We start from the raw sequence: 72,089 nt of genomic DNA, 5'->3' as shown, positions 1-72,089 counted from the left end.
GGTGGGCTTTCAAGATGAATGTGATTGTACACACACAGAATTTGTCCTAATTGGCTAGGCAATAATATTTTGTTTTTAATTTTATTTTTAAATTTGATTGAATTTTGAGTGTTGAAGAAAAAGGCATGAGATGATGGAGAGCAATATTATCTGATGTTTTATTGTATTCCCACCCACTATCCCTACTGTTTATCACAATGCCAAATCAATTGTTTATATATCTATAATCTAATACTGATAAAGGAGAAGGTAAAATAATAGCTTTGAAGTCAATAATCCATACAGGATTCAAATATGAACAGTACATTTGGCTATCAGGGTGATCCTGGGCAAATTATGTAAGTACCATCTCAATTTCAACATCTTTAATCATTTTAAAATGAAGTTACACCCAGCAGAAAGTAGATACTCATTGGATACCACTTGCTGAAACAATACTTTGATACACAGACTTAAATGATAATTTTGATAATTCGTTGGACAAGCATAAGAGTAAGAAAACCCTGGGGTTTAAACGCTGTTAGAGGGATTCCCAGACTTTTGGGAGTTTACCTCCAGGAACCCCAAGGAACCTCACTAGATTCTCGCAATGAAGACCTGAGACATATCCCCTCTTGGCTCTGGCAAGTGTATGGGAAGGGTAATCATTATTAAATACTCCTACAGCTTTCTCTTTAACAAAGGCTTCCACTCCAAGAGAACACACTTTACCAGAGCTTTATTTAATATGGAGGAAAGTAAATCACTCAACTCCAGCCCCTTTCTAGCCTTTCTTTCTTACCTAAGACTAAGCAAAAAGCTTAGAAACACTTGTGACTGTCACAGCCCTGAGAAATAGAACAATTAACAGACTAATATTAGATACTATGATTACAGTCAATAGAATGCTTCCCCCCTTTGCATCTTACACTATGCCAGTAGAGCACCAGCATAATAACAGTGTATTACAACTAAAAGGGCTGTAGGACACAGTTGTTCTATGAGGGGAGCTACTTAGGGAAGATTAAAGTTAAGAAGGAAAGAAAAAGAAGGACACTAAAAGACTTTGAAACCTTTAGGATCTACAGCCACAACAAACATTGAAAACATCTTCCTACTGGCCAGATTACATCTTCACACTAATGACCTTCTTTGCTTAGTTACCATTATCCAATATGGTGTGTCCATCTTTATAAAAAAAATTCCAAGACATGCCAAGAAAGCCAGAAAAAAGGAGTCAGAATAGAAAAAGCAAGCATAGCATGGGAGTTGAAATTATCAAATAAAGACTTTTTAAAAACTGTGATTAATATGTTAAGCACTCTAATGGAAAAGTTGATAGCATGAAGAACAGATGGTTAATGTAAGCAGAGAGATGGAAGCTCTAAAAAAAATAATTAAAAGAGATAAGCAAAGACATTGTAAAAGATGAATAATTTCTTCAATACTCTCAGACTGAACATGGCCAAGAAAGTAATTCATGAGCTTGAAGTTAGGTCAATAGGAATTTCTGAAACTGAAAGACAAAGAGAAAAAAGAATAAAACAAACAACAAAAACCAAACCAAAACAAAAAATCCCAGAACATCCACCAAGAACTGTGGGACAATTTTAAAGTGTGCAAATTACATATTTTTGGAATACTAGAATAAAAGGAAAGAAGAAATAGAGCAGAAAAAATATATAACTAAAGACTTCAAAAATTATTATACATAGACCTATCATATACAAACAGCAGAAACCAAAGAAAAAGTATTGAAAAAACTATAGAGGGAGGAAAAACAACTTAGTTAGAGGAAATAGGATAAGAATTATAGTGAACTTCTCAGCAGAAGTCCTGTAAGCAAGAACAGAGTTGAGTCCAGTATTTAAAGTATTGAAAGAAAAATAAATCACCAAACTAAAATTGTATATTAAATCAATTGTTCTTCAGAAATAAAAGAGAAATTAAACCTTTCTCAGACAAACAAGAACTGAAAGAATTCACTATCAGCAGTCATGTCCTGCAAGAAATATTAAAAGAGGTTATTCAGAGAGGAGAAAAATAATATAGGTAAGAAACTTTATGTAAAGAAATAAAAATATGAGAGGAGAAATACATAAAGATGTTTTCTTTCTTATTCTTAATTTACCTAAAAGATAACTGATGGCTTAGATTAATAATAGTCATGATGCATTGAATGATTATAGCATATAAATAAAAGGAATGACAACAATGGTCCTAAAGGATGGGAGGAAGAAATTGGGAATATTTTTATGTGGGAACTGTGTAATATATGATCTGGTATAGTATTATTCAAAGATAGATTAGTAAAAAAAAAAAATGTGTATTGGAAACTCTAGGAGAAATACTAATATATTTTAAAGTATGTTTTATATGCTGCAAGAGGAGATAGAATCAATAAAACACTCAATGTTAACCAGGTAAGTTAGGAAAACATGGGGGGAAAACAAAGAAAAGTTACAATCACTAAAACTTAAAACATATTAAAGAAATAGCTTAATTCTAATAATCAAAATACAAATAAAAGACACCATCAGACTGGATGAAATAAATAAAGATGCCATCATATTTTTGATTTGCAAGAAACTGATTTCAAATATAAAGACATAGGTAGGATAAATGTAACTGATGGAGAATGGCATTGTATGCTGTGGTAAATCAGAAGAAAGCTGGAGTATTAAATTCGTTTCAGACACATAAGATTTCAGAAAAAGGAAAATTATGGAGGATTAAGAGGGGCATTACATATCAAAAAGGAGTCAATTCCTCAAGAAATAAAACAGTCCTAAAGGTGTATAAACCTAATAAAGTATCAAATTACAGACTGATAGAATAGAAAAGAGAAGTAGATAAACTTGCTGTTATAATTGGAGACTCAATGTTCTCTTTCGGTAAGGGATAAATCAAGCAGATATAAAATTGGTAAGGGTATAGTGGACCTGAACAGAACTATCAATCAACTTGACCAATTGACATTTTAGAAAACACTTTCTACAGCAAGAACATGGAATATTCACCAAAATAAAACACATTCTGAGCCAGAAATTTTACTTTAGCAAATTTAAAAGAATGCAAATAATGCAAATTATGGTTTCATCCCAAAATAAATTAAACTGAAAATTAATATATATAGAAACTACATCTTAAAGGCCACCAATAATTTAGAGGTAAAACACACACAATTCTAACATGGGTCAGAAATCTCAAGAAATATGTAAGTGTTCTGTTTTAAATTAAAGGTATATCATTAAATTTTGTGAGATGCAGAAAAATCAGTATGTAAAGATAAATTAGTAGCAGTAAATTTATGTATTAAAAAACATTAAACATTTTAAATCAATAATATAACTTCCATATTAGGAAAACAGAGAAAGAAGAATAATTCAAGCTGTAGCAAGCAAGGAGAAAACAAAGAAATAAAAATTAGAGCAGGCCTCAATGAAATTGAAAAAAAAAAATCAATAAACGTTAAAGTCAATTCTTTGAAAATGTCAGTAGAAGTGTTATACTTCTAACCAAGCTAACAAAGAAAGAAAAGAAGATACAATAATAGTGTTAGAAACCAAAGAGGCCGAGCACAGTGGCCCAAGTCTGTAATCCTAGCACTTTGGGAGGGCAAGGTGGGTAAATCACCTGAGGTCAGGAGTTCAACACCAACCGGATCAACATGGCAAAACCCCATCTCTACTAAAAATACAAAAATTAGCTACGTATGGTGGTGGGCGCCAGTATTCCCAGCTACACAGGAGGCTGAGGCAGGAGAATCGCTTGAATCCGGGAGGCGGAGGTTGCAGTGAGCCGAGATTGCACCACTGCACTCTAGCCTGGCAACAGAGTGAGACTCTATCCGAGGCGGGTGGATCACGAGGTCAAGAAATCGAGACCATCTTGGTCAACATGGTGAAACCCCGTCTCTACTAAAAATACAAAAATTAGCTGGGCATGGTGGCGTGCACCTGTACTCCCAGCTACTTGAGAGGCTGAGGCAGGAGAATTGCTTGAACCCAGGAGGCGGAGGTTGCGGTGAGCTGAGATCGCGCCATTGCACTCCAGCCTGGATAACAAGAGCGAAACTCTGTCTCAGAAAAAAAAAAAAAAAGAAAGAAAGAAAAGAGAGGTCATAACTTAGTCCATCCAGGCTTCTGTAACAAAATGCCTTACACTAGGTAATTTTAAAACAACAGAAATGTATATATTACAGTTCTGGAACTGGAAGGCCCAAGATCAAGGTGCCAGTGGATTCAGTGTCTGGTGAAGGCTTGCTCTCTGCTTGGAAGTTGGTGCCTTCTTGGAGTCCACACATGGCAGAAGGGTGCAAGAGCACGCACTTCAGTTAGTTACAAGAACTATTCCCATTCATGTAGATGGAGCCCTCACGGTTTAATCATTCCTCCACAGCCCAATTTCTTAATATTACCCTACTAGAGATTAAGTTTCAACATAGTAAGTTTGGATAGACACTGACATTCTGTCTCTGTCCTCACCCCCACAAAAGTCATGCTCCTCTCACATGCAAAACACATTCATTCCATCTCAATAGCCCCTAAATCTTATCTTGTTCCAGAACAAGTTTAGATGTCTAAAGTCCAAAGTTTTATCTAAATCAGATGTGAATGAGATTCAAATATGTGATTAATCATAAAGCACATTCCTTTTCAGCTGTGAGCCCATGGTATCAAACAAGTCATCTGGTTTCAAAATATAGTAGTAGGATAGGCAGAAGAGGAACATTTTCATTCCAAAATGGTGACGTAGGAAAGAATGGCAGAGACCCTGTCTCAATAATAATAATAAAACATTATTGAATAAGTGTTTTAAATGGAGAGAATAGACAGCTCTCTGATGCCGAATTCCAGATAACTTACATAGATACTTTGCCATTAAGGAGATGGGAAATAACTCCTCACTCTCTTACGTGTGGGCTGTGTATACTGACTTCCTTCCAAAGAGTACAGTATGAAAGGATCAATAGTCACTTTACAGTGGAGAAACCTGAGAAACATTACTTCAGGTAGGCATCAAGGTTAACATCAATAGTGATGTCATGTTGATAACATGCTCCCTTGATATCGTGTGAGAAAATGGCACTTTAAAATTTTGGTTCTCCTCCCAGAAGCACATAACTTGCTTTCTCACTCTAACCTTGAGAAAAGTGCCAGACAAATCTCAATTGAAGTGCAATTTCAAAATGCTTGACCAATTCTGAAAATTGTCAAGGTCATCAAAAACTTTAAAAGTCTGTAAAACTGCCATAATTAATGGGTGCCTAAGGATCTTTAGCTACTAAATGTAATACGATATCTTGAAACAGAAAAAGAGCATTAGGTAAAAACTAAGAAAATGTGTATAATGCATAAACCAAAAGTATCAAATTTGGTTCATTCATTGTAACAAATGTGCCATACTAATAAAAAAAAGTTATTTATAGTGGAAACCAAATGTGTGTTATACAGAATCTCAAAATCTAAAACTGTTCTACATTAAAAGTTTATTAAAACACAATAAAATAGAGTTACATGTACAGTTTAACATGATTAATGACATATTTGCTAAAATTTATCATTTTAATATTTAAAAAGTTCCCGTGATCTAGTTTTGCATTTTAACTGTATTTGTATTTTTTCTGGATAAAAATATTTTTTTAATTATTTTTATTAAAATGAAAATGTTATTTATAAGTAAATAAAACATGTTTCATAGGCCATATTAAAACTCTGATGCTTTATTTGCAAGCAGAAAAATCAACCATTATGCTAACCCCAAACAGTGCCAGAAAGAAATACATTCTAATTAGATTTAGCCATTAACTTTCTAAGCTTGTTTTCTTGGAGATAAGTTCAGCAATAAAGTACAATTGAAATTAGATGGTTATCTAATTAATAAAACACATTATTTAGTAGGTATTTGCTACTGCATTTAATACTGATTATCTTCACTGATGGAAACTAAATGCTCTATCTACTCACTATATAAATACATACACATACACACATTTTATCTCTCATGTATGTATGAGAGATGAAGGTAAATAAACATACACATATGTATATATACATATATGTAACAACATTTATATATACATATGTATATAGTTACTGCTGGCGGTTATGGTTTAGTACTTTATGTTGCTTTATAACATCAATACAAATAATGTGTGTAGGTGTGTGTGTTTGTGTGTCTATATTTATACAAATGAACAGCGAATATTGAAATAATTGTATTATACTTACTGCATTATTAAACTGTGCCTAAATGAACATGGTTGTGGGACATGGGCTAAAAAAATCTTATTTAAGCCTCTGTTAGCATTGTGCAGTCTGAGTTAAAGAAACCCTTCATGTATTGCCATTGATTTTTATACAGACTAGAACTAAGGCATCTCAAGTCAATAAAGATAAGAGCAACTATTTTTAGTCTCTTGCTTTATAGACATTATCTTATTTCATTATCTTAGCAGTTTTTTTATGGAATTATTTTCCATTTTTTATCTTTTTTTTCTTGTGATTGACACATGATAATTGTAAATTGAAACTCAGAGACATCAAGGCATTGCCCAAAGTAACAAGATAGTCAGTGTCAGAGTACAGACTGAATCCCAGGTTTCTCTGATGGTAAAGTCCACATAACAATATACAACAATTTCTTCTCAGCATCCTAACTGGGTAAAAATAGGTAGGCAGTGATCTTAAGCAATATTGATTTAGTTGGGCTTACATTTCCCTATGGGAACTGTTGATTATCAAGGTATTGTTACTTGAAGATGAATGATTTGTTATTAGCAAATACCAGGATTATCCTGTTTACCCTCTTGGAATTCCATACCCAAGTTTCTCTTTTTATTTTTATCTTCTTGTACAAAAAATAATGAATTATTTTTTGGTTTGGCAACCCTGTGTGAATATTGGAAGGTTTAGAGAGTTGAAAAATTCATGCAGCACATATCCTAAAAGAAAAACTATCAATGAGATTAAAATATGTATGTCTATACACATGTGCTGTTTTAAAATTGTGTTCTGTTCAGGCATCGCAACTTGAAAACGTAATAGGCACTCTTAGTTTAAATTGTACTTTTGTGTTGTATTATTATTAAGGATAAATGTCTAAATGTCTAAGTTAACATGCATAGGAAAGAATTATATTCACTGAACGTCTTTCATATCAGTTATTGTTCACATCTGGTTAACATTCTTTTGTTTGGTTGGTTTTGGTTTTTTTGTGATAGATTTTTGCTCTTGTCACCCAAGCTGGAGTGCAGTGGTACAATTTCAGCTTACTGCAACCTCCACCTGCTGGGTTCAAGTGATTCTCCTGTCTCAGCCTCCTCAGTAGCTGGGTGTGACTACAGGTGCACATAAGCTCTTTACACTCATGTCAGGAATATGCTTTTTAAATCTTATAGCAAATTATACTTAATATTTATACAGAAAATATATCCATCCCTAGACTGAAAGAGAAAGAAAGGAGGGCCATTAGGTGAGGGGAAGCTATCACATTTATTACATGTTGGTTGTTTATATCTTCTAATTTCATTTCAGTTATTTTTTATGAAGAAATTAGGTTATTATAATTCCACTTAAACCATGTCTATCTGACCCCGCAAAACATGCCAATTTCAACATACATGTGTCTATACCAATGAGTTTATTAAAAGAAAACTATATTTGACATTTTCCAAATGCCATTCCCCAATAATGTTCTTTACTTATAAGAAGTTTCTGAGACTGGATATTATTTTAAAATTGTAAAGTCTGTGATATTAAATAAGAACATATAAAGGCAATTGTGTCTAACCTCTCATTCTACAGCTTTGGAGAATTTCCTCTAAAGAGGTCACATTTTAAACTTTACATCCCTTTTGGCCATCAAAATTGGATCTAACTCCAGTCTTCCAGCTATAACATATACTTCCAATATTTGTAACCCTCTGTGTATCCACTAAGGGCAAGCTGACATAGAAAATATAAGTGATGGCTATCACTGATTAGTGCCTGCACATTAATGGTGCAAATCTGTGACCAAGATCTTGGTCATCAGTTTTGGAAACTTGGAACCACTAATTATTTATACAGATGTAATCCATTCCTAGACAAACCCTGAAAAACTAACAAACCAAAATACTTCTGTGTTAATTTATAATGAGATGTAAAATGTGGCAGGATCACCAGTTCTGTTTTTCCATTTATTTCACTACATATGTATTGATTACCTTAAATGTTTAAGGTGTGAAAATGGACATTATAGAAAACAAACTTGGATACTACTCAGTTAAATCACAGTAGAGATTCTAGGGCTATGAGGCTGAATTGAGGAAATGGCTCAAAAGATAGATCGGTCAATGTTGGGGAGCTCTTGAATAGCAGAATGATAAATTATGACAATTTGGCAATTAGATGTTGAAAGTTGTGGACTAGGCAGATTATGTGATTAGAATTACATGTCAAGAAAATTGATTTTGCAGATATGTTATAGTCCTAAATATTGTTTTTTTTTTTTTCTAACATTGATTTTACCATATTCTTGGGGAAATGCCCTGTTCTCCTTTGGAAAGCCACCCTAACCTTAGTAATAAAAGTGTCTTCACTAGATTAGAGAAAAGCATTAGCTGCTAGACCTGTTGATGTTATTAACATGGTCAAGACAAGAGGGAATAAAATCCTCATGAGGGAGACATTAGAGGGATAGATTCTAAGTAATTAGTCAAGTGAAGAGCTATAGGGAAACAGGGAAATTGACAATTAAAGGATGGTTCATTTTGGGAGATAGAAAAATAGTGGTAGTCTTGACAAATTTAACAATATGCTGTCTGTTGGGGAAAAAAAAAATCATTTAGAAAATGAGGGCAGGATCCTTGCCCCACCAAGAAGTTGTGTGACCTTAAATGAGTCCTCTGCCTTCTCTATTCTATAGATGTTTCACTGTGACATGATGGGGCTGAACAAGATTGCCTCTCTTTAAGTTTAATCTGGATCTAAGGTTCATGCTATAACTGAAATGACCATTTTTATTTCATCATAGAAAATTCAATTTCTTGGATGATTACTTATTATTTGAGATCCTTATGTGACATAAAGTTCATTTCATACACTATTACAGAAACAGATTCTAATTAAACCTTAGAACATAGAAACATAGCATTAAGTGCTATTCTCATAGCAAAAACTAGGAACGACTATTTCACAATGCAGTAATAAAAGCACTACTGCTAGTCAGCACCTCCTCATCCTCTACTCTTGACTTCCACCTATCATTCCTCCTAAAGGCTGCAGGATCTCAAATGTAGACTTAATGAAGCCTTAATCCTATGATTATAGGGTAGGCTTTTTAAAAAGGCCATTGTTTTATACTCTGATGACTTACTACTAACTAAACCATCTTGATAATCTAGTTCTTACTGTAGTTGTTACTGGACACCTCATATTTGATACGAAGGGTCCTTAATATTTCAGATGTAGGATCTCAGTCAAGTTCCCTGTACCTGAATCTATTTTATGGACCACCATATATATAACTCTAAAAATAGTACTTAGGCCAGGGATGAATTAAAGTTGGATCTATGAATCAAATACTTGTCCAGAGATGAGACAATGTCTTACATTTGCTTTCTCCGCCCTTATAGCAATGCTGCTGTTCCAATGGTCTCCACTAAAATTGCCACACTACAGAGCCTCAATTATTTTGCAGTGTTTTCCACATGAATATTCTCAGATGGGATAGTCATGGGTGTAAATAGCCATGTACCCTTTTCTCTTCGCATCTCTCCTTTAGCATATTTTGCTCAAACTTATTTCTAAACTTTTCAATCCAGCCGCACATTTGTGGTGTTGGGTTGAAATTTTTATTGTCTTTTTCTTTTTAGCTTAGTTTCTTCAGACTTCCTTCAAATCAAAAACTCAAATTAATTTGACCAATATACTACTACCCTTTGCTTTATCTTTGAACACTCTTTTTATTCCAATGTGCCAAGCTCTGAGAATGAAATCTAGATAACCCACAGTACTTCCAGAACTGGAAATTCTCAGTTGCATCTCACCCATGTTGTAAATGATATCAATATACTGCTCAAGTGTGGTAAAATTGAAGGAGTTCAGGAAAAGTGCCAATTTCCTGATAGATGGGTAGTGACTAGCTTTTTCGATCAGTGTTTGGAAGTTGTATTCTCATTCTGAGACTGGGCTCTACTTTGTTTTTGCTCTCTTTTTTGTTCTCTTAATTTGAAAACTACGAGGCTTACTTAGATCTCTCTAGACCCCTTTTAAGTTTTAATTTTTTTATATAAAATATATATCTTGACAATAAAAAAAAACATTAGAGATATGTTTTTCTTGCGAGGCACAAAAATACCAAAGGAAAAATTGTTCTTCTAGCTTTTAACTGGGCACCTGTGATGCAGAGGAGTCCCTTCCATCACAGAAGCATCCATTCCATTTTTATGAAAAGAAATTGTACATTGTGTGTAAAAGGAACCAACTTGTTGGCCAGCAAATTTTGCTTCAAGCCATCACTTGAATATATACTTGGATACGTTCTAATATACAGCCATGGACACACTTATCGAACTTTCTAAACTTCAGTTTAAAAATGCATTAAATAGGAATTACATATTACCTGATTCGTGCTTTGTAGTGGTGTTATATAAGTTCTTGAATTTTATCCAGTGTCAGGCACATAAAAATGCTTGTCCGATCTAAATTATTATACAGTTGGTAGAAACATTTTTTTCTAGTGTGTTTGTAAATGTCCATTCCATGAGCATGAGTGCATTCATGGACATTGTTGATGGCTTTATGCAGAGAGTCCTGTAAAAGCCTGTACACTCATTAATTAATCCTGAGTAGATAGTTTGCTTTTTGAAGACAGAGATTTTCCTTAAATTTTTATCACCCACTAACCCTAGCATAGGCCTCAGCACATCTTCTGTGTTTTGTTTAATGTCTGTTTATGACATCATCTTGTCACTGCACTAGGACTAATGGGACACATCATCTTTCTTTGAAACTTGATTTCCTATGTAAACTTCAACAAATTCTGTAACCCTGGACTTTCATCCTGGAGAGAATATTATGAATAATCTAATCCTGAATGGAACACATGTGGCATGCCTGCTTCTTGGCAGATTTATTCATACAGTATTTTTATTCTATGGGGTCTTCACATTGCCTTAGAAATACTTTCAGCAGAATGTTCCAAAGGCCATTATCAGTACGTCAGAGGAGTTGAAACATTCTTCACAATAGAGAGCTGATTTCCTTATTAGATTTGTGTTAAAAGTAAGGCCCAGACAACTTAAGTGACTTTCCCATGAAAATCAAAATTTCTGGTCTCTCAGGTTTAGAACTATAAAATTGTGAAATTGAGGAATTTAAGATTTTTGAAGAAGTGGTATTTATTAATTATATCAAGCCTTTTCATGTGTAGTATGAATTCACCTTCACATCACTCAAATTACAAAAGTATTTCCTTATTCATAGACAGGAATACAGCCAGTAAGCCGTAGAGATAACATATGAGCCTCAAATTCTCAAAATTAATTTACTTTATAACTTTCCTCCTTCAATCATGCAATTAAACACCCTCGTTTAATAAATAAGTTTCCAATTCCAAATTTACTGAGGTTAATAGCTTGTTCAAAGTTGCCTATCAAGTTAATAGAAGGGTAGGTGCCCTTCTGAGTCGGGCAGAATTCATTTGTCAACTACAGTTGAAGTCTTGACCATGACGTTTTCTTTCATAAAATGTGAATTTATACTTGGTCTTTACTGAAAATATCAGATTTATTCATAATTGGAGATAGGTTAAATCAAGGTCTTAATACATTTGTAAACAAATTTAGATTTGAGATCTCTTTGTCATGGGTGTGAAGTAAACACCTTTGCTTCATCTAATGCTTTTGGTGCTTCTTTTGATGCTTCTGGAAATATACTACGTGAACTATGGCAATTCATTTTGTCCATGTTCTTAATTATTCTCAAGAATAACCTTTACTACAGAGTATATTTAAGAGAATGAGTCTTAGCAGGTGGATTATCTTATTAAACAAACTGAGAGCACTACATACTGCACACATACACAAACACAATCAAGTAGGTCTACATTTCCCTTTGGAGAATGTTGTTTGGGGCAACTTTGATGCTTTAAGAAGAGTTCTCATGTTTAATTCATCTATCACCAAAGGGACACACTTTAGGGATAATGAACATCAATAGAGACCTCTTCTGCAAAACATTTAGCCTTATGAATGGTAAATTGCTTTGAGCTTAAGTGATTCCACTAGTTCACCGTCTAGAGGAAGCTCAACATAATTGATGAGAACTGAGGATCACAGTAGACCAGTTAACATTTTTCTCTGTCATGTTTGCAAGGAGTTGAGTACTAAGTGATGTAAACTATATCCAGGCAAACTTTCTGAAGCTTTTTGCCTGTGTCATGTGACATTTTGCGCAATGATCTCTAGCCAATCCCCCAAATCAGAGGCAGCAAAGACAACAGTGGCAAATGGTGAATCATAATCTACTAAAACCAAATTCTACACCTGGTGTTTCTTAGGTTGTCGTGTAAGGAAGGAAATTTTACCTCTATAACCTTTGTTTCCACTTCCTTAAAGTTGAGATAATAATGGGCCCTTAGTAATGTTCTCTTCCCAGTTAAGTGTTATTCTTTGCAAAGCACCTGATACGATGTTGTGCAACAATGAATGTTCAACAAATGTTTTCTACTTGTATTGCAGGATGCCATCTCTAATGCTCAAAACACCTCTATGAGAGAAAAATCATTGTCCCCATTTCATAGATTAGAAAACAGCCCAAATCAAAAACAAATACCCGAATGTTAAGGTGACACTGTAATAGGCAAACTATTAAGTAGTCAAATCAATTCACACTCTAATGTGTTTAGCTTCAAATCCTTTGTATTTTCCACCCCACCAAGCATGACATTACCATAATATTCAAGTAGTGGTCCTAGGAGGTAAGTGAACCTATTAGCAAGGCACCATTAGAAAGAACACCTCAATTTCAGTACTGCGAGCACTCTGACCATTGTGTTTGGCAGACATGCTTCAGCTTCCAGATGGATAATGTTGAGCCAAGCCACTAATCAGGTCAGTAGGTCAATCCTGACAAAGTGTTTTGTAGCTAATGTATTCTGGCAGATCTATCAAAATGTGGTCATGCTCAAAATCTGGTGGTCTACAGGGGCCATTTCCAGGGGCTTTCAGTGCAGATGCAAATGTTGAGAAATGCCTGTCTTCAAACCCTCCCATGCCAAGGTCACCTTACTCATGCTTCACAGAACAGCACTGCAGGCACTGCCACATATTTGCACAAATCTTTGAAGAAATGAAGCCTTGTTGACTAAGAGACATTTCGGAAGACAAGTGTTGTTGTCATCTCCTAGGCAAAGTGCATGTCACAGTTTTACTCATTGCAGAATAATGTAAAGCATGCCTCTTAGAGAGGCAACATCATGAAAGAACACAGTATAAACTTGAGACATGAGTTGATCTGATTTCATCCCTGTCTCTGGTCATTTGTGATCTTGGGAAAGTTGCTTAACTCTACTAAGCTTCATTTCTATCATACATAGCATTTCAGTAATAATACCAACATTATACCATTGCTGTGAATAGTAAATAGGAAAAGAAAAAAACCTCAATTTAAAGCAACTGACAGTCCTTGACACAGCTTCAATTCATCTTCTTTCTCATCATCATCTTGCAATTAAATTACTAAACTCTGACACCTTAAAAATCACCATAGAGCAAGACATCCTATTCAGTGTCTTGAAACTGATTTATTAAAACTGTACTGATTGGCTCCAAGAGCCCAATGGTGAGTTGATCTAATTATAAATTAATGGTTACCAAAATTTAATTGGTTTGCAACAATCTAACAATCTTGCTTTATCTTCCTTTAATTTTATTGCTTTCCCATTCTTCATGACTATATTCTAACCTCTCCACTTTCTTCAAATGTTTATTACCTCCTTCCACCCCACTGTAGCATCACCTTGGACAAATGACCCAGAAATTCTCCTCAAAAATATTCTGCAGTAGCTACACTTTCCTTTTTTGGTACTAAATATACTCAAAATTATCTATTGAATATGGTTTTCTTATTAAAATAAATTTGGAGTGCCAACTACACTTATAATGGAGCAGATGCTTAATAGATACATGCTAAATGAATGAACAAGTTTCCACAAATGATCACATGGGTGAATTGAAACAATAGATCCTTGTAAAATTGGATTGAGCGTAACACCTCTTTATAGTCTTACCATTCATTATACAATAAGATACATTTTTATTTCCAGGATAACTCACAACTCTTCTATGATGTAGGCATGTCAGAGATTTAGACTTCAGATAAATGTGGGTTCAGAGACCACAGACAGCTTTCCAGAGAGAGTTAATCAGCTGTGATTAAAAAAATTAGTGTTTCTTTCCCCATTCAATTTATTTTCCATATACCATATATTAAAAATGTTTATCATAAATAACAATGTCCACATTCAGAAAATTCAGAGCTGCCTAAAATTAAATGAAAGGTTAGTTGATATCTATAAGTGGCAAGGATCTGGTCAAAGTGTGCTGTATCCTGGATTTATTCAATCTAGCCAGTATGCAAGCAATGCTCAACTTTAATTGTTGAGGACTCAATTACTTAGCAATGCCTTTACTTGTTCAGTGAGTTTCATGTCAATCATATGCATCCCCAGCACTTGTGATCTCTTAACTTCAGGAATATTAAAATGTGATCTTTTTCCACACACAAAAATCAGTACATTGGAAGCAGAAATTGTTTCTTCTTTTATGTAGCCCTAAATAGTCATTTGTATGCAAAACAAATTCCTAAGAGTGAAAATATTTTAAGGGTATCTAAAAGTCTAGAAAATTGATCAATATTCAAGAAATTGGAAGTTTTAATCCACACCTTTAATTTTCACAACACACAAACACAAGCACACATCATTGCAATTTTGTCACATTTTTCTCTTTAATCTGGCTTGTATTCCTAAGTGTGCTGTGTGAAATCTACAGAAGACTGGTCAAGCTAAATGCAGAATTGTACAAGTACAATAACATTCAGATGAAAGAAAGAAGGAGACAGATAAATACTATTGTTTATAATAGATATATAAATATCTATTCTGTGCCATTTAATGATCGAAACATACAAGCAAAGCAAAACCAAACTAAGAAATACAAATCTTTAATACAGGTATTTTCCCCTACTTTTTAAGTGAGAATGTGTAAGCTTACTAGGCTTAAGCAACTAAACAAAGGCCACACAACTTTTAAATAGTAGCTTTGGAACTCAGCCTAACTCACATCTGACTGCATCTCATCCCTTACCCTTGAATAATGCATGATGAATCTGCCTAGTCTCTTTTCTTTGTCTCACACACACATACAAAGCTATCTCATACCAAATGCAGACAACAACCATTCTCTGCCGCCTACTTGCTTTCCTTTCTTCTCCACCATATGTCTCTAGTTTCTTTCCTCCCTTGCTCTGAAATCCCATTTTGTCTTGACTTTCTTAATGAAATCATTGGGTTCTCTGTTGGTTGTAATTTGAGCAACAATTTAGAAGAATTGCCACATCTACCTGCAACCCATAGGCTCTCTACATCCCTATTGGTCATTCTAACCACACTGGACCTCAGTAGGGAAAATTCCACCATGCAACCATCTTTTTATTGTAGAAATCAGCAAGCATATCAGATGTCCGTTCAGAACAAAGAATTATTGACATTGCTAAGTTCTTCATAGTGAGTTGCATATAACACTTCCTTGAGGGATATTGTTTGTGTTAGTAAACAGACAACCTACAGAGTGGGAGAAAATCTTTACAATATATAAATCCAAAAAAGGACTAATATCCAGAATCTACAAGGAACTCAAATTAGCAAGAAAAAAATCAAACAATCCCATCAAAAAGTGGACTAAGGACATAAATAGACAATTCTCAAAAGGAGATGCAGTAATGGCCAACAAACATATAAAAAAATACTCAGCAACACTAATGATCAGGAAAATGCAAATCAAAACCACAATACGATACCATCTTACTCAAGAAAGGCCAGAGTCAAAAAATCAAATGATCAGTAGATGTTGGTGTGAATGTGATGAAAAGGGAACACTTCTATGCTTCTGGTGGGAATGTAAATTAGTGCAAAACAGTGTGGAGATTCCTTAAAGTCCTTTAAAAAAGGTTTTAAAATGCTCATCTCGGCATGGGGTTATATGGACAATTATTTTGTTCTGTAAAGTTCTGTTTTTATGTTACAAGGAAGATGTAATGTGGATTATTAGCATTTGCCAGACAGGCCTTTTATGGTATAGCCCAGTATTTCCCAGTCCATTTTAGCCTGTAGGAGACTTAACGTTGTCACATCTCTACTTCTGATTAAAGGATTAAGGGCAATGAAAAGAGAGTACAATAAGCTGGCCAGCAGGCTATGTCTCTGCAAGGGTACTAAAAAACGGACCAATTATGAGGACACATGTTCTTGGCTGATCCAAATTTGGGCAATGGAGAATTACTGATCTGACTTCTTATTGGGCAAATAAAAATATAGAAACTTAAATACTGTACTAAATTATATAATATATTAATGAAAGGAGAAAGAATACAATCTAGAAATTCTGGTTTACAGACAAATGGTCTTACTTCCTAGCCATATTCACTAGACAATCTCATGTGAGCCCTAATCAATGTCCCTTTGCTGCTATTTCTAGTAATTAGGTATGCAGATTGTTGCAAAATGAGGCATCTTCTTTATTTTCCTGGCTCTCTTAAGAACATTATATCCAAAGCAGGGACTCCAAAGCAATACTAAGAGATTTAATTAATATGATATATTATTTAACACATATATGAAATAATAAATAGACTAAGCCTAAAATAATTAAGAAGTCACCTATCATGTGCCAGATATACCACTTAGCACATTGTTAACCCTCACAAAGTTAGGAGTAGAAGGTCTGCTGCAACTGTTACCAAAAGCTAGATTCTATATAGCAGTTATGATATTCCAGCCTTGATTGTAAGTACACACAAATACGTATGTGAATATATTTAAACCTCACAAGTCTATGAGGTAGGGTTATTTTATCCCCACTTTACAGATGAGAAAATAAAGCTTCTGAGGTACTAAATAATGATTAGTCAGCAGACGTTGGTCAAATACCTCCTCTTATTGGGCATTATGTAAGCATTTGGGATACAAGGATTATTTAAAAGGAGTAGTCCTGGAGCCTTCAATCTAATGAAGATGACAGCTTTTAAACTGATTGCAGCATGAACGATTCATTAGCATAAAACTACTATCATCAAGGAATGTAGGGTACCATGGAGTACATAATACAAAGGTAAAATATGATCTGAAAGTGCAGCTTTTCTCTAAGCCATTCTAGTAGATTAGAATAGCTGTCCAAGTAAAAGTGGAGAGAAAATGTCTTTGTTTCCTATTGCTTATAACAGAATACCTGAAACTGGGTAATTTATAAGGAAAAGGAATGTATTTGTTACTGTTATGGGCACTGAGAAGTCCAAGGTCAAAAGGCTGCCTCAGGTAAGAGCCTTCCCAATGGTGGAGACTCTGCAGAGTCCTGAGGCAGCACAGGACATGACACAGCAAGGGGGCTGGGCATGCTAACATCCAAGCTTAGGTCTCTCTTCTGTATCTTATAAAAGCCATAGGTTCCCCTCCCATGGACTAGGCAGAAATTCAGTCACGTCCTAATCTTAAGCACTAGGCGTACATCCAGTCCATGATTTCTTTCATTAATCCATGAATGAATTGATCCTTTCATGAAGGCAGACCCCTTATGACCCAGTCTTCTCTTAAAGGGCCTGCTTCTCAATACTGCCACCTTGGGGACAAAATTACAACATGACTTTTGGAGAGAATAAAGAATGAAGGCAAGGGTTGAATCTACACTGTCTGAGTTGAGGCAGGACACGAAATGTGGCTAGCATAAGTGTAGGTGTGTGTTAGTGTGAAATACACAACAAATTTCTAAATACTCTAAAGAACTAAAAAGAACATACAATAACACCTAGTCAACATCTCATTTTTATTTACTTACTTATTTATTTTTAAATTTATTTTTGAGATGGAGTTTCACTCTTGTCACCCAGGCTAAAGTGCAGTGGTACAATCTCAGCTCACTGCAACCTCCACTTTCCAGGTCCAAACGATACTCCTGCCTCAGCCTCCTGATTAGCAGGGATTACAGGCATGCACCATCATACCAGGCTAATATTGTATTTTTAGTAGAGACAAGGTTTCTCCACATTTGTCAGGCTGGTCTCAAACTTCCGACCTCAGGTGACCCTCCTGCCTCAGCCTCCCAAAAGCCTGGGATTACAGGTGTAAGCCACTGCATCCAGCCCAATACCTCACTTTTAATATGGATTGCATATTAAAATGCTGATTTTTTCTACATAGTATGTTAAATAAAGCATATTAAAAGTAACTTTCTGATATCATTTGGCTCTGTATCCCCACACAAATCTCTCTTGAATTGTAATCACCACGTGTCAAAGGAGGGAGCTGGAAGGAGGTGATTGGATCATGGAGGAGGTTTTGCCCATGCTGTTCACTTGATAGGGAGTTCTCACGAGATCTGCTCGTTTTATAAATGGCAGCTTCCCCTGTGCTTTCTCTCTCTCTCCCCTGCCACCATATAAGACTTGCCTTGCTTCTCCTTCACCATTCCTGATGATTGTACATTTTTTGAGGTCACCTCAGCCATGCAGAACTGTGAGTCAAATAAACCTCCTTTATTTGTAAATCACCGAGTCTCAGGTAACATCTTCATAGCAGTGTGAAAACATGAAAATGGACCAATACTCTTCCCTATTTAATTTTTTAATGCAGCTATTAGAAAATGTGTAATTACACAAAGGAGTTGGATTTGTTGCTCACATTATGTATCTACTTGACAGGCTGGCTTGAGTCTTCAAGTCAAAGCAAAGGTCAGTAGCTGGAAGGACTCAGTGAAGGGGAAGCAGGCCTGTGAGGCCGAAGTGTGGTTAACTTTGGAAAGTGGCCCAAAATGAGGCTGTAGATAGGGGCAGAATAAAGTTATCTGCTTATACTTTGGAAGTGACTGGATTAATGCCTAGTTTGGTCTGATTCCAGAGCTGTGACTTCCTAAAAACAATATGGTACAACCTCTTCTTAAATAGTGGTCACCATTGGCCAGGTATAGTGGCTCATGCCTGTAATCCCAGCACTTTGGGAGGCTGAGGCAGGTGAATCACCTGAGGTCAGAAGTTCAAGACCAGTGTGGCCAACATGGTGAAATCCTGTCTCTACTAAAAATACAAAATATTAGCCAGGTGTGGTAGTGGATGCCTATAATTTCAGCTACTCAGGAGGCTGAGACAGGAGAATCACTTGAACCCAGGAGGTAGAGGTTGCAGTGAGCCGAGATTGTGTCACTGCACTTCAGCCTGGGAAACAAGAGTGAAACATCTATAAACAAATAAATAAGTACCCTCTCAGTAGCAGAGTCTTTTCATTCAGACACCAACACTTACTTCTTTTCACTTACTGGCATGTTTTGACATTGGGATATTGACGCTTCTTCACTCAACTAACCATGAGTTTCATCATCCCAGGGCATCTTCAACACACAGACCCATGTTCCTTCAGATTATATTGTTTAAGGTGAATTTCTAACAGTGAATGCACCAAAAACCGGCATGGAGGCAGGTGGTGGGTGGAGGTTGTTGGAATAATTCTTTATCTCTGCAGAGTGGCTGTGTTTTTTAGTCTTCTCAATATGTTTGTCTACCTGATCTTTCCTTGAAGTTCCAAATCAAAGAATTCTTGCCAATTTCCTGAATGAGCAAGGTTTTTGTCCTGGGAAGGAAAAACATAAAATTATATAATTTGTTTTCCTTCTGGTTACTCTAGCCTCCCTCTTCTTTTTCCTTTCCTCCATGGTATCACCACTTTTGTTATTTTGAGATTTTCCTTCTTTTTTCTATGTATCATTTTGAATGTGGAAATTTTTGGACAGACTACTTAAGCAGATCTCCAGGGACCCACACTTATATCTCTTGTACTAAGCCCCACCACTTGCAGATAGAGCTAATCCTATCTCAGTGCAGTGTGTGTATTGTTCTGGAGCTTATTGTATCATTTTTTGAGTTTTAATTGTATGATTATGTTTTTCCCAGGGATAAACCAGGGGAATTTACTGAAGCAGAAGTGATACAGGATAAATGTTCCGGTTATTACCATAGTCAGCTAAATAAATAAATAAGAGAGAGGAAAGAAATCATCTAGGAACTGTAAGAAATACAATCAGGCTGGGCACGGTGGCTCATGCCTGTAATCCCAGCACTTTAGGAGGCCAAGGCAGGCAGATCATGAGGTCAGGAGATTGAGACAATCCTGCCTAACATGGTAAAACCCCATCTCTACTAAAAATTTAACCAGGTGTGGTGGCACACACCTGTAGTCCCAGCCACTTGAGAGGCTGAGGCAGGAGAATCTCTTGAACCTGGGAGGTTGAAGTTGCAGTGAGTCACGATTGCGTCACTGCACTCTAGCCTGGGCAATAGAGCAAGACCCTGTCTCCAAAAAAAAAAAAAGGAAATACAATCAAAGTTTTGTTACAATGTGTAAAAATGTGTAGAATATTGGTAATCTTGTGTTTATAATTTGCAAAATCTATTTTTAAAAAGTGTGTGTGTGTGTGTGAGAGAGAGAGAGAGAGAAAGATAATCATATAGGCTAGGTTTGAGGTGCACATTTGGACCCTGTGCTTTTCCATATCTATTAATAACTAAAGTGTGTTTGTAGAATTTCTACTGCAATTTCTTTGTTTGCATACGTAGAAGCTAACAAGACCTGTGTGTTTTTTGCTGATAAGTATCCACCATTTCAATAAATGCCTAGTTCAAAATGAACTTCCCTCAAAAATATATCTGGCTAATGTTTATAATTATAGAATATATTCGCTTTGGATTGTCGTGAAATAAACTACAGGGTATTGCTCTCCTGAAAGAGGTATCTGGATGTGTTACCTATGTAACAAACCTGCACATCCTTCACGTGTACCTCAGAACTTAAAGTAAAAATATGTAATGCTAAAAAGGAAGTATCTGGATGTTTTCTTGTAATGGTCTTAATTTTTACTTTTATTTTTTATTTTCATTTATCCTTTCTTTGTTTTTATTCTTTTTTTTTTTCATATTGAGCAAAAATTGAATGGCTGCTATTCTACCACATAGTCAAATTTAATCAAATTCAATCTATCCAGGAAGAAAGTATACACACATACGAGCTCCCACTGATGCATTTTGGAAGCATGCATATGTTTCAGGAAGGATGAAAAAATACAGAGTTACTGAAGAAGGTAGTATTTGAAATAATTCTTGACAGGCAAGTGCTTGTGTTTTAAAGGATGGAAGGAAATTCTAGGTAGAAAAATCAGAAATGAGTAATATTTTAGAAAAGTGAAAAGAAGTCACATTCTGGAAGAAACAAATAGTTCAACGTAGCTAGACAGGGAGACACCGAAGCTGTTTAAACAAAATGATATGTAATTAGTTTTATGTTTGAGAAATAACATCCTTATAGTAATATAGAAATTACTTCCTAAATGTTCTCCCTTATAATTTATTCCTTAAAATTCTGAAAGCAAGACCATCCCTTGCTTTCTGTGCAAAGAGCCTAGTGCAATCTCAGCATTATGAGGAATTTATTCATCTCTGTACAAAATGAGAGACTATTATTGGAACATGTTTATTTAATAAGTACAACATGTGCTTCGACACAACCTGTGCCTAAGTTAAAAAAATCAAGCTTTACTGCTTGATAGTCATGTATCATTTTTGAGCCTCAGTTTTGTCATCTGTTAAAATGGGAATGGCTCTATCAGTTTCAAATAGTTACTCTGAAAATTGTTTTCAGTATATTGAAGCCCTTCATTTTGTTTGTATGCTGCTGTATATGACTGTTTTCATGGATTCTTAAATTATTTCTCTCAGACTGTATCTTCAAAATGAACTGAAAGAAATGCTGTTGGATTTACATTGCCATAAAAATGAAACAATGACCTACCTACCACCAAACCAAACTTTATTTTGCACTTTTTTGGTACAATATGTCAATGACAGAAGAGAAAAGATTTCAGTGCAACCACTTTAAATTCCAAACAATGCATAATTAGGGTTCAGAGCTTGAATCAAAATCTAGATACACACTGTTTTAAACACATTCTAACTGACCCTGAACAAAAACTCAAATTCTGTCCTGCACAGATGGTGGAAAACAATATTCCTATGCTGGCAAAAGTATGTGTTGACTGCGAGAAGAACTAAATGACATTAGGATTGTTCTTTTAGTATTGCCTTTCAAGTGGGCTTCAAGTTGTTTCAGACTAAATAGAAAACGTTCAGTGACTTATCAGAGAATGAACAGTGCATACAGGATGTGGATGCTTTGTCAGGATGTGTTTCAATGTGAAATAAGATTTCAAATTGGATTAATATGCAGAGTCTCAAATACCAAACACCCACACTGCTAGCAAACTTGATAATCTAAGCTCCGGAGCTAAAAGAGTGGGAAGGCTTCCAAATAGAAAATAGATTAGGCCCAGCCCACTGTCCATTTCATCTCAAGGATTATTTTGGAGAAAGTGCATTTTCTCCTGGGGACATCCTGATCTAAATTTTTTTTTAATACATAGCAATGGCTAAATCCAGATTTGCTGACCTCTGGAGCCTAGTTCTTCTGCTCTGCCAATCCAAATGATGCTTTCTCAACACTTGCATTGGCTGAATTATTTAAAATGATTTAAACGATATTTTGAAGTTTCTTTTATTTTTTTTAATTAGCTCACTGTGCCTAGGGGCCACATGGGAATGAATACTGCCATAGTTAATTTAAATAAATAAAAATAAGAGGTCAGGCAAATTTCCAAATGTTCCTTGTGAAGCAAAGCACAACACACATCACACATCCCCTCATTTTTCTTTTTATTGTCTTTTTTTAATGATCAACTTCAAACATTCAATCAGAATATCTCTGAATCATTTAAATTTAGCACATGAAAATTTTTTTAAGTGCCAGTTTCTGTTAACATATATTATGAAGATTTATATAGGTAATTTTTAGCCTTCAGATTTGGAACGTTGAAAGTTACATTTAATGTTATAATGGGACTAAAAAGGTTGATTTTGATACTGCCCTTGAAACACACAAACCATAAGTGCAGTCATTTCAGAAAAATATATTTCTCCATAGACAATGTTGTAATATGGAGTTTTATGAGGCATATATCTGAAGTACACTCTTTTTTGTCATAAAAGCAAGAGGGTAACGATTAGGTATTTGAAGAGAGAGAAACATTAAAATGGTGGAACTGACTGAACATGATGTTATATTAAGTTAAAAAATAAGTGTTCAGCTTGGAGGTTTTATAATTTGTAGTAATACAAATTTTTCTATCAATTCTAAATCTATACACATTTAGGTTTAGAGTTGGCAAGCCCAGATAGAAACGAGAGTTTCTTTTTTGAAATCCAGAATTAGGTTGAATTAGTCTACTTGCATTAGTTTAGGCTAGGTTTAGGCAAAGTAACAAGCAAATCCTGCTCTTAGTTATCAGCCCAAGAAAATTTTTGTGGATACAAATAAGCATTCTATTCCTTCTGACCATTTTGGGATCCAGGCTGAAAGATATTTTATTTTCAACACGTACTTCTACTTTCCACTGTGGCACAAAGGCAGCAACCTGGTGAATTGTGACCTCCTTAAAAATTTCATAGTGATATATCACGCCAACACTCATTTCTGTGACAAAGGCAAGTCATATGCTGCATTAGTCAAACAGTCACATGCTGCTAAGAAACAGAACCAATAAGATGTGTATCTATATAGAAAGAGATCTATTGTAAGGAATCAGTTCATGTGATTATGGAAACTGACAAGTCCAAATCTGTAGTGAGAGTCAGCAGGTTTGAGACCCAGGAAAGTCAATGGTGTAGTTCCTGTCCTCAGGTCAGCAGGCAGAGATCCAGGAAAGCCCATGGTGCAGATGCAGTCTGAAGGTAATCTGCTGGAGAATTTCCTCTTGCTTGGGGGCGGGGTGCAATCTTTTTGTTCTAATCAGGATTTCAACTGATTAGACAAGGCCCACCTACGTTATAGAGGACAAGCTGCTTACTCAGAGTTGACCAATTTAAATCTTAATGTCATCCAAAAACACTCTGCAAGTTGACATAAAATTTACCATCACATATGTTCACACCTAACTTCAAAGGGGATGGAAAAGCTCAATCTACCATTTGCCTAGATTACTGAGAACCAGAAAAATTTGCTGAATTCCATTTATGTCCATTTATATCTACTACATTAACCAATGCAGCCAGGAATAGAAAAGCCAAAGATAATATGCCCAGAAGAATTCTTAGAGACCACCTAAAATCAAACTCCAGGAAGCTAGATCATACCAAAAAGACTAGGACAGAAGCCATTAGAGTAAAGTCAAAGTGTCAATAGAGAAGAATTGAAACAGAACGAAAACAAGATTGAATCTTGATTGCTAATTGCCTAAAAATCTGTCTGTAGGTACAAAGTCCAACCTGGTAACAAATCTTCGAGTGTCTCTGTGTCACCAACCAACTCTCTCTTCCCTTAATTTTTGATATATGTATTTGTCCTTCAATCAATGGATTTTATGTAATTGACTATATGATTGTGCATTGCCCACTTTAAAAAACAAACATGGCTGGGCATGGTGGCTCACGCCTGTAATCCCAGCACTTTGGGAGGCCAAAGCAGGTGTTTCACTTGAGGTCAAGAGTTCCAGACCAGCCTGGCCAAAATGGTAAAACTCCGTGTCTACTAAAAATTCAAAAATTAGCTGGGTGTGGTGGCATGTAATGTTGTAACGTTAGCTATTTAGGAGGCTGAGGCAGGAGAATTGCTTGAACTAGAAAAGCAGAGGTTACAGTGAGCCGAGATCGTGCCACTATATTCCAGCCTGGGTGACAGAGTGAGACTCCATCTCAACAAAACAAAACAAAACAAAAAAAAGATGCCTTATTATTTCCAACCTGTTTATGGTACAGTTGCTAAGATTTGACTATAAAGATAATAAATTTGAATCATTTTCTTCTTGGATTGAAGTGTTCCCATAGTAACTGTAGATTCAAGTTTCCTAAGACTTGCCCATTTGGAAGAGTCTTCCATATCTGGACCCTTTATGCTTCTCTTCCTACTTCTGAAACTCATTTTGTCTTCAACTGTAAGCCCTAGTGGAAAACTCTGAAATCCAAAGTCAAAAGACAGGATATGCCAGTTTTTAAGCTATGAGTTATCCTAACTTTGAGTCTTAGCTTTATCCTCCATACAGTGACCATAATATTACTTATCTTACATTGCTTTAATGAAGACAAAATACCAACTTAAAAATATAACTCAACATTCACTGGTAGTAGATATTTATTAAATATTTCTGGGCCAAACTTTTCTCAAACTGTTATTTTAAAAGAGATAGTATGCCATAATATTGAAAACTGTGGGTTATAGAATTAGATTGCCCTTCTTCAAATCCTACTTCAACTGCTGTGTAACCTTTGGCAAATTAACACTCTAAGATACACTTTTTCCATTAGTTAAATTGAGATAATAATAGAAATGACCACCTTAGAGTATTTATTTACGTAAAAGTAAATAAAATAATCTACCACAAAGTAGTTTTATACCTGACAGACAGTGCTCATGTATTGTTGTTGTTGTTTTAATTTTATTTTTAAAATAATTGACAAATAAAATTGTATATAGTTAAGTAGTACAATGTGATGATCTGGTATACGTACACATTATGTGTTGATTATCACAGTCAAATTAACAAATCCATTACCACCCATAGTGACCATTTTGTCTGTGTGTGTGTTGTGTTACGTGAGGTGGTGAGAACATTTAAAATCTGCTCTCTTATCAAATTTTAGTTATTCTTACTATATGAAATATGTAAAACTGCTTTGTAAACTCTGACATGATGCAAAGTGTTAGTTTCAAACATCATTTTTTTTTTCAAATTTAGTTTATTAAAAGGAATTGCGTTAACACTATCAGGCTTCATAGATTAGTGATAGTTACTCAAGTTAAATTGACCAAATGGTAATTACAAGTCCCTTCCTTTTCTAACAATTAGTATATCATTGATACACTAATTGAATCCTACACACAATTGGGATAATATTACTTACCATGTTGCTTTCATAAAGATAAAATACCAACTTAAAAAGAGAAATACCTAATGTAGATGACAGGGGGATGGATGGAGCAAACCACCATGGCATGTGTATACCTATGTAACAATCCTGCATGAGCTGCACATGTACCCCAGAACTTAAAGTATGATTAAAAAATAAAAAGAAAAATATACGGCTTGATGTTCAGCAGGTAGTAGATATTTAAATATTTATTTCTAGGCCAAACTTAAAATGTCATTGATACAGTAATTGTTAGAGGAGAAAGGGACTTGTAGATCAGCGTTTTCAGATTGCAATTAATTTTAACTTTTTAGGGACAAAGTCTTGCTCTGTCATCACCCAGACAGGAGTGTAGTGGCTTGACCATAATTCACTGCAGCCTTGAACCAGAGGGCTCAAACAATACTTCTGCCTCAGCACCTGGCTAATTTTTTTTATTATTATTATTTGGTGTAGAGTTGCACTCTCACTATATTGCATAGGCTGGTCTCAAACTCATGGCCTCGTGTGATGTTCCTTTGTCAGCCACCAAAAGCACTGGGATTATAGGTGTGAGTCACCAGTTTCTCTTTGGAAGTGAAAATATTTTTGCTTATCCTCAAATAAGCCAAATAGAGCGCAATAAAAAAAATCTTAAATCTGAAATTGTGTGTGACAGGTTGGTTTTATAAAAAAAAAAAGTTTTAGTTGATTCTGATTTGAGTAGTTTATTGCATATGCTTTCTATCAAATTTTTATTCTTATATCTGTTAAATTACACATTTTTAAACATACAAACTTTAGTGCTTGGTTAAAGTAAAGTAGTTAATATATCTGAGAAATCATTCAATATAATTATTTTAACGTCAAGTTAAAGACTATCTTAAAAAAGAAATCTTAAAAAAATATTGAGCCAGCTCTCTGTTTTTCTGTCGATCTATCTGTTCCTCCCAGTCAGTTTCTCACTCAGACACAAAGGTCAGCACACATGCTTTCCCTTTTCACAAAAAGCTGGTAATATCAGCAATAATATTAAATAAGTTTAAACATTCTATATATTTTTCTCGCATATGAGTAATCTCATGTTTGAGGAAATCACATTTTAATCTTAAATTCTTCTTATCAATTAAATACAGAACATTTTTGATGTGCTCTTCACAAGGGGTTTGCTAACTGCCTGAAAAAGCTTATAATTCAGGAGGAAAGACAAGCAATCATACAACTAAGTTTAAAAGAAGTCAGTGCAATATGCACTCCAAATGGTATTTGATGTGAATTGCCACGTGTGCATGGTGGAATGAATGATTAATTCAGGATCAGATTATCAGAAAATGCATTCCAGCTTTATCTGCATGACATGGGTTGGGGCAGCACAGGGCCACTGAGATTCTATATTTTTGACTTCCAGCTGGGCTCTAATTAATTTCCAAGGGGCTCTCCCTTTAGATCAGAACTTCCCTTTAAAGGACAAACCCCATCTCCACCTCTCAACCTTTTCATTTTCTTGAATTGATTGCTGAGAAAACTTTGGACCAAATGATGAGTAAGTTACTCATTTCCCCACGTTTCTTGGGCACTGGATGTTTCAATTGATATTTTTAGTATATCAGGGATTTAAGCACAGCACGAACCTTGTTTTTTTTTTTTAATGGGTATATTTTGTTTGTTTTAAATTCATACCATTTCTCTGGCCAATATTTGTTTGATTATTCCATCAATGTATGGGAAAAATTTCAATGATATAATTAAATCGACATGTCATGCATTTTGTAAATATAAATGCAGACATACCTCAAAGACATCGCAGTTTCCATTCCAAACCACCAGAGTGAAGCAACTATCTCAGGAAAACAAGTCACATGCATTTTCTTTTGGTTTCCCAGTGCATATAAAAGTTACATTTACACTATACTGTATTCTGTTAAAGGATGCAATAGCATTATGTCTCAGAAGCCAACATACATACTTTAATGCTGAAAGTGCTAACAATTATCTGCATCTTCAGCGAACTGTAATCTTTTTGCTGATTCAGAGTCTTGCCTTGATGTTGTTGGCTACTGACTCATCAGAGTGGTAGTTGCTGAAGGCTAGTCTGGCCATGGCAATTTCTTCTTTTTGATTTGGAGGTGTTGTGGAGGAGGACAGAATCTTGCTTTGTCGCTCAGTCTGGAGTCCAGTGGTGCAATCTGGGCTCACTGCCACCTCCACCTCCCAGGTTCAAGTGATTCTCCTGCCTCACCTCCTGAGTAGCTGAGATTAGAGGTGCCGGTCACCACACCCAGCTAACTTTTGTATTTTTAATAGAGACAGTGTTTCACCATGTTGGCCAGGCTAGTATCAAATTCCTGACCTCAAGTGATCTGCCCGCCTCGGCCTCCCAAAGTGCTGGGATTATAGGTGTGATCAATGGCACCTGGCCGTAATTTCCTAAAAGATGACAACAGTGAAGTTTTCACACATCAATTGACTCTTCCTTTTATGAAAAATGTATCCATGTCATGAAGTGCTTCTTGATAGTATTTTACCTACAATAAAACTTTCAAAATTGGAATCAATTCTCTCAAACCCTCTCACTGCTTTATTAACTAAGTATGCATACTATTCTAAATCCTTTGTGGTCATTTTAATAATGATCATAGCATCTTCCTAAAAGTAGTTTTGATCTCAAGAATCTACTTGCTTTGCTCATCCACTAGAAGCAACTCTTCATTTATTATAATTGTATCATGAGATTGCAGCAATTCTGTCTCATCTTTAGGCTCCACTTCTCATTCTAGTTTTTCTGATATTTCCACCACATCTGCATTTGCTTCCTCCACTGAAGTCTTGAATCCCTCAAAGTCACCCAGCAGGATTAAAATCAACTTCTTCCAAACTTCTATTAGTTGATATTGTGACTTCCTTCATGAACCATGTATGTTCTTAATGCCATCTAGAATGATGAGTTCCTTTCATAAAGTTTTCTATTTCTTTTGCATAGATCCATCAGTGGAATCACTACCTATGTAGCTATAGTGGTATAAAATGTATTTCTTAAATAATACAGCTTGAAACTCAAAATTACTTCTTGATCCATGGGCTGTAGTATGGATGTTATGTCAACAGGCATAAAAACAATATACATTTACTTGTACATCTCCATCAGAGCTCTTGAGTGACCAGGTTCATTGTCAATGGGCAGTAATACTTTGAAAGACTCATTATTATTATTATTTTCTGAGCTGTAGATCTCAATAGTGGGTTTAAAACCTTCAGTAGGGTTGGGTGTGATGGTTCATTCTCATAATCCCAGCACTTTAGGAGGCCGAGGCAGATAGATCACCTGAGGTCAGGAGTTAGACACCAGCTTAGCCAACATGGAAAAACCTGTCTCTACTAACAATACAAAAATGAGCTAGGCATGGTTTTGTTCAGTTGTAGTCCTAGCTACTCAAGAGGGTGAGGTAGAAGAATTGTTTGAACCCAGGAGGCAGAGATTGAAGTGAGCAGGGATTGTGCCATTGCACTCCAGCCTGGGCAACAGAGTGAGATTCTGTCAATAAATAAATAAATAAATAAATAAATAAATAAACAAACAAAATGTTCAGTAAACCTTTATATACAAATATACTGCCATCCAGGCTTTGTTATTTCATTTTAGAGCACAAAGTAGATTTAACATAATTTTTGTGGGCTTACGATCTTTGGAACGGTAAACAGACATTGGATTCAACTCAAAGTCAACAGCTCCATTTGCTCTTAACAAGAGAGTCAGCCTGTCCTTTGAAACTTTGAAGCCAGGAATTGACTTCCCTTTCTAGCCAAGAATATCCTAGATCCCACCTGTTTTCAAGATAAGGCTGTTTTGCCTACATTGAAAATCTGCTGTTTAGTGTAGCCACCTTCATCAGTTAGCTAGATCTTCTAAATGACTTGCTTTAGCTTCCACAATAACACTTGCTGCTTCACCTTGCACTGTTATATTATAAAGATGGCTTCTTTCCTTAAATCTGGTGAACTAGCCTCTGCTAGCTTCAAACTTTCCTCCTGCAGGTTGCTCAACTCTGTCAATCTTCTTAGAACTGAAAGAAGTTAGAGGATTGCTCTGGATTAGGCTTTGGCTTAAGGACATGTGGTTGGTTTGATCTTCTATCTAGACCATTAAAACTTTCTCCACATCAGCAATACAGCGGTTCTGCTTTTATTTGTGTGTTCACCGGAGTAGCATGGTCAGTTTCCTTGAATAACGTTTCTTTTGCATTCACAACTTGGCTAATTGATGCAGAAGACCTAGATTTTTCACTCTCTTGGCTTTGACATGTCTTCCTCACTAACCTTAATCATTTCTAGCTTTTGATTTAAAATGAGAGATATGCAACCCTTTCTTTCACTTGAATGCTTAGAGGCCATTTAAGGTTATTAATGTGCCTAATTTTAATATTGCTATGACTCAGGGAATAGGGAGGCCTGAGGCAAGGGAGAGGGACGGGGGAATGGAAGGTCAGTGGACCAGTCAGAATACACATAACACATTGATTAAAAAATGTGTGGTCTTATATGAGCACAGTTTGTGGCTTCTTGCCTTATCATGAAAATAAAAATAATGATAATAGTAACATCAATGATCATTGATCAGAGATTACCACAATAATAATATAATGCATATGAATATATGTAATATGTGATTTCAGTATAATAATAATGAAAACGTAAAATATTGCAAGCATTACCAGAACATGACAGAGAAATGTGAAGTGAGAACATACTGTTGAAGAAAGTGGTGCTGATAGACTTGCTCATTGAAGGGTTGCCCCAAATCTTTAATTCATAAAAAATGACATATCTTTGAAGCACAATAATACAAATCACAAAAAAATGAGGTTTGCCTGTACACACACAATGTTTTAGTGCTAGACACGGTGGTGTCAGGCTTATGGGGGAGGCAGAAATGCACATAATTAAATAAGTATCTAAATAAATAATAGGCAGCAGAAACAAAAGATGAGTTGAGATAATAAAGAGACAATCTGTGGCTATGTTCAGTCAGATTTTTGGTTTTCTCTTCCCTTATCCCATCCTACTCCAGACATCAAGAATACCTCAAGATTTCAGCACTATTGAGTCTATAAACATGCAAACAAGGAATGCTCTTTCAAGAACCTATTATTTAAATCAAAGTTTTCATGTCCACACTCATATTTTGCACTTGCTAAAAGGACATTTGAGCTCAGTTAATCTTCAGTAGAATCTGAATTTACATGGTTATGGTTGCAAATACAACAGAGTCTATTGGATGGTACAGATTTTCCTCCACTCTCCCTAGTCACCTGCACTTCAGACATCCTCTTTCCTTAGACACTCAGAAGACCCTTGGCCTAGATCCCATTTCCTCTTTTTCCTCCTCCTTTACTTTTCTTTCCCCACCCCCTTCATTTGAGGTCCAGCTTTGTCCCTCTACCTTGTATGTCCACTGGTAAGTGCCATCTCATTTCACTGGCATTTTGTTTGAGTGGTGTCTGTGGGAATTCTTCATCATGGAGCACTGAAGACATCCTACTTCACTCTTACAAGCATTGCTAACCACACACAACATAAGTTCTATTAGTTACTCTGCTCACATGAAATCTTTCTAACCAGGAGTGAGGATGGAGTGATTCCAAGGGATGGAGACAGAAAACTTCTGTCTATCCTAACTTATGTGCACACATTCTATGGGATTGTTAAACAGCCATGAAAATTATGTTTCCAGGAATATCATGAGAACAAGCTTATAATATTACATTTAAATGCAGAATATAGTGTGTACAAAGTATAATATAAACATTCTAGAAACACTATTCAAAGGCAAAATAAGAAAAAAATGAAAGAATATAAATGAGTAAAATACAAGATTCTAGCAGATTATATTTTTGTCGAAATTATGGGTGTCTTTTTTCTGCCTTTTCTCCCTTTCCCTCTCACATACATTCCCTGTGCACAGTGCCTCTATAAGTAATACCATTATTACAGAAGCAGAATCTATTTATATATTATTAATTTTATAGAAAAATGTGTATACTAATTACTGTTACATAAAGAACATTTACTGTTTCTTTTTGGTTTCATTGGATTGATATGTGATGATACTATTGGTTTAAAAGTCTCTCTATTATTTTAATGTGCACAAAACCTATGTACAATGTGATTTTTTTTTCCTAAGTGGTAATTAAAGAGGAAGTCAACTTAAATAATATGCATTGTATAAAAAGAGATTGCTGAATGGGTCAAAATATCAACCTGGCATTATCAATAAAGTGATGATTAATTATTTCTACTGTTGAGGGTAAAATACATACATCAATGTGGAAAGGAAGGATAATAATATAAAGTGATTTAAAGTATGATCCAGGTAGTAGAAGATGGGAATTCTTTGTCTTTTGTTTCTTAAATTTATTTCCCTCCAATGGCATAAAACTCTAAACCAGAAAGTCTTAATCCTCTTTGTAAAAGTTTGAAGATACACAACACACACACACACACACACACACACACACACGTATATATATACCTGTGTGCTTTCCAAGTTTTCATTTACACAGTGCTTTTCTTTCCCTTCATACTAAGTGTGCAGAACAACTGAATTATGACTTTGGCTCCTGGTCAGATTCTGTTGAGTCACAGAAGATAAATTGGGGAAACAATACTAAAGCTAAGGCTCATAATTCAGTTGTCCAAGGTACATCTTGCAAAAGCAGTTTGTACAAACAATAAAAAATTGGGGAAAACTGGTAGAAATGCTCCTTCTTTCATTTTGGTTCCTGGAAAAAGTTTTAAATTTTGTTGAATTTATTGCTTTTTGAGCCAAATGTAAAAACTGTCTGGGTTTCTCGATTTGATGGTTTATTATCTATAGAAAAATTCATGTTTTTTAAAAAGAGTTGAAAAACTCTTTCATGCAGTAGGATAGCATTTCTGACCCAGAATCTGTTCAGAGAACTCTGACTACTCTTCACTATATCTCATTCACTCATAAAACTTATATTTGTGCAACTCCATGCATTGAATATACTTTATATGCAGGATAAAATGATAGGTTTAATGTATATTTTATTGACAATAAACTTCATCTGGCAGTAACTACATCTTTTGTGTGCATTTTTGTATTACAAATCTTAAGCAGAGTGGCTAGCACGTGGTCTAAGCACACAACAAATACCCAGTAAATATCTGAATATTAGCTACAATACTCAATAAATACTATTTATTCAATTCCTACTATGTACAAGACACTGTGACAGACATATAACCATAAAAATAGCCAAAAAACAAATTACATTTATCAAATTATTAACATATGCTGAGAATTATGTCAGGTACTTTATATTCATTTTCTCATTTAATTTTCAAAATGAGTTTAAAAGGTTGGAACCATCATAATTTTTACATTTTATAGATAAAGATATTGAGGTTAAGACAGGTTAAAGAACTTTCCTAATCCCAGAGCTATTAAGTAGCAGAACTAGAATCTTACACAATGTTTTCTGTGTAGACATTTACTCATTTGGTACTTACAATGGGCACATGAGATGGAGATTATCACACTTGTTTTTCAAGGAATAAAACTGAACCTCACATAATCAAAGGACTCTGAATAATTTCTCTTATTTAATGAAATAAGTAGAAAAAAATTTTCACCCATTTTTGATTACCTGCAAATCTAATGTTCCTCCCCAGAGAAGTAGATTCTTTGGAGGTTTTAAGGAGGATTTAGAGATCAAACCTGCACTCAAGGAGCTTAGAACTTGAAGAAGAGGTTCTTTTGCACAGAGCAGGAAGTGACAGATGCTCTGAAGTAATATAGTCAGACAGCAACATGTGATGGGACTCTTGGGAAATGAGGCTGAACCATGAACAGCTTCAGGCAAGAGGAGGCATTTGAATTTTCCTTGAAGCACAGGTGGATCTGAGCATGAAAGAATGGGAATAGCAATGAACCCGCCACAGAACCAAAAGATTGGGTAGAAGCAAATGCTTCATAAAGGATAAGTTAAAAAAAAATCATACAAATATTAACATATGATTGACAACAAATCAAATATCTATTTTGCAAGCAACTTAAAAAGATGAAAAGAGACTGATCGGGAAATTATTAATTGAGCATTTACTCTGTGGAGGGTCCTATAACAGGAACACAGGGAGGAATTGTGGGAGATAGTTTATCAAAGAAGGCTAGCATTGTTGCTGGCCTAGAGGGAACTAATGAGACTCTGATCAGTTGGAGAGGGAGCTTTTGGTAAGAATAAAATAAAATGCTAAGTGGCTCATATAAGAATTGAATTTATAATTGGCCTCATTAGAGCCAAGCTGTAGTTAATTGAGCTGTATGTTAATGCACTGGGCAGAAAACAATGTTAGAAGAGAAATGAAAAAGTGCTCCATCCTCCAACTTGTACTATATAGTGGATATATAGAGTAACAGATGGTGACATTTATAAATGGAATGAGTCATTATGGAGGCACAACTGAAGTATCAATAAATATTGGATTTACATGAACACAAATTTATCTACAAATATCTTCTCTAAACAAAGGTAGAGAAAGGAGTTGGCAGTGAGTTCTGACACAGCATGGGATTGAGAATTGGGAGACTGAAGATTCAGTCCTGCTAAGAATATTTTCACCTCCTCTTCCCTATTTCTGAAGCTCACTTCTCCCAGAATTTTGCAAGCCTAACTCCTTTCTCAACCTTTATTTATACTTCAGGTGTCATTTCTCCTCACAGATTTAAAGTAAAATTTTCTTCATCATCTCAGTTCCATCACTGTGTTGATTTTATCTCAATCTCTGAAAATTTAATATGTTTACTTGTTTACTCTTTCATTACTTTTCAATGCACTAGAATCCAAGCTCCTTGAGAGCAGGAATTCTTTTGTCTGTCTTGTCCACCAGTGTTTCCCTGGTGTCTCAAGTAATACCTGGCACCTAGTAAATGTTAACTAAATATTTTTGAATGGCAAAACAGTGGCTTTACTCCTTACTATCTGTGTGACTTTAAAGCTATTTGGTCTAACATGTTGTTTTAATGAGGATAAACCTAGCAAGACTGTGTGCTGTTACAAAAATCAAAAGTATGAAATCCCTTAAAGGCCCCTCAGAAACTTACTGTGATATTAGAACATGAGTTCACCTAAAATAATAGTCAAGGGAGAATAAAGCTAAATGCAGAAAAGGTAATACTCACTGCCTTTCTTTCATAAGTTAGTGAGATTTTGTGTCCTTGGCCAATTCTGTTCCCAATTCTGAGCTTTAGTTTCCACAGTCTGTGAGATCCCTCATAACTCTAAAACACTATCACTTGCTATGAAGTGATCTGTTCCACATAAATTTTAAAATACTTCCTTTTCCAGTTCTGTGAAGAATGCCATTGGTAGTTCGATAGGAATAGCATTGAAGCTACACATTGGTTTGTGCAGCATGGCCATTTTAAAGAGATTAATTCATTCTATCCATGAGCATGGAATGTGTTTTTCATTTGTTTGTGGCATCTCTGAATTCTTCGAGCAGTGTTTTGTTGGTCTTCTTGTAGAGATCTTTCACTACCCTGGTTAGTTGTATTCCTAGGTATTTCATTCTTTTCATGGCACTTGTAAGTGGAATTGCTTTCCTGATTTGGCTCTCTACTTCACCGTTGTTGGTGTACCAAAAAAGAACCAAAACAACCAAAGGAATCCTAAGCAAAAAGAACAAAGCTAGATGCATCACATTACCCAACTTCAAACTATAGTGCAGGGCTATAACTTCATAGTACTGGTACAAAACACAGACACATAAACCAACAGAACAGAATGGAGAGCCTGTAAATAAGGCTGCATAGTGACAACTATCTGATATTTGACAAAGTCATCAAAAACAAGCAATGGAGAAAGGTCTCCCTATTTAGTAAATGGTGCTGGGATGACTGACTGGCCGTATGTAGAAGATTGAAACTAGAACCCTTCTTTACATCATATATAAAAATAAACTATACATGGATTAAAGACTTAAATGTACAACCCAAAGCTATAAAATCCCTGGAAGACAACCTAGGCAACACAATTCTGAACATAGGAATGAGCAAGGATTTCATGACCAAGATGTCAAAAGCAATGGAAACAAAAGCAAAAATTGACAAATGGGATCTAATTAAACTGAAGAGCTTCTGCATACCAAAAGAAACTATCAGCAGAGTAAACAGACAACCTATAGAATGGGAGAAAATTTTCTCAGACTGTTCATCTGAAAAAGATATAAAATCCAGCATCTATAAGGAACTTAAACAAATTTACAAGCAAAAAACTAACAACCCCATTACAAAGTGTGAAAAGCACATAAACTGCCACTTTTCAAAATAAGGCATATGTGCACCCAACAAGCACATGGAAAATGCTCAATATCACTAATCACTAGAGAAGTGTAAATCAAAACCACCATAATATATCATCTCACAGCAGTCAGAATGGCTGTCATTAAAACGTCAAAAAGCAACAGGGGCAGATGAGGTTGTGGAGAAAAATGAATGCTGATACACTATTGGTGGGAGTGTAAATCAGTTCAACCATTGTAGAGAACAGTGTGGTGATTTCTCAAAGACTGAAAACCAAACTACCATTTGACCCAGCAATCCCATTATAGGGTATGTGAACTGTCACATACCCAAAGGAATATAAATCATTCTGTCATAAAGACACATGCACGCAATATTCATTGTGGCACTATTCACAATAGCAAAGACATGGAATCAACCTAAATGCCTATCAATGACCGACTGTATAAAGAAAATGTGGTACACTGTGGAATACTATGCAGCCATTAAAAGGACAAGATGATGTCATTTGCAGGAGGATGGATAGAGCTTGAGGCCCTTATCCCTAGCAAACTAACACAAGACGAGAAATCAAATAGGGCATGTTCTCAATTGTATGTTGGAGCTTAATGACAAGAAGACATGGATATATAGAGGGGAACAACAGACACTGGGGCCTACTGGAGGGTAGATGGTGGGAGGAATTAAAGGATCAGAAAAAATAACTAATGGGTACTAGGTTTGATATCTGGGTGACAATCTGTACAACAAACCCCCTTAACATGAATTTACCTATATATCACACTTGCAGATGTACCCCTAAACTTAAAAAAAGATCTGATTGCACAAATACAAATGTAAGGGTATAGATTTTAACTACTATTGGTGGCTGTATTTAACACAATGATGTTTCTTACATTCTATTCCTCAGGTCATATTTAAATGCATGCAGAGAGAAATTATGTGTGTGTGTGTGTTCTTTTTTATTTTCCTATTCAGAACTGTCACAATAGTCAAGTTAATGTCCAAAAATAAAATGTTCAAAACATAATGTGGAGCCAGCACAGGACAAGCCCTATTGGTTGACAAAGAGGTTTAGCCATTGCAGGGGCATACAAGCTAGATAGTGACGTAAGAAATAAATGTTTGGTGGAATGCAGTGGCTCACTCCTGTAATCCCAACACCTTGGGAGGCTGAGGTGGGTGGATCACTTGAGGTCAGGAGTTTGAGACCAGCCTGACCAACACGGCAAAACCCTGTCTCTACTAAAAATGCAAAAAAAGTTACTGGGCGTGGTGGTGGGTGCCTATAATCCCAGTTACTTGGGAGGCTGAGGCTAGAAAATCATTGAACCCGGGAGGCAGAGGTTGCAGTGAGCTGAGATCGCGTCACTGCACTCCAGCCTGGGTGACAGAGCAAGACTCCGTCTCACTGAAATAATAAAGATTAAATTATATAATATTGGAAAGAAGGGAAATAGACTATTATCAGAAATGTTTCATAGATATCATCTATAATGAGCTTAAAAATGAGCCTAGAAAGACAGAGGCAAATATTGGAGAGCAAGAACATGTCTCAGTCAAGATACTAGGGAAATTACCCAGAGATTGACTTTCTGAAGATCAGATGAGAGACAGCAAATTCCAGGCTGGGTAAATGTGAGAGACAGCTTTCATGGGAAATGCAGGGGTATAAAATTCTAGGAATAAAAGGATGAAAGAAGTAAACTACAGTTTCTTGAAACGTGTACTCTGCAAAAATGTATATTATATTTTGTTTATCTTTAGGAAACCTTGCCCTGAAGGTATTATTTGTAGCAGTTTACAGAAGAGCAAACTGTGGCTTACAGAGTTCTACTGGCTTGCCCAAGGCCACACTGACAATATGTGTCAGAGCCACTTTTGAATTTTAAGAAGATATAAGCAGTTCAAAATACTCAAGTAAAAACAGATCTTTTTTGCATTAATATCACTTCTGTAGATTCATACCACTACATTTTATTTAAAACCTTGCCTGTTTAAATGTGCAGCAAACTGAGGTGATGTCCAAAATTATTATAGTACTGCTATAAATTTGAAACTAGTCTACTTTAAAAGGAGATTGGAAAACATTTCCCATGACTATTCCATGTGACAGCCTGTTTCACAGGGAGGCTCAATAAAAACATTGAAAAACCTACCTTATGCAATGAATATCCCAGAAGTACTGGAAGTAGCTATAGGTACGGTGAAAATTTCTTACTACTTGTATAGATCTAGTGTTTTTTGTTTTTTTGACAGGGTCTCACACTGTCACCCAGGCTGGAGTGCAGTGGTGCAGTCACTGCTCACTGCAGCCTTGACCATTGTGGGCTCAGGTGATCCTCTCACCTCAGCCTTCCAAGTAGCTGGGACAACAGACACACACCACCATATGCCCAGCTAATTTTTGTATTTTTGGTATAGATGGGGTTTCACCATATTGTTCAGGCTTGTTTCGAACTCCTGGACTCAAGTGAGTTACCTGCTTTGGCGTCCCAAAGTGCTGGGATTACAGGTGTGAGCTACTGTACCTGGCCTGCATCTAGATTTTAAAAGTTTTTCAAAGGGAGTTCAATAAAACATAAATAAATTAATTAGAAGAAAAAGTACACAACTAGGTACACTCACATTGCTTTTCAAATGAATACTAAACTGTCTGAAACTTTGAAGAATTGATTAATAATTACTTTTAAAAAATTAATGAGAACAAAAAAATCGGCACTAAACATTTTTAAAAATATTTTATGCCTTATAATTAATAATGTCTTAGTTTGCTTAATATTTTTATAAAGCCTCATGTATTGTTTATTGGTGTTTATTTAATAGGTACTTGTTTTTCTGCACCAGGCATTATGCTAGGTATTAAGATTTGAGAGATGCAGATGAAAGTCTCAACCCTCTCATAGAGATCATGGTCTGTAAGTAAAACAAATAAATAATTCTAATTTAAAATATTAAATTCTACAGTGAAATTGATAAAAGGATGACCACTTTTGACCAGTGGCTTTTCAGAAGACATGCATGAAAATTTTAAGGGGGTGGAAGTGGCAAAAGTGGTAATACAGATGTCGCAGCCTTTGCTAAAGCAAATATGGTAGGTCATGTATGGAAAGACCTGATCATAAACAAGCCAATACCCAATCCTCAAAACCCAATCAGACAGAATTCCATAGAATTGAATGGTGATCCATCTGCAAAGGGGAGTGGCAAGAAACAAGACTGAGAAATCATTTTACTTCCAGTATTGAAGGGTCATGGATGTCATGCCAATGAATTTGAACCATCATCTCTTTTTCAGTTAGACCCCACAGAGTCAGTCCCTTTTAGAATTAGACTGAATAATCTAAAGTACTTTCATGGATCTAGAGAAAACAGGCAGAAGTATATGTAATATAGGATTTAGTATTTCAATCAGGAGAAAATAACATAGCAGAATTAAGCAGTGTGTGGTTGAATGGAAAGTATTAGCAATGATTATATATCAGTCTGAGATTTTAGGCTTGTAAGACAGCAGATATAGATGAGTCTGATTTTTATTGCCTATGATAGTTTGAAACAATGCCTTTTCGAAATTTTTATCATTGTTCAGTACTTGCAGTCATGATATCAGTGGTTTCCAAGCAACTCTTGCTTACCCATGTTTTAGGGCTCAAGGAGTCACTCACTGCCTACAGCCTAGGAAGAATCTTAAGTTTTCCCCTTGTATGTATCAGTTTCCCTTAATGGTGCCAAAGATGTTGAAAGAGGCAGATAAATAAGTATATACTCAACCCTCCTTTTCTTTCTTCTTTCTTCTGTTGTTCTTTTCATTTATTTACCTCCCCCACTCTCCATTCCTTCCTCCATCCCTCCCTTATTTTCTTCTTTCAAAAATCTTTTGAGAACGTACCATGTAACTAACATGGCTTGTAACAGGAACTAAAGCAAAGTCTCTCTCCTCAATGAGTTTATATCCTGGAAAAAATGTGACAGAGTACAAGAGATAAATGATAAACATAATTCTACAAATGGATGGTATGTTATGCATTGAAGCTATTTAATTCATGGTATTTTCCAGCACAGGATAGGTTTTTATTTGCCCTAGACTTCTCTAGTTTTAGCATTGAAAATTCCATATCCCAAGAATGTTCTTAGTCCCAGGTAAACCTGGACAATCGCTCACCCTACAAGTTGCACAAGCATGTCACATTATGAATATTGAGCACCAGCTGTAAGTAGAGTAGAGACCCTAAGAAAATATTCCCATGCTCAGCATCATTGATCATTAGAGAAATGCCAATTAAAATCACAATGTGATATCATCTCACCCAAGTTAATTAAAATAGCTTTCATTCAAAAGACAGGAAATGAGGAATGCTGGTGAGAATGTGGAGAAAAGGGAACCCTCGTACACTGTTGGTGGGAATGTAAATTACTGCAGGCACTATAGAGAACAGCATGGAAATTCTTCAAAAAATAAAAAAAGAGTTAGCATGTGATTCAGCAATCCCACTCCTAGGAACATACTACCTCAAGAAGAAATAGGTATATCAAAGAGATGTCTGCACTCTCATGTTCACTGTGGCACTATTCACAATAGCCAACATTTGGAAGCAACCTACGTGTCCATCAATAGATGAATGGAGAAAGCAAATGTAGTATTTATACATAAAGGAGTACCACTCAGTCATAAAACGAATGAGATGCTGTTTTTGGCAACAGCATGGGTGGAACTGGAGAACATTTTGTTAAATAAGTGAAGCATTTGAAGTCATACTTTAAATGTTGTCACACATTTGTGGGTGCTAAAATTTTTTTTTTTTAATGAACTCTTGGAGATGGAGGGTAGATAGATAGAGATTGAGAAGGATAGTGAGGGGTGGCAGGAGGGAGTTAGGATCATTATTGGTATAAAATATAGTTAGAATTAATACAACCTGGTATTTGATACCACAATAGGGTGATTACAGTCAATAATTTATTGTACATTTAAAATAACAATATAATTGAAATCTTTGTAACACAAAGAAGTGATAAATGCTTGAGGTGATGGATACCCTATTTACCCTGATGTGATTATGCATTGTATACCTGTATCAAAACATCTCATGTACCTCATAAATATATACACCTACTGTGTACCCATAACAATTAAAAGTTAAGAATTTAAAACAAAGAGAACATTTCCAACTTAGTCCTAAATTGCATTTACTCAAAATACTGTTCTGTCCAGGCTACTCCTAGAAGAGGTTTGCCAGGTCTTTATTTATGTGAGAGATCAAAAAGCCTTTTGGGAAATAATGTTTCCAGAGGGCAAACATAATTTAGCCCTAATGTTTGGTTCAAGAGTAATAGGGCATGGGTAAATGTGTGAGCTCCTAAGAGGGTCAGCTAAGACTGACCTGTAGTTTTAACCCTGTACTTCTTGAGAAGAATACTACTATGACTCCTTAAGGTAGCATAGCTGCGAACAGCTCTGGAGAAAATGTAACTTGGTAAAATAGAGAGAAGGGGCAAAGTTAACCTAAATTCTCTAAAGCTATTAAACAAAGGTGCATAAAAATACACATGCCTTATAATATTATTTACTACTATGCTGATATATTCAAGAAAGTAGTGATTAGAATAATCTTTACTGAACAATAAACAAAATTGATTTACTTATTCAATTTTTAATACAACATTAAAAAATAATCTGGGATACAGAAATGCTGAGGATTTACTTCTCTGTTCAGAATTTACTAAATGAAAAGCCTTGTGCCAGATATTTTACAAAATTAATCATCTAAATCCTTTCAAAAGGCATAATTTAAGAAAAAGGTATTGTTGAATATTAAGGACACTGGTTGACTTGGTCAAAAGTCACAAAACAAATTACTGCCTCTACATAATGTCACTGAAAAACCTGGATAAAAATGTTATGAAAACCACTATGGAAGACAACCAAATATTCGAAACATTGAAAAAAGAGTGGTTAAATTTGCATGCAGTTGTCCAGGAAGGCTTATTATGCATCATCAGAATACACTTTGGGGAATGCTGCCTCTGGGTATCACTTTATTATAGCTGAGGGTAATCATTGATGAAAACAATAATGATCTTGAGTCAACAAAATAATAAGCATTTTTTATGAATGCAAAGGCTTTAGAATGATTTTATGTGCAAATTTTATGTAAAACCTTAAAAATGTTAACCTCATTACAGTTACTAGAGATTCAAATCATTCTGAAAGTCTTCCTTTCACCTGCTGAATTTTGGAATGTTTTCATGTGAGAGCAACCAAATAAAATAATGAAGAAGAAATCAGAAAGGAGAAAGTTCCAATCAGAAGGGAGAAATGTACTTTATACTCAATTCTCCTTAGGGAAGTCATCATCTGAATGGTGAAACCAATCTCTTTCTTTTTATTTTTCTTTGAGAAGGAGTCTTGCTCTGTCACCCAAGCTGAGTGCCATCTCAGCTTACTGCAACCTCCACCTCCTGAGTTCAAGTGATCCTCCTGCCTTAGCCTTCTGAGTAGCTAACTTTTGTATTTTTAGTAGAGATAGGGTTTCAACATGTTGGCCAGGCTGGTCTGGAGCTCCTAACCTCAGGTGATCCACCTGCCTCTGCCTTGGCCTCCCAAAGTGCTGAGATTACCATCATGAAGCACTGTGCCCAGCCATGAAACCAATCTTAAGCTAGCTGCAGTAACACTTGGGATTTGGTCTTGACTTTGTCATACACTAGCTTTGGTCAATTCCATTAATTACTGTGGATTTCCTAATATAGATCATTATGTACATCAACACTGGTCTTCATTTCAGTACTCAGATGAAATGAGGAAAGACCAAATGAGAAAACATATGTAAAACATGTTCAAAAATTAAAAGTTGATAGTGTCAGATGGCAAATAATTACTTTATATTATTTAAATAATTGGAATAGATATTTAATAGAAATACAAAGTTTGGATGTTAATTTTGTTAGAAGTTCATTAAAATTCTATAAAATATATTATTATTACTATAACTTAATATTATTAACATTCTTTCTTTAGCATTAGAAGGCAACATCATTCATGTTCTGTCTATCTGGAATTAAAGAAATAAAACTGGGTACTTCTATCCCCCTAAATGGCCACTACTAATAAATAAACAAATATTAATCATAGCTAAAGGATACATAAATTGGATACATATAAAGCATGTGCCATATGCCAAGAGCAGGACTTTTTTCTTTGCATAGTTATCTCACTTGATGTTGCAAAAGATATATGACAAGTTTAGTGTTGCTTCTACTTTATGAGAATGGACACTGGGTCTCAGAGAACTAAAGGGACATGGCTGAGATTATATTAAATGTATTTAATGGAGCTAAGGTTAAAGTAAGTCTATCAGAGGGCTCACAATAGCCATTGCCCACCACACAAAAGTATCTTCCTAGGGTATTGCTCAGAAAAGGTGTGAGAAGTAGATGAGAAAACTCAGGCTGCATGCTTGGTATTCTCTGAAGCAGTGATCTTGACCTTAAATGCCTGCAATGGCATGTAGCAGTGCTGTGTGGATCAGGCTTGTGGGAAGACCCTATGGAGAAGAATGTGAGTGAAGCTCACTGCAGAGAACCTGCTGCTGTTAATAGGCTTATTTGGTCTTGCTTTTATTTCTGATGTTGGTTTATTTTGATGAGTTTTCATCTTTGTCAAACAGATACGCATATTCTGGAGGTGGGTAATCCAGGACTTCCTGATCAACTTCACTTGGCTTTTGCTTAAAAGCTGTGTGTTAGGCCGGGCTGGTTGGCTCAAGCCCATAATCCTAGCACTTTGGGAGGCCGAGATGGGTGGATCACCTAAGGTCAGGAGTTCAAGACTAACTTGGCCAACATGGTGAAACCCTGTTTCTACTGAAAATACAAAAATTAGCTGTGTGTGGTGGTGGGTGCCTGTAATCTCAACTACTCAGGACCCTGAGGCAGGAGAATCACTTGAACCTGGGAGGCAGAGGTTGCAGTGAGCTGAGATGGCTCCACTGCACTCCAACCTGGGTGACAGAACAAGACTCTGTCTCAAAAAAAAAAAAACCCAGGGTCATCTAGACTTATTTTGCATCTTATATTTCACACTTGATTAAAATGCTTTGCACCAAGAAACATTTATATTTCTCTACTCCATCCCCCGTTATAGTATAGTTCTATGTAAAACTATGCTATAGACCTATGTTGGTTACTTTTATAACTGCAATGCTAAAAATTAAGGGTAAAGAATGAAAAAAAAACTTTTTAATTCTCTCTCCTTTAAAAATGCTCTTGCCTTGAGGACAATCTGAAGAATCTAGAAGCTACCACATGCCCACTGCCATCTCAAATGGAAGTTAAATCTTCAAAGCATACCCAATATTTAAACTTTGGCAGAAATAGTAAACTAATTATCTTCGGAAGCAGAATTGTGCATGTTTATTTTGTGATTTAATAAAAAGCTGACATAGCGGCCATTAGCTTCCCAGAGTGCGTTCCGTTTAATATGCAAAACACACAGAAATTAACATAGTAATTATGTTAGAACTAACAGGATACAAACATTTTAAATGGATTTAACACATTAAATAATTCCATGTCTTATGTGGCCCTGGTGTCTTTCACAGATGGTCACAACATTTGCTAATTTGTTCTACAGGTAGTGAAAATTAATGTCATTTTCTTTGACTCTTATTGTTTTTTAATGTGGACAGATAGCTTTATTTTTAACTTAAAATCATAGCTACCCTGCTTAATGTATTTTGGGTTCCTTTAATAAAGAAGATCTATGTTCTTTTCAAAATGGTAGCTTTCTTTGCAACCAAGGTTGAATGTTAGGGAAGAAAGAAAGTTACTGAAAATATGTCCATTTGATATCTCAGCACAGATGTTAATGTCGCTAATATTACTCCACTAGAAACCATTTATTACTTTGCATAGCAACCATTTCTGAGACACCAATTATTCACAAAATACTCTACTAGCTGCTGCTGGTACAAGGATTGTGTCTTCAATATCTTTACAGTCTATAGGTACTGCTAAAATAAGACTTGCAAAAATAAATATTTTTTCCATTTTCATAATTCCAACTAAGCAGTATAAATAATTTTCTATAATAATTTAAAGAAATCAAATATAATTATTACCAGTTAAGTAGTAATGGATTTTAATAAAAGGAACAAGAGCTTTTTGGAGAAATACTGGATTCTAGAACTGTGCAGGAAATACAAAGGACGAACCTAAAACATTTATTTATACCAAATAGTGAGGAAGTACTCAAAGACTAGCATAGCCATATCAAAACTAAAGAATTCAGTAGTCAGACTAAAGAGGTCATATTTGCCAAAGATAAGTAGATCATCAATAGGAGTACTAATTACAATGGATTTAAATTTATTCAATATGATTTTATCAAAAATTAACTATTATGAAGACAAAAATTATCGGTTCTAGTTATCTTTGGAGAAGGCTAGGACTAACCCTTTTGTAAACTTTTAACAGGAAAAAAAAATCAAGCATTATTCTGCCTTTTTACACAAATTTTATCTCAGGCTAACCAAATAATTAGTAAGAAAAACTTTCTCCTTATAGAACTATCTCAGCCAAAAACAAATAAGAAAACAAACAAATACAAACGGATTAATAGAACTAGAAAGTCACCATTCTGTAATCCTTCCTGATTTTATAGATATGAAAAATGTTCACTGAAGGTTGCCACCATCAATAAAAGAGAGAACTAACAAAAAAAAGACAACATCTCAGAGGAATTAGTCTAAAAATATAATATGGGTTGGTGCAAAATTAATTGCAGCTTTTGCCATTAATTAACTAATTTTTTAGCAACTTAATAATAGTAAATAAAACAGAACAACAAAACAGCTTTGGTCTAGATCAGTGTTCTCAACCAGGTGTAATTTTGTCTCCAGGAGACATTTGGCAAAATCTGGAGACTTTTTTTTATTGTCACAATTGGGAAGGTGCTAGTGGCATCTAGTGGGTAGAGGCCAGGGATGCTGCTAAACATCCTACACAGCACAGGAAGGTCCCCCACAACCAAGGGTTATCAGAATGACTTAATTAAAAAATGTCAACAGTACTGAGGTTGAGAAACCCTGACCACGACTACCAGTTTGCAGAAAATACAGATTACAATTGGTCACATTAAATAATACACTGTGGATGCAATGAGCAAAATGTGAACTGAGGGAAACTGCAGGGCAAATAAGCTGATTCTTCAGCAAATAAATTAGAAGGAGAGAAAAAAAAAGAGAGGGCGTATCATTTTGGAACTTTAAGGTTTAATGACTGCCCTATTGGATTTCAGACTTGCATTCAGCCTGCAGCCTCTGTTTTGGCCATTTTTTCCCATTTGAAATGGGTGAATTTACCCAGTGCCTGTACCTCCATTGTATCTAGGAAGTAACTCACTTGCTTTCAGTTTTACAGGTTCATAGGTAGAAGAGACTTGCCTTGTCTTAGATGGGACTTTGAACTTGAACTTTCAGGTTAATGCTGGAAACAGCAAAGACTGTGGGGACTGTTGGAAGGGCATGATTGTGTTTTGAAATGTGAGGATATGAAATTTGGGAGGGACCAGGAATATAATAATATGATTTGGCTGTGTCCCCACCCAAATCTCATTTTGAATTGTAGTTCCCATAATCCCCACATGTCATAGGAGGGACCCCATGGGAGATAATTGAATCATAGAGGTGGTCATCCTCATATTCTTCTCATGATAGTGAGTTCTCATGAGATCTGATAGTTTAAGGAGCATTTCTCTGTTTGCTCAGCACTTTTTCTTCCTGTCACCCTGTGAAGAAGGTAACTTTCTTCCCCTTCACCTTCTGCCATGATTCTAAGTTTCCTGAGGCTTTCTTAGCCATGCTAAAGTGTGAGTCAATTAAACCTCTTTTCCTTATAAATTACTCAGTCATGGGTATTTCTTCCTAGTAACATGAGAATGGACTAATACAGGCAGAGTGAGGGACAGAGACAATCTATAGATTAATAAGATTTTTGAGACATCACTATATCATGATCTATAACTGTTTTATGAATTCTGATGATTAAAACCACACTGTAATAGTTCACAATATTAATGGAGTAACTGGGTACTTTGGATGTTGGCTAGACACTTGATAATGCTAACAAATTATTGTTTATATATGATAATGATCTTGTGAATGTTTAAAAATATATAAACCCTATGTTTCAGAGATGACACTGAATTATTTAAGGATAAAATGATATGACTGAAATTTGCCTCAAAATAATCCAGAGATGGGAGAAATAGAGTGCATGTATATACGTACGTGTGTGTGTGTGTATATGTGTGTGTGTATATATATGAAATAATGATCCATGAGTTGATAATTGTTGATGCTAAAGGTTATCTGAGGGATCATTAAAATGTGTAGAATTTGCAATTTCTGTAATGATATTTTAAAGAGCTATTGAAATAAAGTGATCATATTGCCATGTTGTAGTGCAAAGCTCATAAAATAATTCATTAATTTATTGTCTCATATATTCATTTGATAATGATATATTAATTTGATTCATTCAATTTACTAGAGTAAAACATTTGGCTTTTGAGTCAAATAGCCTTGCATCTGAATTCCAGTTCTGTCATTTAATATGTGTCTAATGTGGGCAAAGTTCTCTCTCCTATCATCATCAGTTTACTCTTTTCCAAAATGACAGATTGTAGGGGGTTCCATTGTGTAGTAGTTAAAACTCTAGACTCTGACAAAATAATAAATTATAATATCTAATGTTAATTGCAGTTATACTAGAAGTTATATGTGAAAGTACTTAGCACGATTCTTGGTTATAAAATAGGTATAGGTATGTAATAAATAATTGCTACTTTTATGATCACAACTTTTCAAGAAGCAAAGAAGTCAAGGTATTATCATTAAGGCAATGTTTACATGCTGTTAAGTAGTTTGTTTGTCTTCGATGTATTATTTATTAAGGAAGTGGATTTTGTACTGACAAAATTGCTCTACGAATGACCAATAACATTAGAAACTTCCTTTAGTTACATAGAACCACCCTTTCCAAGTTTGGATTTTCTTTGTAATTTATACAGTGATTTGATTTGACTTGGTAAAGCTGACTATTTATGACTTGTGCGACCGTAAATCCCTCAACTGTCTTCAGAGTGACTAATTATTGATTTTGTGCAAAGACTATTTAATTAAATAGATACCAAGAAAAGATATTGTTTCTATATATAGAGAAATGGTTGAAGGTGATTATTAAATCTGTTTGCCTTGTGGAATCTTGATAAAGTCATTGTTAATTTATATTTTCTTCCTTAGGACATACCTGTCTATTCATTTGCCTCCTTTTCTGATATTGTCACTCCATTGGGAGTATACCTGTTTATTTTAAATGCCTGACATTTCTCAAAGAGTTGATCTGACATGTGCACTAATAAAGCTCAATTACTGCAAGATTAATAATTCATTGAGAAAGGCCATATATGAGCAAATGACTTATGTTTTGATATTTGAGACATATTTAAGTGGTTAAAATAAATTAGACTGTTTTGTATCTGCTGGTATACAATACCATGCTCAACTCAAACCCTAGTAAATGCTGCAAATGCTCTAATATATATACACTTCCATTAAAACCATTAAATGTTTTTATTCCATAGGCAAAATACTTATGGAATGTTTACTGGATTTCAAGCACTGTGCTGTGGTTTAGGATATTCTGGTGAATAAAATTCAGTGAGTGTTTTCTCTTAAAGATTGTGCAGATGGATGAAGAGTGTGGTACACTCAGAGAGCACAGAGTGTAGGTGGTGAGGACACAACCGGGCAGAGTAGTGACCCAGAGAAAGAGCACACTTTGGTACTGATAATGTTAAAAAAAAAAAAAATCACTTTTTGGTAGAAACTGTCAACAAACTGGGTGTCAAAGGAACACACATCAAAATAAGGCCACATACTACAAATCCACAGCTAACATTCACATTCACTGCAAAGTAAAAACTAAAAATCTTTTTTTGGGGACTGAATAATATTCTATTGTGTATATACATCACATTTTCTTCAGTTCATTCATTAATGGGCACTTAGATTGATTACATGTTTTGGCTATTGGGAATAGTGCTGCAATAAACATGGGAGTGCAGATATCTCTTCAATATATTGATTTCCTTTCTTTTGGATATGCATCCAGTAGTGGAATTGCTGGGTCATATAGAAGTTGTATTTTTAATTTTTTGTGGAACATCTATACTATTCTCCATAGTGGCTGTACTAATTTACATTCCCGCCAACAATGTATGAGGGTTCCCCTTATTCCACATCCTCACCGGTATCTGTTATTCCCTGTCTTTTTGATACAGGCCATTTAACTTGGGTGCGGTGACACCTTGTTATGGTTTTGATTTGCATTTCTCTGATGATTAGTGATGTTGAGCATTATTTCATACACTTGTTGACCATTTGTGCATTTGATTTTTAGAATTGCCTATTCAGATCTTTGGCTCATTTTTTTTTCAGATTATTTGTTTTATTGCTATTGAGTTATCTGAGCTCCTTATATATTCCAGTTTTTAATTTCTTTTCCGATGAATAGTTTGCAAATATTTTCTCCAGTTCTGTAGGTTGCCAATTCACTTTGTTGATTGTTTGCTGTGCAGAAGCTATTTAGCTTCATGTATCCTGTTTCTCTATTTTTGCTTTTGTTGCCTGTGCTTCCGAGGTCTTAACACAAAATCTTTGCCTAGACCAGTGTCCTGAGTTATTTTCCAAAAGGTTTATGCTATTAATTTAATAATTTCAAGTCTCAGATTGATTACTTTTATCCATTTTGATTTGATTTTTGTATATAGTGAGAGATAGTTGTCCAGTTACATTCTTCTGCATATGGTTACCCAGTTTTCCCAGCAATATTTATGAAAGTAATTGTTGTCTTTCCATTTTTCTTTGTTTCAAAAGATGTTTAATTTTTCTTCTTAATATCTTTATTGACCTGTTGGCTATTCAACAGAAGATTGCTTAATTTTCAGGTGTTTGTGTAGTTCCTGTGGTTCCTCTTGTCATTAATTGCTAGTTTTATTCCACTGAGGTCAGAAAAGATAATTGATATGATGTCTACTTTTTGAAGTTTGTTGAAATGTTTCATGGCCTAAAATATGTCTATTCCGTAGAATGGCACATGAGCTGATGAAAAGAATGTATATTTTGCAGCTACTGAGTAAAAAGTCAGATAAATGTCAGCTTATCTGGTCCAATATGTAGAATAATTCTGAAGTTTTTGTTGTTGGTTTTCTGTCTAGATAATCTGTCCATTACTGAAAGTGGAATGTTTAATTCCCTATTATTATTTTTGTATTGCAGTCTATTTCTCTCTTTAGATTTATCACTGTTTGCTTTATACATTTGTGTGCTTCAGTGTTGGGTACATAGATACTTATAATTGTTATATCTTCTTGAAGAATTGATCTCTTAATCATTATATGATTTTCTTTTTCTCCTTATAGTCTTGAACTTGTGTTTTTTTTCTGATATTAGTATAGCTACTCCTATTGTTCTTTATTTTCTACTTGTATGCAATATATTTTTCACTTTCAGGGTATATGTGTCTTTATAGGTGAAGTGGGTTTCTTATAGACAGCTCATAGTTGAGCCTTATTTTTTATCCATTCAGATACTCTATGTCTTTTAATCGAAGTATTGCATTCATTTGCATTGTGTTATTACTGATAGTAAAAACTTACTACTACCATTTTGTTGCTTATTTTCTGGTTATTGTGTAACTTTTCTCTTTCTCCCTTACTATCTTCCTTGTGGTTAAGTGATTAACTCTGGTGGAATATTTTAATGCCTTGGTTTTTAGTTTTAGTGATTTTATTGTAAGTTTTTGTATTGTGGTTACCACAAGTCTTACAAAAATATCTTATAGATACAACGAATATTTTTAAAGAAATGACAAATATTTTCTTTTTGTACACTAGTGTTTTGATTTTTCTTTCAGAATGAAGAACTCCCTTTAGCATTTGTTGGAAGATGGTTCTGGTGTTGGTCAATTATTTCAGCTTTTGTTTTTCTGGGAAACACTTTATCACATTTAAAGGATAGCTTTGCTGGATTTTTGGATGGCAGTATTTTTTTTTCTTTCAGCACTTCGAAAATATTGTCACCCTCCCTCCTAGCTTGTGTGGCTTTCATTGAGAAGTCTGTTTCCAGATAAATTGGAGATTGTTTTATGTATTTGCTTCTTTTCTCTTACTGCTTTTAGAATACTTTATTTGTCCTTGAGGCTTAAGAGTTTATTATACTCAAGAGGTGTAATGGGCTCATTTTACTGTGGGTTAAATAAGCATAGCATCGACATCTGCTTGACATGGGGGGTGGGCTCAGGGAGTGTTTACTCATGATGGAAAATGAAGCAGGAGCAGGTACATCACATGGCTAGAGCATGATCAAGAGAAAGTGAAGGGGAAGATTCCACACACCTTTAAACAACCAGATATCACAAGAATTCACTGCCTATCATGAGGACAGTACCAAGCCATAAGGAATCTGGCCCCATGACCCAAAGACCTCCCACTTACCTCCAACACTAGGGATTAAATCTCAATATAAGATTTGAATGGGGCATTCAGACTATGTCAGGTAGTCTTATTTGAGTCAAATTTGTTTCGTTCTCTGATCTTACTTTACTTGAATATTTATGTTTGTACTTAATATTTAAAACTTTTGGGAAGTTTATATATATATATACACACACACACACACACACAAACACACACACACACACTTTCTATTCCTTTCTCTTGCTCAACTTCTCAGTTGTGATCAATACTTCTCAGATGTGATCTTTTGAGGCTTGTTTTTTTTTGTTTGTTTGTTTTGTTTTTTTGTTTTTTCTTGAGATGGAGTTTCATTCTATTTCCCAGGCTGGTGTGCAGCAGTGCAATCTCAACTCACAGCAGCCTCCACCTCCCAGGCTCAAGGGATTTTTCTGCCTGAGCCTCCCTAGTAACTGGGATCACAGGCATGCACCACCACACCCAACCAATTTTTGTATTTTTAGTAGAGATTGGATTTTGCCTTGTTAGTCAAGCTGGTCTCAAACTCCTGACCTCAAGTGATCCTCCTGCCTGGGACTCGCAAGGTGCTGGGATTACAGATGTGAGCCACCTCACCCAGCCTGAGGCAATTTTCTGTCTTTTGTGGTGAATCTCTGTTTCTTCTCACTTTTTTCCTCCTTTGACTGTATATTTTAAAATAGGCTGTCTTTGAGCTCACTGATTCTTTCCTTTACTTGATCCATTCTGTTGTTGATACTCCCTAATGAGTTTTCGGTTCACCAAATGTATTTTTCAGTTCCAAGATTTCTGTTTAAAAACTTTTATTATTTCAATTTGTTTGTTAAATTTCTGAATTGCTTTACTGTGTTATCTTGGAAATCACTGAATTTCCTTTAAACTGCTATTTTGAATTATAGGTTAGAGAGCTCACATAGTACCATCTCATTCAGGCCATTCTTCGCTTTGTTTGTTTGAGGAGATCATAGTTTCCTGATTGCTGTTGTTTTTTGTAGATGAATATCTATGTCTTTGCATTAAGGGACTAGATATTTATTCCAGTCTTCTCTGTCCGGATGTTTTGTTTATTGGAAATATTTACATAGAGAGTCTTTGTAGTTTACCTATTGAATATCTCTTTATTTTTTGTTTCTGCTCTTTCTCTCTTTGGCACTAGATGGCACCTTAAGCCCAGGTTTGTTTCAACTCTATTAAAATATCAGAATACTGTCTGCCCAGATTGGGGGAAGGTTCTTAAGAGGATATTACAGGAGTTTGGGGGAGCTGGCTAGAGATTTGTGCCAAGGGGACCTGTGGAACTTTACCTTCTATGATGTAGTGCTACTGCATAACCACTCTGATCTGAAATCTTTGGCTGAGTTACAGAGCAGAGATTCCAGGGCTGAGGCTGAGGGTAAGGATGGTAGTCTCACCTCCCTTCTGTCTCTGGCTATCATTGAGGATATTTCTCCCATAAAGTACTTATGATGCTTCCTGTGGCTGGAGGCAGGGACTTGTCTTCTTCCAGGAAACCCAAGATGGTAGGTAAGCAAAGGTGTCTACCTCAATCTCACTTATTTCAGTGTAGAAATCATTGTGCTGTGAATGTGGAAGTCTGATTCTTACAATTTCTACACGTCTCTGTGGCCCTGTGATTTGTCTCATCCTCATATTTGAGTTGGATATTGGAATATTGCTGCTGATCATCTCAGCAGTCTGTGTGTGTGTGTGTGTGGATATATATATGTATACACACACACATTATATATATATATACACACACACACACACACAGTGTTCTCTTGTGTTTTGCTTTCTTAATTTAGCATAAGGATGTCAAGAATGATTCCTGTTGTAGAATAGATTGTTAATTCATTTCTTTGTAGGGCTGAATAATATTCTATTTTGTGGATATATTACATTTTGATATTTTTGTTTCAATTTATGAACAATTGGATTATTTCCATTTTGGCGTATTATGAATAATGCTGCCATGAGTATTCATATACAAGTTTTTATGTGGACATGTACATTCAAGTTTCTTGGGTATGTATCTAAAAGTGAAATTACAGAGTCATATGGCAACTTCTTTAACCAGTTGAGGAGTTGCCAGCCTGTTTTCCAAAGTGGCTGTGCCACTTTACAATTTTATAATCAATGTATGAGGTTTTCCACATTCTTGGTATTGTTTGCAATTGTCTTTTTGTTTTAACCATTTTGTGGATGTAAAGTAGTATCTCTTTTTGGTTTTGATATGTATTTTCCTAATGACTAATGATGTTCACTATCTTTTCGTGTACCTATTGGTTATTAGCATATTTTTTTGGATGTTTTGATTTTAAAAGCAGTTTTGAATTTAGCTACTAGTAATAAACCTTGGTCAACATACATCTATACATACTTAATTGCATTGCCATGAGAATTTTACATAAAACATAACTTATTAGTGAGTATTCTTCGTCTTTCACTAGTGCTTATGCTGACCTGACATTTAGTAATAATAAGAGAAATAAAATAGAATTTAAAGACAGAGTTTTCTACTTTGACAATAATGAGAATATTTACTTTTTGCACTTTACCAAGTTTAGCTGAGATAGTAGCACTGTATAATTATGGGGAAAAAAAACACAAAATAATTTTTGGCCCTTAATGTTTTTCTCCCTTTAATTCAACTGCAGTAAATGTTTTCAAATTGGAGGAATTTTAGGATATAATCAGAAAAGTTTAGGTTCATATTTGTCTACTCTTGTACTATGTGCTTAACATGTATATTATTGAATAATCTATGAAAAAAATTCAACCAACAAAATAACAAAGATAATTATTTCATACACAGAAAAAATATTTTTTGTGTGTCCTATAGTTAAAGATTTTTGTATTGAGTGCTTGGAAAGTAACAGTGCAAAATAAAAATGATACTATATATATGGTAATATGTATAGAGTATGTTGTAAGTGGAAATAATACATTTTAATAATGAGTATAACACATTATTATTTTAAATATGTAACTAGATGTGAAGTTTATATTGAATATACCAGAGTATGAATAACATTCATGGTAAGTTTAGATAGATTTAAGTTTGAAGATATTAAATTGCTTCCTTTTCTGAAAAAAAAAAAGAAAGAAGATTATATCTGGATTACAGGGATAGTGTAAACATTAAATGGCATGTAAAGTAACTAAAAATTTTCTAATATAGTTTTTGCCAGCAAAATATTCAAGTGTGTACTCACATATAATGATCACTTCAACTCTATGATAAAAGATAATCATCCTATATTTACAATAATTTACTGTGAGAACTTAAAATTCTTAGTCAAAGACCCCAAATTGAAAAGAGGCGTGTTATTGATGCAAACCCTAATTTTTATCTTCTATGCCTGTTTGGTTAAACTTCACTAAACCACACTAAAAGGAAACTCAATTTTGGGTCTAATGCAAATAATTCTTAGAGTACAAACTGTGAAGCACATATACTGTTGAGTGATCAACAATTTTTGTACCTTGTGTTCTCCTTGATACCACATAGTGTTGCCAGATGTGTAGAAATTCTCAGTACTAAAACACCAGAGGTTTTTCACAAGAGGTCTTTTGTGCCCCAACTTGGTTCTTTCAAGAGTAGAGGCTGTCAAATATCTAAGCTCCAATGAGTTATTTTGCCAGCTTCAAGAGATTGACATATTTTAAAGGCATTGTTCCTGAGAAACCTAGGATATGATTTCTCCCTGTGCTTTCTCTCTAAGCAGAAAGCAGACACAAGAGAGGGTTTTATCTTCCACAGAGCTTTACAAATATTGAAAGGTAATCATTTCTCAAATATGAAATTCTGTGCTTATTTGTCTTATTTTGTTTTTGCTGTCCCAAAATAAAGTGACATATTTCTTTATTCAGATCCTCAGTTATCAACTTCAGTACATTTTCTGTTGTCTTCTTAATCTTCTTATTTCTGCACTAAATTTAGACATAAAATGTCTAAAGATTGATCTCCCAGCACATTGCAATGTTTGAAAATTAAAGGATATTATACTTATATCTTCTATCATTCACATGTTTAAAGTCCTACTAGAGTTCTGATGTAGTGCACTCCATATGAGTACTTTGTCATATGTTGCACATAATCTGTTTTCATAACTAATTTATTCCTTCAATAGATTCAGTATTTTCTCTCTGTGTGTGAAAAAGTATTTATCTTCATCATATTGCTACAGTTGGAAGAGCTTCTCTAAGGAACCTCTCTGGGAGACTCATTATCAATAAGTTATGAATGTGAGCTCAGCCTGAGTCTCTGACTCTCCAGGTCCAATTCTGCTGCTCTTTTCTGATAAGATGATGAAAGTCAGTTTCTTCTTGATCCAAATTATTTTTATTTATTAATGTAGACTCCCTGTTGCAATCAAATCATAAGCATTCTCTTTACGTAGGGCTTATCCATTCCCATATTCATATCTACTCTCAAACTTCTATCGTACAGTCTTCTCCCTTGCCTCTTTGGTCCATCCATATCCTACACAATTTATAAAGGTAAGTGCAGTTCTTCCTTTGCAAAGCTACCTTTGACTACTGGAGCTCACAGAGCTGCTGTCCCTACTGCGAATTACTAGTTTCAAGGTTTCTTATATCTATTCAGACAAAATATTTTCACTATATAGTGACTGGAGTGAGGTTTTTTTTTTAAATATATCTATTTTATTGCATTTTAGGTTTTGGGGTACATGTGAAGAACATGCAAGATTGTTGCATAGGTACATACATGGCAATGTGGTTTGCTGCCTTCCTCCCCATCAGCTATATCTGGCATTTCTCCCCATGTTATCCCTCCCTGACTCCCCACCCCACACTGTCCCTCCCCTAGTTCCCCTCCACAGACCGCAGTGTGTGATGCTCCCCTCCCTGTGTCCATGTGTTCTCATTGTTCAACACTCGCCTATGAGTGAGAACATGCGGTGTTTGATTTTCTGACCATTCTTACTCCATATCCTTCAATGGCTTCCCACTGCATGTAGAAAAAATGCTGAAGTTCTGGTTATAGTCTACAAGACCACTAAAATTTGGCCCATGCGTATGTCCTCCATCTTTATCTTATTCCAGCTCTGTAACTCTCAGTACATTCCAGCCACATTTACTTTATCAATTATCTCTTACTACCTAACAATATTACCATAAAATTAGTAGCCTAAGGTAATGCTCATTTATTATTTCAAAGTTTCTATGAGTCAGGAATCAAGCCAGGGTTTAGCTAGGTTCTCTGCTGCAGAATCTTTCATAAGCCTGCAATCAACATTTTGGTTAAAACTCATCTGAAAGGGGTATCCGAAAGCTTGATCAAGGAAGGATTTACATTTACGATTACATGACTGTTGGAAGAAAGAAAGGGAGGGAAGAGGAAAGGGAGGGAAAGAGGGAAGGAAGGAACAAGAGATGAAGTGAAGGGAAGGGAGTGGAATAGGTAGAAAAGAGCAATAAAGAAAATTTTTATGACTCATTTACATTACAGTAATTCCCTTATTATGCAAGACCCATGTGTATGCCTAAAACCCAGATATGGAACCCTATATATACTATATTTTTCCCATAAATACATACCTATGATAACATTTAATTATAAAAATTAGGCACATTAAGACATTAACAACAATAATAAAATAGAACAATGATAGCAATATGCTGTAATAAAAATTATGAGAATGTGCTGTTTCTTTCTAAAAACATCTTACTCGATTGTATTTACCTACCTTCAGGCCACAGTTGATTACAGGTAACTGAAACTGTGGAAAGCAAAACTGTGATTAAGGGATGACTACTGCCTGTGTAATATAATAATTCTAATTTTTATCAGATCAGTATGATGATTCAACATGCTATAAGCCTGGCACAGAGTTAACAGTCATTAAATTATATATACTATTAATATTATCAATAACTACATTTAATTATTTGATAAAATTTCTTACCACATCAGTGCTTAATGGATTTACAATTTATTCCAGAGGGACCAACACAAGTATTTTAATGTGTTTTTGGATAACCACACAGTTCATTTCAGTCATATTTACAGATATCATATTTATCTATCTTCTGCTCCCCATAAAACATATTGACCATTAAATTACAATTAAGAATACTTTAAGCATAGTTTCCTTTTAGTATCCTTCCATTCATGTTCCTTTACTCATTGTTCTTCCTTCAATATTTTGTGTATCTTAAAATAAGACACATAAAATCTAAATTTATATTATTTATTTTTTAATTAAATTTCAATAATTTTTTTAGTATTTAATTTTTTAGGGTAGACAGGTGTATTTATGTGATACATGAGATATTTTGGTATGGGCATGCAGTGTATAATAACAATTTCATGGAAAATTGGGTATCCATCCCCTCAATCATTTTTCCTTCATGTTGCAATCTATTTATATTCTTTTAGTTATTTTAAAATGTACAATAAATTATTATTGAGTATAGGCCCCCTGTTTTTCTGTAAAATACTAGGTATTACTCATTATTTCTATTTTTTAACCTATTAAACATCCCACCTCACCCTTACCCTCAACTGGCTTTACCAGCCTTTAGTAATCATCCTTCTATTCTCTATCTCCATGAGTTCAATTATTGTGATTTTTAGAACCCAGAAATAAGTGAGAATATGTGATGTTTGTCTTTCTGTGCTTGGGTTATTTCACTTAACATAATGACCTCCAGTTCCATCCATATTGCTGCAAATGACTGGATTTTTTTTTTTTTCCAAATGGCTGACTGGTACTCCATTGTGTATAAGTACCACATTTTCTTTTTCCATTCATTTGTTGATGCACTTAGGTTGCATCCAAATCTTGGTTATCGTGAACATTGTCCTTTTCCTTTATTTTCCTCCAAACATATGGAATTCCCCCCACAACCCCTCTCTGCTGAGCTACTTGAAACTGGGTGTGTGGTGATTCAGCACCCCTGTGACCACCACCACTGAGATTGTGCTGGGTCAGACCTGGGGCCAGCACAGCAATGGGCCTTGTCAAAAGCCCTTCCCTTGAGGGTGGTGAGCTCCTCCAAGCCCCAGGGGTGTCCAGAGATGCTGTCTGGGAGCCAGGGACTGGCGTCAAAACCTCAGAAATTTACCCAATGTTCTCTTTTACTGCAGCTAAGCTGGGACGCAAACCACAATATAAATGCCTTTCCATTCCTTCCTCTCCTTTCCACGGACACTGGAGCCTCATTCTGTGGCCATCTCCACCACTGGTCTATGAAATGTGAGGGGGGCCTGCCAGGCTACTACCAATTTTCAGTTAAACCCAAGAGCTCTTCTGTCAGTTTGGTGAAATCTGCAAGGCCTGGAACTCACCTACTGCTTGACCTAGTTTGCCTTTTTCTGTACATTATTACTTCACTCTGCTTTGTATAGAATTTATTTAGTTTTCTATAATTCAAGTTATTTTGTTTTGCTGTTCTAACATGAATTTAGAATATGTCAGTCATTATTTGATATTGTCAATATTTTTTCATAGGTGGGTGATACTGTAATCTAGACCTGTATTTATAGAAAGAGCTGGTTATCAATGCTAAACTCTCACATTCCCTTACATTGATTCAATCAGGTCATGACAAATGACACTGACTCATGTTAATGACACTCATAAGTGACTGTGGCATATATTGGAAGACTAGGTAATTGACTGAAACAATTGATAATTGGTAGCAACAAATATCACAGAAAGAGTTTGATGCTTCTCAAAGTTCCAAGTTTGAGGCCATTTATTATAGACAGTTTTATTCTGTTTCTACACAGAACAATGTGGATAATAACGGAGCTATATTACAGTAGCCCTTAATATTAACACACATTTAAAAATTTTCTATGCTTATTATATTGATAAGTTTCTGGCCATTTAATAACTAAGTATTTTTTATTGGACAAAAAATGACCAACTTTATGCTCTTCCACCTGTTGCATCAGCACAGTGAGTCCTTTTGTAAAGCTGGAGTGAGTAGAAAAGATTTTTAGACCAACTTATCTTTTATTGAATGGAATTATATTTCAAATTTTATGATTTAACTTTTGGTATATTAGAAACTCTGAAATGAACAAATGTGATATAATGGCATTTTATTGGACTAGAGGGTTTGTTTTCTGTTTAACTTATCATAAATTATTTTCTCTCCCTCAGCCCCACTTCTTTCATATGAAGTGTTTCATATATTAAACATTTTCTTAGTTTCTTCCAGTTCTCATCTTCAATTTTTCTGGTCAATTAACTCATCCTCTCCTATATTCCTAAGGTGTCTACACATCTCACAAGGCTACTTTTTGCCATATATCATCAAGTAAGTTCTTGTCTTCACACAATACAATAAACTTTATCAAGCTTCTAATACAAGGATGGCCGGGGTGGGGAAGAGATTTCAATAACTTTTGTCATAGATGGATACATTCTTTATTTTTATTCTTTTATGCTATCTCATAAATATCTAAGACTAGAACTAGAAATAATTATTTAATATGGAATTGGAGTTGTCTTTATTTAATATGACCTCATGGTCACTGCATTTGTAATAAATTGTTATTGAAGAATTTCCTAAATAGTATGGTAAATACTACATGAAATTTCATGCTTTGATTTGATGAATTTGCTAAATAATAGTGCAAATATGATTGTGCAGTGTGTACTTTCACTTTAACCCAGGTCTTTTTGACTGCAATCCCTTCTGTTTAGGTCATCTACTGTGCTTTTCCACCTCCAGTTTTCCACAGAATAACTTGTACTTATCATTTGGTCTTCAATTTGTAATTTCCAAAAGTAACCCTCCTAGATCCTGAAGTCTGCATTACATATCTGCATTCATTTTTTATAGTTATGGTAACAAATTACCACAAATTTAGTGGCTTATAACAAACAAATTTATTAAAATTCTGTAGGTCAGAAGTCTTAACACAGGTCTCATTGGGCTAAAAATGTGATATGTAGAACTATGTCTTTTCTGTAGGTTCTATGGAGGGTATTTCTTTCCTTTTCTGCCTTCCTAATTCCACCCACATTTCCTGTCTCATGGCTTCTTAACTTCCATCTTCAAAGACAGCAACAGCCGATTAGGTTCTTTTCATGTTGTATCTCTCTGACCTTTTCTTCTCCCTCTCCTTCATGTTTAGAAACTCATGCAGTTACAGTGGTCTTACCTGGATAATGCCAGGATACATTTCCCATCGTAAGGTTAGCTAATTAGCAACTTTAAGTATACATGCAACCTTATTTCTCTTTGCCATGTCATATAACATATTCACAGGTACTGAAGATTGAAACATTGGGGAGAAGAGGCTTTATATTACCTACCACACCATCCTGACAATGAGGTCCCATTTCAATTCATATATAATAACATGACAGCATTTACAACTGATAGGTTTGACTCTCTGTCTCACTCAAATCTTATCTTGCAGCTCCCATAATTCTTACATATTGTGGAAGAGACCCAATGGGAGATGATTGAATCATGGGGGCCGGTCTTTCCTGTGCTATTTTTATGATAGAGAATAAGTCTCATGACTTCTTATAGCTCTAAAATGGGAGTTTGCCTGCACAAGCTCTCTTTTTGCCTGCTGCCATCCACATAAGCTGTGACTGGCTCCTCCTTGCCTTCCGCCAGGGTTGTGAGGCTTCACCAGCTATGCGGAACTGTGAGTCAAGTTAAACCTCTTCCTTTTGTAAATTGCCCAGACTCAGGTATGCCTTCATCAGCAGCATAAAAACAGACTAATACAATCACATTGTACTTTAATTGTCTGCTTTCTTGTCTACATTCCACACATATACTCAATCCATACTTCCTCTCGTCTGAAAACTTTTAATAGATAATAGATTCTGTGTTTTAACAGGGAAAATCACAATCCAAGAGGATATTACAGTCTTGCAATATAGTAGCCATTTAATAAATCTTAGTTGAAATTGGGCAAGAGTGTGTGTGTGTGTGTGTGTGTGTGTGTGTGTGTGTGTGTGTGTTTATGCATGTCCACATATGGGTATTAGAGTTCATCTGGTAAGTAATAAATTCTGGATAAATAGAAATCAGCAAGTAGAATACTACTGCTTTTATAGGAGGTGACAATGACTTCCAAATATATAACTATCTGAAATATTGTTCATATATCCAATGTCTTCATATCTCCAGATGAATATCAAAATTAGCATGTTAGAAGAAGAACCACCAATTTCCCCATCAAGCGCTCCTTGTTCATCTGTCTCTGAATAAGAAAATGATGCTGCCATATAACTAACTGTAGGTCTATTATTGTCATTTCTCTCTATCCCTTACTCTATTCCCAATTCATGAGCAGGTAGAAAGCTCCACCTTTAAAACAGATTCTATCCTTGTTTATTTCTCCCCATTTGGATTTTAACCAACATAATATAAACCACCTTTATTACTTACCAAGGTTACTCAGTAACCTTTATATTATTCTGCTCAGGCTGCCATAACAAAATATCACGGACTGGGTAATATTCTGTTAAATCAATAGAAACTTATTTTCTCACAACCCTGAAGGCTGGAAGTCTAAGGTTAAGGTGCCAAGCAGGTTGGTTTCTGCAGAGGCCCGTCTTCCTCGCTGCAGAAGGCCACCTTCTCACTGTGTCCTCGTCCTCACACAGCCTTCCCTCTGTGTGTCTATTTTCCTGGCTTCTAGTGTGTCTTTCTCCTCTCATGGGGCCACCGTTCCTGTTGGATTAGAAGCCTACTCTTTTGCCCTCATTGAACCTTAATTATCTTCTTAACTGCAATGGCTTTAGTATATCAATTTGGCAGGGGTACAGGTGTCACAATTCATTCCCCATAGCCTTCTAATATGGCTCCCTATTTTCATCTTTAACTCACACAGCCCATTGTTCATTTGGCATACAGGTGATTTATTTCTTTCTCTCTCTCTCTCTCTCCCTCCCTCCTTCTCTCTCTCTCTCTCTCTCTCTCTCTCTCTCTCCTTTCTCTCTCTCTCTTTTCTCTCTCTCTGTCTCTTTCTTTCTTTCGATATTCTGTTGCCAGACTGGAGTGCAGTGGCTGATCTCTGCTCACTGCAACCTCTGCCTCCTGGGTTCAAGCAATTCTCCTGCCTCAGGCACATGAGCAGCTGGGACTACAGACCCACGCCACCATGTGCAGCTAATTTTTTGTATTTTTAGTAAAGATGGGATTTCACTATATTGGCCATGCTAGTCTTGAACTCCTGACCTTGTGATCTGCTTGGCTAGGCCTCCCAAAGTGCTGGGATTACAGGCGTACAGGCATGAGCCACCATATCCAGCTCTGTTTTCTTAAGACTTAATTTGATAATGTATTATTTGATTAGGCCCTCCAGGCTTTTCAATAATCCTTAGACTAAAACCCCAATATCTTGGACTTGCCTAAAAAGCCCATGTTACTTCTTCCTAACTCTAAATTCCTCTTGGACTTTGTTCTGCTTTATTCACAGCCTTAGCTCATTTTTGCCTCAGTATTTTCCATGTCTGGCCCTCTTCTTCAAAAGCTCTTCACCCAGACCTTTTGGTTTGCAAGTCTCAGCATAAATATTACTGCTGCAGCCTTTTCACCTGTTTATGTAAAGTAGATACCGCCCAATGGAATAGAAGTCATTCTAGCCATGTTTCAGATGGCACGTGATTTCATTTGTCAGCAAGCTGAGGACTGGATGATACAATCCTGAGAGGTAGTTTTCAACTTTAGAGTCAAATGTTTTCATATTGCTACCGAGAAAACAACTATTTATGAATAGACATTTCTATTCTGCTGAAATACATCCAATCTAAGTAACAGAAGGTAATTAGCAAAGAATCTAATCAGCAGCATTGCTTTAGTGCCCATCATTAAAAAGCTTAACTGTTGCACCATTTTTCTTTTCTGCTTTATGAAGAACTCATTTATGTACCATTTCAATGCTATTGTAATTGTGAGCGAGTTTTATGGGGGGATTAAATTACTGGCCTCAATTTTACAACACAAACATTACCTGCAGTCTTCTATAACCCAGCCACAGGAGAAAATAGAAAACAAAAAAGAAAAAGCAAAATTATCATAAAAAATACTGATACTGGAACTGAACTTTGATGCTTATTGGTTAGATTGATCTGCAGCACCACATTAAGATTTCAAGCCCGTGTTATAAAGCATCCTTTTTATTTCAATGACTTTTTTTCTTGTAACCAAATCTTCATAGCTATACACTAGGGAGGACGAATGCACCTTGAAAGACTGAATATTTAAAAGACACAAAATGTTAATTCGTAAATATTTGAGCATTTGGTTGACATCTCATTTCAAGAATAGAGTTGCCAAAACTGCTCTCACTAATAATAATAATAATAATAAATCTCAAGTAATTCATGTAGCTGGAGGCAACTGCGGTTATCTTTGTAGAGAAAGGTCAGTGTCTTAAGATGAATAAAATTCACTCAATAAATTATTTATTAGCAATTTTTTGTGGTAACTATATTAAATACATGTGCAAATCATGTATTTCAGGAGATGTTTCTTAGAATGAAAAGGCAGACTTTTCTCAAGAGCTGCTTTCAATCTATTGAAACAAAACAAAAACAACACAAATCTTGCCCTTTTCCCTATCAAGTATCATTTAATTTACAAGTTTTTTTTTTTTTTTTTTTTTTTTTTTTTTGAGACGGAGTTTCACTCTTGATACCCAGGCTGGAGCGCAATGGCGCGATCTCGGCTCACCGCAATCTCCGCCTCCTGGGTTCAGGCAATTCTCCTGCCTCAGCCTCCTGAGTAGCTGGGATTACAGGCACGCGCCACCGTGCCCAGCTAATTTTTTGTATTAGTAGAGACGGGGTTTCACCATGTTGACCAGGATGGTCTCGATCTCTTGACCTCGTGATCCACCCGCCTCGGCCTCCCAAAGTGCTGGGATTACAGGCTTGAGCCACCGCACCCGGCCTTAATTTACAAGTTTAACAATTGTGGGCTATTCTTCATCTCTCTATACATGTAGAATGCTTTTTTCCACTGTCTTAATATTTTTTTCTCTCTCTCCTATTTCTCTCTTTCTTTTTCTCATTCTTTTACTATTAGATTAAAAATAGATGTTGAGGATAAGATACGTCCTCAAATGTAGGACATAGTTTATTTCTCCATTTTATAATTCACATGTTATTTTATTTTACATTTCATTCTCAATACAATCTTTCAAATATCCCTTTCAGTTAGAAGTCACTGAACCTATTTCTCAGTTGAGGAAATAAAGACTCAGAGAGGTTAAATGAGTCATGCAAGACACACAACCATTTAGTTATAAAACCAGTTTAGAAAAAATTTTTCTATGGGGATATCCCAAAACAACTTGGAATAAAAACAAAATTGTCAGGTGAAATATAGAGCCAGGAAAAACAAAATATGTGGCAGTGGTCACTTAGAAGATGATAACTGCATGATAAATGCAACCATGGAAGGGAGTGAAAAGAGAATTACTGAGACGGAGATACAGTCTTGAAGATGAGGAGAGGCAAGAGTGTGGATTCAGGAAAAACAATTCTTGGGAATTAGCAGATATATTCGAATGAACCATAATATCCTTTTACTGCTTTGTATGGACTTGACTTTTATGGTATCAAATTCTTCTCTTGCAAAATCAAAGGGCTGGAAGAAACTAGGGAATCTTGGATCTTGGAAATAGTGAATGGGGAGAAATTGGCTAAGTACATAGGCTGGATTCAGGTTTGTGAAGGCATTGGGAAAACATGCTTAAAAGTTCAGCAAGTTTTGTCTTCCAGAGATGCTGTTTGAAAGGGTCACAGAGATTCAGAACTGCACACAATACTTCAAAAGTTTTACAATAGGGTGAGGCATTTCTCATTACTGAGGAGAGGAAGATTAAAGCAATTTCATAGAACAATTAAAGCATTACATTACTGAAATGCTAATGAAGTTAGCCAATAAGTAATTCAGTATATAGTCTGAAATGAAAGACGGCTAATGTTTAGTTCCTTTTAAAAAGATAATGTTCTTTTCAACTGTGAATTCATACATTCACATCTATATACATACACATACACTTCAGTATCCCTCCATCTACTTTTTAAAAGATACCAAAAGTTAATAAATGTATAAATTACAGCTAAGTGGAGACAAATTAAATACTCTGTTAAAGAAACTGATCAAATCATTAACATATTCAAAGACTGTTGTTAACTATGAACATCAAGAGAAGAAAAACAAGCAGAGATGAACATTGTCAATGTAGGTATAAATCTAGAAGTTTAATTTCTAACAGGAGATAAATATGCTCCCTTATAACTCTCACAATGTGAATGGAGAATAACAGTCTAATTTATGAAGCTAGATTATCATTCCAAATTTAATAGTTGCTATCTTTTTGCTTCCTATTCACAAGCCTGTCAAGTACAGAATGGAAAAGAAGGTAGAGAATGAATGCTAAGTACAAAGATGGTATCTTTGGGAGCCAAAAGTTAATACTTGCCTTGACATCTCTTTTTTTTTTTTTTTTTTTTTTTTTTTTTTTCCCATTTTCCAATGTGTTTGCAACTGGCAGGGGTAGGTGAGGGAGTCAGGGGTGATCTGGTAAAATGAGGCTGTCATTTAAGCTATATGTGTAAGGGATCCATGGAATTCTGCTAATAACTTTGGGATGAGGACAGAGGCTAAAGCCAATAATCACTTCCTTATTTTCTAAGGAATTATTACTAAAGTTAACTTATGAATGTATCTTTATGCCCCTCAACATCTTCCTGTTTGAGTGTTTCACTTCAACTACCTATCTATCCATCCATCTACCCATCCATCCATCTATCAAGCTATGCATCCACCTATCCCTCCATTCATTGATTAATTCATCCATTTATTCCATTAACATCTCTTCAATATCTGTTGTATTTTAGGAAATCTACCAGGCACATTTCTTTAAATATGGCAGCAATTCAGAAAATTTGGTAGTATGATACTAATTTCAATGATGAAGAAGAAACTAATGGTTAAAGGACCTAATTCTTAGCAGGACAGATGGTAAATGACAGAGCCATAACTTAATCCCGTTTATGTTTGTTGTTTTTTGTTTGTTTTTTTGTTCAACAAATACATTTTTTTCTGGGCATAACAACAATACTAGGAGTTTGAAGCTACACGGAGTTTGGGGCGTTTGTGGTTCCTAATCTTGTAGAGTGTGCTGTCTATTAGGCTTGTCTGGTGTTCAAATCTGTTCCCTTTTTATTCCTTGTTCTCCAAATGCAGCAAACAGACAATTAAAAAGACATACACAGAGTGCCCATCCTGTGTATGGCACTGATACAGAAGCTGGAAATAAATTGTTTAGGCAGGTAGTGAGGGTAAAAGAGTTTTCAGCAGAATCTCCATTTTTAACAAAAAGCAGTTCCGAAATCATTTCTTTTCAAACAAAGAGAAGTCTGAAAAATTGAGCTGCAGACATAGGTAAGCAAGGTAAATGCCAGAAGCTGTGCCACTAGAAAACTGCTACCTGAGGGCCAGGCATGTTCAGCATGCAGGCTCCATCTTCCCTTTTGTCAACCACGTGTACAGTAAAGAAGTAGGCAGCATGGCACCGGCCAGGTAGAGAACCCATCTGCATAACAAAAGATTTGGATGGGTGTGGCTAGCTTTTCATGTGCTACATAAATGGCACACCTAATCTAAACAATTTTTTGTGCCCTATGTAAATCAAACACCACCTCCTCAAGCTCATCCATAAAATCCCTTGCATTCCACTACCGAACCTGCAACTCATTTCTCCTGTACTCCTCTCTGCCACAGACAGAGCTCTTCTCTTTCACCTATTAAGCTTCTGCTCTAAACCTCACTCTTTGTGTGTGCGTGTTCCAGTTTTCTGTGACCATGAGAAAACAAATCTTGTGTATTTACCCCAGACAAAGCCACTTCAGCACCAGCCAATTTCAGTTTCTCAAGCACCTACATATCCCTGTCAACAAATCTACTTTACAATGTACCCTGTTTTAAAAAATAAGAAAACAAAGACTTGTTTGCAAATAATACTATCATGTGCAAGGCAAGTTTGTGTAGGGTCAGTGTATCACAAAATTTAGAGCTTATGCAAAGCTTACTATCATGTGCAAGGCAAGTATGCACAGGGTCAGAATATCACAAAATTTAGAGCTTACACAGATTTTTATGGAGAAATCTGTGTTTATTTACCTTTCTCTATCCAAGGTAGGAAAGTGGGTACTTTACTTTCTTGTGAAATTTCTACCACATAAATCAAAAAGCTCCAGGATTTTCTCTTGGTATAAAATTCAGTTGAGGCACAGTGAACAGAAAATACATGCACTCAGAAAGCTGGAAAAGATAAACATCCTTAAGCCTATATTGACATTTACTTGCTCAGAGAATGAAGCTATGAACCACGTATGTATCTTCGAAAATGACATGAAAATACAAGCAAACTCATACTTGGGTAGAAGTAAAAGAAAGAAGAATAAAGGACTTCAGCATAATTTTTTCTTATGGGATAATCCTTCAGGTTAACCTAGATCTCATTTCCTACAGCCCATGTCTAGAGAGTTCCTAAATAAACACACCAGCCCCCAAGACTTAGAATAGCTTGCAATTAATTGTCATAAAAATAATAATTGCAAATGAATAGTAATAATGATAATATGTCACAGTTAAACCATAAGACAGAAATAAAATGCATAAATATTTTACATTATGGGGAGTTGGAGGGTATTTTTTTTTTTAATTTACAGAGGACAATTGAGCCATGTACAAAAGTGAATTAAAAATGTACAAAATGTACAAAGGTCCAAAGATGCAGATTAGGGAAAAAAAAAAAAAGGAAAATAAAAAGGAGATGCAAAAAGTCAGAAATATGTAAGTGATTTCTTCTAGGTTTTCTTTTCATGACTAATTTCATGGCCATTGTATACCAAACCTACCCTTAAGGACAACTAACTAGTTGTCTCCATGTTGCAATAAGTTGGGAAAGAGAGATTTAAACTAAGGGGTAATCGATTTACGATTTTTTTTATATACTGAGGATTCCTTTAGGAATACTGCTGAGAAGAAGAACTACCAAATGCTGGTTCTGTTACAATAAACAAAACAATGAATGCATATGATTTAGGGGAGGACGTAGAGATATAGGGAGTGCTTTAGACTGAATGTTTATTCCACATCCCAGTTTGTATGATAAATGCTAATACCCAATGCAATGTTATATGATAGTGCCTCTGGGAGGTGATTAGCTCATTATTGCACAGACCTTATGAATGTAATTAATACCCTCATAAAAAAGACTCCAGAGAGCTCCCTTTTCCCTTTCGCCATTTGAGGACAGTGAAAAAGTGGCCATCTCTGAACCAGGAGGAAGGTCCTCATCAGACATTGAGTCTGCTGACACCTTGATCTTGAACTTCCCAGTCTCCAGAACTATGAGAAATAAATTTTTGTTGCATATAAGCCACCACTCTATGATATTTTGGTATAGAAGCCCAAATAGACTAAGGCAAGGAGATAATAACTTTGCCTGTCAGGAACTCACAATCCAGTAAAGAAAACTGGAATATGAGACAGTGTTCTAAGTGCCTCATTAAAGATACAAAGTTTAAAACTTCTAATGAGAGATCAGGAAATAAACAGAAAAATTTAATTTGATCTAGATAGATCTGAGAATTGGAGTTGTAGGCAGAGAGAATTCAATCAATGGGTAGGAAAAAAAAAACTTTGTGGACATTGTTAACTTGTTGATGAAGCATATATTGGTTCATAAAACATGTGGGATGCCCAGTGACATAGTAGAAAAGTGCCATTAGGAAAAATAGATCTTGGGATGATCAATGACTTTGAGAGTTAGGAGAGCCACTGAAGGATTCTCAAACCTTCTATCTTAAATCTCATAAATATTGGCTTAACAAAAGTGGGCAGAGTGTTTTGAAAAAACTAGAGTAAAAAATCCAGGGAGTCAGCCTGAGAAATCACTGAAACAGTTCAAGCAAGATATAACAAAGGTATTTTTTATAGGGCCAATATACTCATATGTAAAAGTGCTCTTTATATGTAATGTAAAAAGACTAGTCACAATATTTGCTCAGTCATTAGAACTTCATTATGTCAAACTGCCAATGTCCTGATGACAATTCAAGTGCATTGAAATCTGTATTGTGTGGAAAAATAGTACATAGATCAATCGGAAAATGAGCAAAACAAAAAGAAATGCAGCATCAAAAACAGTTCAGTTTGGCTATTTAAGTTCAAACATGGCTATTTACTTTACTCTGTGCTTTCTATCTCTAAAAGCACCTGCCATAATGTTAAGTGTACATTTATTTTTGCTGCATAATTGAAAAATTGACTTTCATCTTCCTTAGTGTAAAATGTTATAGACTCATGCATTAATACGACAACTGATGGGAAACAGAAATGCTCACCCAGAGGGCTATTCAAAACTACCTTTGCCCACCCCTAAAAAGGGCAATACCTTTGCTTTACGGTGTTGATTTTCCAAAAACATAATTGCTTCTTTGAGGAATCACCACAGTGTTCTCTACAATGGTCGAACTGACTTACGCTCCCACCAATAGTGTATCAGCATTCATTTTTCTCCACAACCTCATCTGACCCTGTTATTTGACTTTTTAATGACAGCCATTCTGACTGCTGTGAGATGATATATTATGGTGGTTTTGATTTACATTTCTCTAGTGATCAGTGATATTGAGTGTTTTCCATGTGCTTCTTGGGCACACATATGCCTTATTTTAAAAAGTAGTGGTTTATGTGCTTTTCACACTTTGTAATGGGGTTGTTTTTTGCTTGTAAATTTGTTTAAGTTCTTATAGATGCTGGATTTTAGATCTTTTTCAGATGAACAGTCTGAGAAAATTTTCTCCCATTCTATAGGTTGTCTGTTTACTCTGCTGATAGTTTCTTTTGGTATGCAGAAGCTCTTCAGTTTAATTAGATCCCGTTTGTCAATTTTTGCTTTTGTTTCCATTACTTTTGGCATCTTGGTCATGAAATCTTTGCTCATTCCTATGTTCAGAATTGTGTTGCCTAGGTTGTCTTCCAGGGATTTTATAGCTTTGAGTTGTGCATTTAAGTCTTTAATCCATGTATAGTTTATTTTTGTATGTGATGTAAAGAAGGGTTCCAGTTTCAATCTTCTACATATGGCCAGTCAGTCATCCCAGCACCATTTACTAAATAGGGAGACCTTTCTCCATTGCTTGTTTTTGATGACTTTGTCAAATATCAGATAGTTGTCACTATGCAGTCTTATTTACAGGCTCTCCATTCTGTTCTGTTGGTTTATGTGTCTGTGTTTTGTACCAGTACTATGAAGTTATAGCCCTGCACTATAGTATGAAGTTGGGTAATGTGATGCATCTAGCTTTGTTCTTTTTGCTTAGGATTCCTTTGGTTGTTTGAGTTCTTTTTTGGTACACCAACAATGGTCAAGTAGAGAGCCAAATCAGGAAAGCAATTCCACTTACAAGTGCCATAAAAAGAATGAAATACCTAGGAATACAACTAACCAGGGTAGTGAAAGATCTATACAAGAAGACCAACAAAACACTGCTCGAAGAATTCAGAGATGCCACAAACAAATGAAAAACACATTCCATGCTATAAAACATTCTTCTTAATCTCAAACTTACCATTTTTTAATTAAAAGAAAAGGTAACTATGAAGCAATCAGAGATAGATAAATGATATCTAGATGATATATAGACAGACAGATAAAAATTAAAAGAAGCCAAAAAACAAGCCTCAGCAGATATACTTACAACAGATAAAGGATCAGGAAGATACTTTAGCACATGAGAAATTTGGAGACTGACATTATTCATTCTGAGACTGCAAGACCCTTCTTTTATGCTTCTCTGAGTTGAAGGTGAGGCTGGAAGTTTCCAACATGAATAGCTTTAAAGGAGATCTGCCAAGCCAGACATCCTCTAAGTAAATAAAGAGAAAATAATTCACTATTGATCTATGGCTATAAAGATTAATTTCCTTCCAATATCTGTGTTTTTGCTATCTTATCTGTAAA

Source organism: Aotus nancymaae, unplaced genomic scaffold (genome assembly GCF_030222135.1).
Source record: "Aotus nancymaae isolate 86718 unplaced genomic scaffold, 86718_ANA_hifiasm-v0.15.2.pri h1tg000030l, whole genome shotgun sequence".
Taxonomy (NCBI): Eukaryota; Metazoa; Chordata; class Mammalia; order Primates; family Aotidae; genus Aotus; species Aotus nancymaae.
Note: the sequence above shows the minus strand (reverse complement) of the source record.